General features: G+C 61.2%; 2 protein-coding genes across 3 annotated transcripts; both read left to right on the forward strand.

Annotated features, from left to right (window-relative positions):
• Nucleotides 1-17,194: 17,194 nt before the first annotated feature.
• Nucleotides 17,195-39,276, forward strand: ADGRG1 (adhesion G protein-coupled receptor G1). Of its 2 annotated transcripts, none has more exons than XM_056135952.1 (14): nucleotides 17,195-17,265; nucleotides 26,436-26,524; nucleotides 27,742-28,179; nucleotides 30,195-30,327; nucleotides 30,424-30,571; nucleotides 31,031-31,162; nucleotides 31,867-31,983; nucleotides 32,136-32,181; nucleotides 32,414-32,517; nucleotides 33,445-33,563; nucleotides 34,185-34,453; nucleotides 34,943-35,051; nucleotides 36,761-37,029; nucleotides 38,192-39,276. In XM_056135952.1, the coding sequence occupies exons 2-14, from the start codon at nucleotides 26,470-26,472 to the stop codon at nucleotides 38,320-38,322; spliced, it is 2,070 nt and encodes a 689-aa protein (XP_055991927.1). In that variant the 5' UTR covers nucleotides 17,195-17,265; nucleotides 26,436-26,469; the 3' UTR covers nucleotides 38,323-39,276. The 2 variants fall into 2 exon arrangements, with proteins under 2 accessions (XP_055991927.1, XP_055991928.1); XM_056135953.1 differs by having other exon boundaries at nucleotides 27,757-28,179.
• Nucleotides 39,277-44,355: 5,079 nt separating this feature from the next.
• On the forward strand, nucleotides 44,356-57,189 carry ADGRG3 (adhesion G protein-coupled receptor G3). The gene is made up of 12 exons (XM_056136113.1): nucleotides 44,356-44,413; nucleotides 46,633-46,801; nucleotides 48,276-48,411; nucleotides 50,352-50,495; nucleotides 51,248-51,382; nucleotides 51,535-51,574; nucleotides 51,663-51,763; nucleotides 51,850-51,962; nucleotides 54,624-54,904; nucleotides 55,012-55,105; nucleotides 56,075-56,358; nucleotides 57,062-57,189. Exons 1-12 carry the CDS (start codon nucleotides 44,356-44,358, stop codon nucleotides 57,172-57,174), a joined length of 1,668 nt encoding a protein of 555 aa, XP_055992088.1. The 3' UTR covers nucleotides 57,175-57,189.
• Nucleotides 57,190-60,948: the final 3,759 nt, after the last annotated feature.

A 60,948-nucleotide genomic window follows, 5' to 3' on the forward strand; every position in this document is an offset into this window, starting at 1 on the left:
AGGTGCCCCTACCCTGCCCCTGGCAGGACTCCGTCAGATTCGAGATGAGCCTGGAGACGCTACGGGGCTGAGCCGGACGGCCCCCTGGGGGGGTCACAGGATGCCTAGGATGTGATGGACATCTTTGGGGTGAGGAGCTGTGGTTGCTCGCCCTGCACTGGGCTGCCCTCTGCTCCCACCTGTAAGGTGAGCACGGACCCTTCTGAGGTGTGGCCCACCATTCACTTGGACACACTGTGGTTGAGTCCTTGCTGTTCCCCGTTTCACAGCCGGGGGGCGCTGTGCCTCAAGCCAGGCCAGGAGCCCCTTAGCACCACAGGGCCAGGAAGAGGGGGCCTTGGGACCGACCTCCCCAGGCCCCAGGAAGCCCCCACGGCTGGCAGAGCCTGGACGCTGAGCGTGACTGGCGGCAGGGACCCAGCAGGGTGCGGGGGGCTCTTGCCTCTCCCGTTCTTTGCTGCGGAGGGGACCCACCTCAGCTCCGTTGGGGACAGTGGTGCTGACCTCGGGGCTAACTCCCATAGCTGCCCCCCTTCTTCCAGGAGTGGCCGGAGTGGAGGGGAGTTTCGGGCCATGCCAACGGAAGGAGTGGAGGGATGCCACATCACAGGGGCGGCCCAGAGAGCTGAAGGGTCGGTTCCGTCCATGTGGGGGCCACGCCGCAGAGCCCCGTGGAGAGATATGGACCTGGACATGCTCTGTGCAGAGATGAGAGGCCAGTCCAGCCGTCCAGTGCTTCTCATGCCTCAAGCACAGCATGCCTCAAACCCTCTTAGCAAAGGCGTCCGCAGACTCAGACGCAGGGCACTGGCTCAAAGGGTTGAGCAGCCGCTTGGTGTGTGGGAGTCCCTGGTTGCACCCCAGCACTGCATGGTCCCCAAAACACCAGAAAAGGGTCACCCCCCAAAAAAATGGGTCCTTGTGACAGTCTGTGAGCAGAACATGCCTTTCGAGATCATTTAGCCCTCCCTGTGGATATGGCCGTCGCTCTCTGCAACAGCCCTGCCGAGCACTTCCTTGGTTGCCTCGGGAAACGGGGAGCTCACTTCTGGACTTCTGGGGCAGCCGAGATGTCAGAGCTGGGCGGGCTGCTCATACCCTTCCTGCGTACCCCACCTCCGACATCTGTATCCAGGGTCCCCCCGGAGCAGGGATGGGGTGAGAGGAGGGAATCTGGGGTTCGATGGAATAGGGTGTCAGGAGTGGGGTGTCACAAACAAGCAGGCAGGAAGTGCCTGGGACTCCCAGGACTCCTTATCTGGGTCCTTATCAGAGTCCTAGTGGCACTTCTCCACCAAGGGCCATGCTCCGGGTGGGGGTGGAGGGCGGAGAGTGCCCTGGGGGAACTCCGAGGCACCAGGGGTCCGGCTGTCCTCCTGCTGCACTCTGTCACCCCTCACTCCGGGTGGCTCCCCTGTGTGGGAGGGAGGACCCACAGCTTCCTGCTGACAGAGCAGGCCCTGGGCATCCCCGGGGCGCGGCAGAGACAGCAGACTGGGGGATTTGCTGGAGGAAAGGGGTGCAGGGCTGACCCGGGACAGTGAGCCCTGCAGGGCCCAGGCTCAGCTCCACCTTTCGGGTCTCTTCCCCTGACCTGGTCCCTCTGCTGCCCCCAGCTGTCCACCTGTCCTTTGATCACCCCTCCGGTGCCCCTTCACTCCACCCCCCTCTCTCTCTCTTTCCCTCTCTTAGCCTCCCCCTCGGCTTTGCCAGCCTCCCAGTTCCAGAACCACCCGGGCCCTCGCTCACCCCAGGGACTTTGCACTTGGCTGCTCATGCCCTGAGCTCACTCTCTCCAGACAGGGCAGAGCACCCCCCCGCCCCCCACACACCTCCTGTGCTCCCTTCAACTGGGGTTCCAGGCCCTTCGGGGGGAGGCTCTGAAATCACTTCCCTGCCCGTGCCTCCTGCCCCTGGCTGAATTTGGCTGCAGAACTTTGAGCCCTGGACCTGAGCCCTGGAATTCATCTCTGTCCACGCATGAGTTCATTCCCCGCCTCCCCTGGTTCTCAGAGGCAGAGGGGTCGGTGTGTGCAGGCATGTGTGTGTGTGTGTACGTGTGTGCGTGCGTGCCTGTGTGTATGTGTGTGCATGTGTGTGTGCGTGCGCACGTGTGTATGCATGCGTGCGTGTGTGTATGTGTGTGTGCGTGCGTACTTGTGCGTGTGTGCGTGTGTATATGTGCATGTGTGTGCATGCGTGCGTGCATGTGTGTGTGCGTGTGCACTTGTGCATGCATGCGTGCATGTGTGTGTGTGTGTATTTTATTATTTGCATGCCGGGAATGGAGCCTCTGTGGCTGAGGCACCCTGGGGCAGAGCCGGGCTGCCCACAGGGTGCCCGGGGGGAGCCCTTGCCGCAGGACAGAGTGTGTCAGGCTGTCCGTCCGCTGTCCAGCTCAACAGCATTCCTCCCCCCCGCCTGCCACCTTCACCCCAGCTGACCCTTTAGGGGGCTTGGGGCTCTGCCAGGGACCAAAGATGAGGTGAGCATCACCCATGTTTGGGGGTGGCCCCGGCTTGGGGGCAGTGTGGAGGGTGGTGTGAGGCCAGGGCAGGCTCCCTCTTAGACCCCTGTGGCCGGCCCATGCGGCTGGGGGTGCAGACAGGGTCTCTATTGGCAGGGTCCCAAGATGCCACAGTTTGGCCCTCAGTCCTGGGGACCCGGGGAGGGGCCTGTGCAGACCTTTCCTGGAGACCTGTGGGTGGAGGCTGGGCTGCAGGGTGCCCCCAGCTGGGCTGGGTACTGGGCAGGGGTGGAGGGGTGGGCTGGAAGGTGTTCCCAGACCTCCAAGGGAGGGTGGTATGTGGAGGCCCTGGAGCCCCGTCTGCAGCCCTGCTCCCAGGGGGGAGCCACGCCCCTCCTTCAGTCTGGGTGGCCTGAGCCAGACTCTGACCCTCAGCCCCCTCACCCCTCACCCCTGCACCTCCTAACCTCCTGTCCTCCACCTCTGGGACCCCCTCACTCCCTGCACCCCCCCTTCTGCACACCTCATCCTTGTACCTGCTCACCCCTGTACTCCCACCTCTCTCTGCAGCCTGTACTCCTGCATTCCCGCACCCCCTGCACCCGCTCACCCTGCACCCCCTCACCTCCTGCTTCTGCTGCTGTTGGTTGGGACCCAGGAGGGCGGGTGTGTGTTTGTGGTGGGGGGTGAGCTCAGGCAACAGACAGGAGGGAACTTGCTGAGTTGGTAATTATGGGGGAGGCAGCACCGCTCCCCAGGCCCGGTGGGGGGCTCTGAGGCCCAGAGACACTCAGTGACCGCCCCTGCCCTCACCAGGCTCAGGAGGGCCAGTGGGTGGAGGCAGAGAGGGGTGGGGACACTTGGGTCCCCAGGGCCTGGTCAGCCCCGCAGGGAAGAGCAGGAATGAGGGGGAGGTGACGGTGCTGAGGACCGGCCGGAAATGGGGCAAGCCGGGCAGGCGGGGCCTCACCTGTGCTGCGCCCAGACAGGCTCAGGCTGGGCGCCCTGAGCCCGGGAGGTGCTGGGGAGCAGCGGCGCCCACAGAGCGGACACACACCTGGTGCCGGAGTGGAGGTGAGGGGCTGCGGTGGGGGGCGCGGGTAGGAGTCCTGACGGTCCAGCGGGGATGGGGTGGGGGTGGCGGCTGCCCTCTGGGTCTGGTCCGGCCCCCGCGTGTCCTGCCCGGGTCTGCCGTGCGTTCAGGGCTGGTTCTCGGCCCCAGCTGCCGCCCTGGCTGCTCCAAGCATGGCTGGGCGGCCTCGCGGTGACGGTGCCCGTGGCACCCCGAGTCCGGCAGGCCTGTTTCCGGGGACAGGGGCGTCTGTGAGGGTGAGGGCTGGGTCTGGAGGGGGAGGGAGGCAGCCTCGCCCCCGACCTCTGCCCGCTGGGCTCTGCTGCCCAGAGCCTGGCCCTGCCGGGACCCTGTGGGAACCGGTTTGGGCGCAGGCTGGTGGCTTGTTGACATTTGACAAGGAGGAGGAAGGCGGCCTGCCCTGGGGCACAGGGAGGGGACACTGCGCCTTCCCATCAGGCTGGCCCTGAGTCCCTTCTCCCCTCCTGACCCCTGCACACCCTCCTGTCCCTTCTCCCCTCTCCCCTGCATACTCTCCTGTCCCTTTTCTTCTCACACCTGCATACCCATCTCCCTCTCATCTCCTCACCCCTACACACCACTCGTCCCTTCTCTCCTCACCCCTGCACACCCATCTGTCTCTCATCTCCTCACCCTACACACCCTCCTGTCTCTTCTCTCCTCACCCCTGCACACCCTCCCATCCCTTCTCTCCTCACCCCTGCACACCCTCCCATCCCTTCTCTCCTCACCCCCGAACACCCTCCTCACCCCTGCACACCCTCCCATCCCTTCTCCCCTCACCCCTGCACACCCTCCTGTTCCTTCTCCCCTCTCCCTGCATACTCTCCTGTCCCTTTTTTCCTCACCCCTGCACACACATCTGCTTCTCCTCTTCTTACCCCTACGCACCTTCCCATCCCTTCTCTCCTCACCCCTGCACACCCTCCCACCCCTTCTCTCCTCACCCACCCCTGCATAGCCTCCCGTCCCTTCTCCCAAGCTCTCCCAGGCAGTGAGGGGTTTCCTGGTGGGGGGTCAGCACCTGGGCCCGCTGCCTCCTCTGGCCCAATCTCCCCCTGTATGGACGGGTGCTGGACAGGGCGGGATCTGAAAGCAACAAAGACTGCAGCAGCACCCCCTGGCACCGCCCCCCCCCAAGAGCCTGTGATTCCAGTCCCCGGGCCCCACACATCAGCCAGACATGGGGGCGGAGCGGGGAAGGGCCTGGCCACCCTCCAGCTCTGCACCTACTGACTTGGCTCCCTGGGGCGTGTGGGCAGGAAAAGGAGCCCCCACTTTGCTGCCGTTAATTAGACCACCCACTCCCAACCAAGCAGCCACCACTGCAGCTCCATTACACCTCCCGAGCCAGCTGCGCCCCACTTAGGGGGCCCCGGGGGCTCCCCGCCTCCCCAGCAAAGGAGGTCCCCTGGCACCCCCGGGGCTGGGCACCAAGAACAGCCCCCAGCTCGCAGCTTCGCCCAAAGAGGAGCTGCCCAGCCTGAGCGCCCAGTCCGTCACCTGCAACCCCAGCGCATCCACTTCTGCACCAGACATCTCCCAGGGCTGTGGGCGCAGGCCGGGCCGTGGCGTCAGGAGAGATGGTCCCGTGGTCTCTGGATAGAGCAGGTGCTGGCGCTGTGCTGTGCTGTCCGGGGGGAGTGACTAAACGTCTCTGGGCCTGCCCGGCCTCCCTTGGCATCAGAGGCTCAGGGCCTGGGCCTGGGCAGGGAGGGGCAACCACGACAGCTGGCTGCAGCGCAGGAGTTTGGGGGCAGCTCTGGGTTGGGGGGATCCCCTGTACTTCCTCCCCTGGAGGAATCAGCCTGCCAGGAAGCCCAGCATGGCATGGGGTGGTGGGGGGTCAGCATGGCATCTCTGGTCCTCCATGTCACACCAGGGTCCTGTTGTCCTGTGACTTTGGGGCAAACGAGGGGAGTCTGGGTCTCTGGGGAGGGCTCAGGGCCCGGGCAAACGAGGGGAGTCTGGGTCTCTGGGGAGGGCTCAGGCCCCCCCCCCGGGAAAAAGCCATCCTCCCAGCCATGCCCCCGATGTGGGGGTGTGCTGCCCGTTGGACTCCAGAAGCTCAGAGGAAGGTGCCTGCCTGAGCCTTTCTAACCCCCAAGGGATGTCCTTTGTGTGGGGACCAGCCCAGCGGTGCTCAGGGCTGACTCCCAGCTCTGTTCTCAGGGATCACTCCTGGTGGTGCTTAGGGGGACCATCTGGGGTTCTGGGGATCGAACCCCAGCCAGCAGTGTGCAAGGCCTTCCTGTGCCAGGGCTCTGGCCCTCGATGCTAAGTCTCACGCACCGGCCACCGCCCACCCAGGCTGCCACCGCCCACCCAGGCTGCCAGTGTATGCGGGGGCAGGACGCGGGGCGGCCCCTTCTCGTGGGCCTGTCCTTGGCCCAGATTAAGGGGCATCTGAGAGCGAGGAGTATGCCCACAGCGACCTGGATCTGAGCCTGGGGCCAGGGCCAGGGCAGGGCGGGCAGCCGGCGACTTGGCTGAGTGCAGACACTGCGTCATGTGGTGCGTGGGCAGGAGAGAGAGGGTCGGCCCCGTCTGCCTCCTGCGTCCCGGAGTCTGCAGAGCGCTCAGGCGTGCTGGCCCCCACTGGGAAGCTCAGCCACCCTGGTGGTCTGAGGACTGTGCTCCCTGGGAACTCCCTCCCAACTGGCCGGAAGAGGGGTGGGGGGCGTGGGGGCGGTCTAGCAGGCTGGCAGGATTATCCCCCAAGGCCACTTCCTGTTGGCATGTGGTCAAGTGGCCCCTGGGCCCCAGGGAGGAAAGGGGTCTCTGGTCCTATTGGATTTAAGTCTTTGGTGCCATGGTCTCAAGACCGTTTCCTTCTCCAGCAGGTGGGCACTGGGCATCCCGGGTAGAGTGATGGGAGGGTGGACGTGCCACCTGCCTGCATCCAGGCCCGGGAGTTGCGGGGGGGGGCGGGTGGTCACAGGGTCTGGGGTGGGGGCTCTGATGCCTGTGTTGGCAGCAGGTGGTTACAAAGGCACCCGAGGGGGCATCCCGGGAATGTCTTGCCCCGCGTCTCAGTCTTTCGCAACCCGGTGCAGGTAAAAGTGGGCAGGACTCCCCCAGGGAGCTCCACCCCGGGGAGCAGCCGCCTGGCAATTCCAAATACGGTCCGAACACCGTCCCAGATGCCCGGTGGGCCTGGGGTGAGTGCTGGCCACGGCAGACAGGGGCTGGCCCTGATCTCTTGCTCCAAGCCTGGGCTTGAATCTCGTGTCTCACGTTAGCGGCCAATGGGGGCACGGCCTCTCCCTGTGTCCCTGCTTCTGCTGCTGAGAGGGGCGGGCGGCATCAAGAGCCCCGGGCGGGCACACAGCGCCCTTTGTGCGGGTGGCTGAGTCACATGGAACCCCGCGCCCGGGGCCCCCGAGGCTGGTGACTGGGGATGGCGTTATCACGGGGCCGCGGCCGCCCCCGCACTGGTGGCCCAGAGCCATTCCCACGGGAAGGAGCACCGAGGGGCAGCTGGGAAGGGGCCCCCGGGTCTGCATCACGGGACCCCAGCTCTGCCGCTCGCTCACTCGCTCGCTGTGGGGCTCTGATGAAGCTTCTCTCTCGGATCCTCAGCATCCGCATCTGTGCAGTGGGAAGGGGCAACTCGGCCTGGCAGAGAAGGCGCTGGGCGCGGAAGGGTCTGGCGTGTGCGTGCGTAGTGGTTTCGGTCATCATGCCCCTGTGTGCCAGGCAGCGGGTTATGCCTTGAATATTCCGTCTGGGACAGCTGTGCCCTTGCCTGCCACAGGGTGGGGGGGGGGGTGCCCAGCTGGGCTCTGTTCTCCAGGCTGGCTGCCGCTGCCCGGGCCAGCAGGTTTGAGGGGAGGAGGTGCGTCCCCCCTCCACCCTCAGTCACCAGGCCTCTGCTCAGACTTGTGGGTGTCTCGCCCTGCGGACCACACATTCCAGGACTTTCTCCGGCCCGCCCCCACGGTGGCTTCTCCCAGTCTTTTCTCGAGCTCTTGCTGGCACACTCGGGGCTGGTCCCCTGTCCAGGCAGGGACTCCGGTGCTTGTGGACTCGTGAGCTTCCCCTGGTGGTGCTGTCCTGGCTCCTGGTTGACAGGTGACCGGGAGGACACAGTCTCAGCCTCTGAAGGGCTGAGTCAGGAGAAGACTTGGCCTGAGACGGAGTCTGGGCTCCCGGCTGCTGCCTCCCAACCCCCTTCCTGGTACCCCCCAAGCCCACGTCTGGCCTGTGTCTCAGCCTGTGTCTGGCCTTCCCTGACCCTCGGAACCCCTGGCTTTCTCCCCAAGCCCAGTGGTGTTCCCAGCTCCCCCGCACGTCACAGGGATCCCCTCTTTCACGACTGTTCCCTGTCTGCTCCCCTGGGTGTGGCTACCCCTTCCTCCTTCACACCTACTGGGACCCCCACCCCCCGCAGGATGCCCCTTCCTTCCCCCCTCACCTGCACACAGGGATGAGGGTATCTGCATTCTCCAAATCCGGTCCTGAACTTTGTACCCACCTTGTACCCCATCTCTGAGCCCGATGCTGCAGCTGTAGCCAGACTTCCTCCATGAGGAAGTGTCCACTGTGAGACTTGTTGTTACTGTGTTTGGCATATTGAATATGTCACGGGGACCTTGCCAGGCTTTGCCGTGCGGGCGCGATGCTCTCAGTAGTTTGCTGGGCTCACCTAGAGGGACGGAAGAATCGAACCTGGGCCAACCAGGTCGGCCGCATGCAAGGCAAACGCCCTACCATGCTCTGAGCTGAGACCCCGGATTTCTGGGCTACTCTCCACTCACAGTGCAGGGGCTGGGCCTCACTCACTGCACTCACAGGTCACCCCCTCCTTGCAGACCCCCTTCTCAGGTGGCTTGGGGCCTTCGACGAGCCCCCCGCCCCTCACACGGAAACTCTGGTGCCACAATATCAATCCCACCCCATAGCTGGACCCTATACTTCCTTTCGGAGTGATCCTCTCCCTACTCTTCCCTGCAGGGTGCCCCTGGGGTCTCATCAGGCCCAGCCTGCTCCTGGCTCAGACCCCCTATCCTCCCTGGGCCCCCCTGTGTGAGCTGGAAGGACGATGTCAGAACCCCTTCCCTGCCACCTCCCTTTCCCCCCTCCAGAAACCCAGCCCCAGGGCAGCGATGCTGGGAGCCTGGGTCTCGGGCACCCTGCAGGGCGGTAGGGTGAGGACAAAGGGCCCCACAAAGCGAAGTGTCTACACAGCCAGCTGGCAGCTCCTGCCCCCTTGGGTGCTCTGACGGCAGCCGTGGGGGGTGAGCCCCACAGAGGGCTATCCCGGGGGCCCACACTCTGCAGTGACCGAATCAGGACCCCGCCAGGCTCGTAGCTCCTGCCCCGCCCTGGAGCCTGGCCCTGCCCCATGCATACACAGGAGGTGTCAAGACGCTGTGGGGTGGCCGTGGTTGGTGGGGGAGCACGCGGGCCGCTCCTGTCAGCTGCTCTCTGCGGCCAGGGACAGCTGGTCTGACGGTCACTCCTGTCTGCGGAGAACGTTCCCCTGACTGTCCATCTGTCCACTGGTCAGCACCCTCTGTGGTGTGTGTGTGTGTGTGTGTGTGTGTGTGTGTGTGTGGAGGGGGGCTTAGGGGATGCCACCTGGCCAGCCTGGTGCCCCTGGCGCTGTCCTGGGCCCATGCTGGACCTTGGGGAAACAAGGTTGTGCCCGGCCACGCTGTAGGCCACACCACTTGCTTCTGCTCCTCTCCGAACCCCCAGCACAGTGTGGGCTGGCAGTCAGGGGGTGCCCCCGGCCCTGCAGCTGCCTGAGTGGCCCGAGCACCTGCCCCAGAACTGACCACAGCCACGGATGGTGGACCCCAGCTCTGCCTTCTGCAGCCCCTGGCAATGTTGTGCCCTCCACGCCCAGCCCCCCACCCTTCCCCCCTGCCAGTCCCTGCAGCTGTGGGCGGGCCAGGGGCCTCTGCACCTGGGACAGCCCTGGGGGCCCCACTCACAAGGCGGCGGCAACGCACCGGTGGGCTGGGGGTGGGGAGAGGAGCTCAGGTTAGGGGCCGGAAGTCAGAGAGAGGGTGAGGAGAGGTGGGGTCCCAGCAGCGAACATACGCAGGGCTCCAGCCCTGGCGCTGCCCAGCGTGGAGGTCCGGCAGCTCTGCTTTTCTCTGGGCTTCACCCCTGCTGCCATTGCTCCATCACCTCCTGGACATGACCCCTGCAGCATCACCTCCTTCACGTGGCCCCTACACATCACCTCCTCCAGCTGCCCCTTCTCCATGTCTCCGCTGAGAATTGGAGAGCCGTGCCTCCATCCGTGGGGGCGGGGAGGGAATGTTCTGGAATGCAGTAAGTGACTGTCAACGGAAGTCATTGCTACCAACCGGTGACTCTGCCCCACACACCGCACTCTCTTTAGCGGGGGCGCCCCAGGGGCTCTGGGAGGCGGGACGGCTGGGACACAGCCCCTCCCCGCCCAGGGCCCTCGGCACCTGGGTCCTTCTCTCGGAGCCCTCAGACACGTGGGCCTCAGTTTCCCCCTGAGGTCTGGGACCTGGGATCCTGCGCCCGGGGGAGTGGGAGTGGACCTTGGGGTTGGTGAGATGAAGTCGCAGGAGGACTCAAGGTCAGGGACGTTCGGAGGCCGGGCTGGCCACTGGCCAGGCCCTTCCACGGCCTCTTCTTGCCTTCCGCTCTGCCGGGCAGGGCTGCGCTCCGCCAGGAAGGGGCAGTTGTCGCTGGCCGCGGTGGGGGCGGGGCAGCGTCTGTCTCAGCCTGTTGCCTGGAGACGCCCCCCCCCACCACCTCCCTGCTGGAGGGCTTCGGGGAGAAGCTCAGGCTAGTGGGGAGGAGGATGAGCCGGGCGGCTGCGAGGCTGTGGGCTGTGCCCAGTCTGCTAGGCTGAGATGCCCCTGGCCCACGCTGAGTCACGGGCACCCCCACGGCCACTGCCTCAGCGCTGCCCCCGCTGGGTTCTCTGAGAAATCTGACTCACTCCCCGGGAGGGAGATCTCGTCATTCCTGCAGGGGCGGAGGAGCGGAGGGCTGGGGCACTGGAGCTGTCCCCTGTGGAAGCCCGCCGCCAGCCCGGTTGCCCCGCACAGGTGCCTTCTCCAAGGTGAATCTGGACAGGACTGTCCTGGGCTGCCTGGCCCCCCGTGGGGCACCATCAACCCCAACAGGTACCTGGGGGGAGGGGAAGGACCCAGGGAGGTGCGGCAGGAGAAGGGGCGAGTGCAGAGGAGGTGGGGAGCCGCAGGAAGGAAGAGGGCTGGGGGGTGTGATCTCAGGTGGGGGCAGGGCAGAAGAGGTGGGAGAGAGGCGGGACCAGGGGAGCTGCGGGGGCTTGTCTGGGGCTTGTTGGAAGCTGGAGGAGGGCAGGGGTCCCTGTGGCGACGGCCCCACCCTCTCTCCCAGCCTGGCACGCAGTTCTGGGGCTGAGGAGCAAGTCTCGGGGGAGGTTTGCGCTCAGGGGTCCTGGGGGAGCTTCCTTAGTCCATGGGGGGTCTTGCATGAACCAGGGGGCAGTCTGACCCGCCTCACATGCGGACCCTCCAGGGGGAGGGGCTCCTGGCAGCTGGTGGGGGGGGCCTGGGCTGGGAGCAGGTGCAGAGAAGCCCTCACTGCCCACCAACCACAGCCCAGACCTCAGGGCTCCATCTGCTGGGCTCGATAGAGACAGATAGGGCCCCCCAACTGTCAGTACCACCCCACCCCCCTGCCCCCCCCGCCCCCCACCCCCCACCCCGCTCCCCAAACAGCCTCCTTCCTGAAGGCCTTCCCAGCCACTGGTGTGCGGGCACTGAGCAGGTAGGGCGGCTTCGGGGTCTGGGGTCCAACAGGGACTTTGTGGAAATGTTTGCTGAGCACCAGCTCTGTGTGTGTATGGGGGGGGGCGGTGTGAATGTATGTGTCTGTGTCTGTGTGTGTCTGTGTATCTGTGTGAGTGTGTATGTGTCTGTGTATCTATGTGTCTATATGTCTGTGTGTGCGCCTGTGCATGTCAGTGTGTGTGTGTGTGTAACTGTATGAGTGTGTGTCTGTGTGTTCTTGCATGCAATCGTGCATATCTGTGAGTGTGAGAGTGTGTGTGTGTGTTTGTGTGTGAATGTGTGTCTGTGTGTATGAATGTGTGTATCTGTGTATCTGTGTGAGTGTGTATGTGTCTGTGTATATATGTGTCTGCATGTGTTTGTGTGTGTGCCTGTGCATGTCAGTGTGTGTGTATCTGTATAAGTGTGTGTCTGTGTGTGTCCTTGCGTGCATTCATGCGTGTCTGTGTGTGTGAGTGTGTGTCTGTGTGTGTCCATTCATGTATTTGTGTGTGTCTGAGTATCTGTGTGAGTGTGTGTTTGTGTGTGTGAATGTGCGTATCTGTGTGTGTCTGTGTAACTGTGTGTGTTCTGTGTGTCTATGTGTATGTGTGTGTGTGCCTATGCATGTCAGTGTGTGTATATCTGTATGAGTGTGTGTCTGTGTGTGTCCTTGTGTGTATTTGTGTGTGTGTGTGTGTGTGTGGTGTCAGGGGACTCTCCAGGGTGGCCACATCCACACACCCAGAAGCAAGCCCTGGTGGGTCCCCTGAGGACAGTGGGCGGCTCCAGGGGGAAGTGGACTGGGACTGCGCGTCCGGTCAGCGGAGCCTGCCCCGCGCACGAGGGGCTCCCAGGCTGGCCGCTGTCCAGCTCCTCCTGCTCCTCCGGCCGTCAGGGCAGGACTGGGGGCACGGGAGACACTGACCCACTGTGCCCCGTTCTGTCGGGGTCCCCGCACTGCCCCCCGTTTCAGTTGTTTCTTCCACGCTCGGCGAGGGGTTGGGCAGGGCCGGTCCCAGGGGACACCCCCTCTGTGAGGAGACAGGAAGGAGGCTGAGCAGTGAGGAACCCCACTAGAAGTCGGGGACCCTCTCACCCGGGGCGCCCCCAGGCTCTGCTACATTTAGGCTGGAGGGGCGAGGAGAGGAGGGTTGGGGAGCAGAGGGGAGGGGAGGGGAGGGCAGGGCAGAGAGGAGGGCTCTGATGCCTACAGCCTGGTGCCGGTGGGTGTTGCTGGCCAGGGAAGTGCCTGGGAGGTCCTGCGCTGGTGAGCTTGGGAAGGGGGCACCCGGGAAGGGTCCCACACAGACTGTCCCGGGGCCCCGGGAGGGTCCCATTGCTCCTCTGGGGCTGGAGGGGGCCAAGCAACCTGACAGATGGGGTGGGTGGGAGTACCTGGATGGCGGGGGGAGGAGGGAGGAGCAGGGAGGCTTTGGTCCAGGGCTCCAGGTTCCTGCATGGGGCTGGCTAGGGTGGTGGGGACAGATGGGGTCTGGGGAGCCATGAGCTAGGCCCGCCCCTCACTCACTCTCCCCTCAGCAGAGCTGTGGGGTGGGGTTGCTGCCCCTTCCAGGCCCAACCCCCCCATTAGAGCCTGCCCCAGTCGGCCCAGGGACCCTCCCTGACTCCCAGCAGATGGGGCATCCCGTGGGCAAACCCAGCCCCAGGGGCACCAGACCCCAGGCACCAGGCAGATGGCAGGGGCGGGGCGAGGCTGGCCCGAAGGGGCCCGTTAGGTGTGGGGGTCTTGAGGGGGCCCCCAGGCCTGCCCTCTCTCGTCCACTCCCCAGGCCCCCTCCTGGGGAGTTCCCTGCACCCTAGGGGAGTCCCCATAGGTTCCAGCCTGGGAGAAGGTTCCAGGCTGCTGAGCTGGGGACTAGAGAGAGGTGGAGAGGGTAACCCAGTTCCTCTGAGCCCTACCTGCTGCAGGGTTCTGGCTCAGTGGGGCTTAGACGCCCAAATCACTCAGTCTCGGGGTCCCGGGGAACCTGGCTGGCCCGGAGGCCTGAGATCTGGGCCCAGCTTGGTCCCTGGGGTCCGGTTAGAGATGACGACCCTGGGGTGAGCCCAGCCTGGCCTCTGTCCGGCACGGATCGGCTCTCCTGGCCCGGGGGCACCCGAGCTCTCAGTGTGAGGGTCCCTGTCCAGTCCAGGCTCTGTTTTGGGCACTGGGCTGTGAGCCCTTGTCTGGAACCTGGTCCCGACCCTGCCCACATCCCCCTTGGGGACCAGGACCCACCAGGACGACAGGGCCACTCGCCCAGGACTGTGCTGGCTTCACACCTCGCTGTCTGTGGGTGCTGGTCTTTGCCTCAGTTTCCCCTGTGGAGATGGGGGGGCAGTGGTGTCAGTGTCGGGGGTGCTGTGAAGAGCAGCCAGGACAGCCTCACCCAGACTCTGCGGCTTCATCCAGTGCCAGGGGCTGAGCCTGAGCACTGACTCAGAGTAACTGGGGGGGCATCTCTTCCTGCCCCCGGCCCGGGACAGCTGCCCACAGGCCCTCCGCTCCCTCTGACCGGGGTCCGGGTGGGGAGCCCTGTGGGGCTAGTGTGGGGCCGCTGGCTGGTGAGGGCTCGGGGTCAGGCTGTGTCGTGCCTGGCAGGTCCAGGCAGGCAGAGATAAAAGCCGGCCACGCTGGCACCGGGGCCCGGGGCAGCTTGTGCATTAGAGGCGCAGCCGGGCAGGCGCCTGCCAGCTGGGGCCCCTGGAAGCCGCCGTCCCACAGTTAATGGCTCCGCGGCGTCCCTGGGCACAGGGCCACTTAACCGGACGGCAGCAGGAGTGGCTGAGAGAGCCCAGAAGCTTCTCTGCAGCCTCTCAGATGCCTCCTCCCAGCCCTGGGTCTCCAGTTGCCCGCCCTAGGCCTCTGGGGCAGGCTCGGCGGGGGGCGCTAGGTTGTGACTCCCTGCCTCAGTTTCCCCACCTATTCCCTGATGCGTCTGGGATTTGGTGCGAGTGACCTGGAGCCTGGGGCTTCTATTTCTAAGCCTCATCTCTGAGCCTGTAGGAGGCGGGGGCCCCCATACCTGCACAGTCACTCCCCAGTCTGAGCCTGTGACCCCGGCTCTGTCTAGGCTGTGCTGGGCCGCCCCTCCCAGCCTCCTGGAGGGCTCCACAGGGGGCTCCTGGCCGTCGCTGGCCCTCCGAGGTCACTGCGGACATGCCCTTGTGGTGGGGTCTTCTGGTCAGTCTGAGCTGCAGTGCACGTCAAGGACACCCACTTGCCCCCCGACTGGTCTCTGCAGAGCTGGGCGCTGCCCCCCAACTCGTCACGGCCAAGAGTGGTCCCTCAAATCCGTGGGACCTGCGGGGATCCCTAGATCCCGGCTCAGTGCCACTGCCCAGACCCGTGTCCCCGCTTTAACAGAACGTGGGGCCCGGCACCCCCGTCCACTGCCCCCTAGACTGTCGCACTGTTTGCCCCCACCCCACGCCTGCCGCTTGTCCCTGACACCCAGCCTGGCCACAGACAGAGCCCCTTCCCCTCCGCACCCCACTTCAGGGCACCCAGGGCACCCTCGGGGGCATGTCTGATGTTTGGCACCGTAAAAACCCGGCCCCAGTTCATTGGCACATTCTCCCTTCCACCACGGCCTCCAACCCTGGGACATGCCCACAAGGAGCCGGGAACTTGGCCTTCCTGACGATGGGAGAGTCCAGGGTCTGAGTCCGGGGTCTGCTGGCCCTGAGCCCAGAAGCACTTTCTGGCTATGTCAGCTCAGCTCCTGCCCCTGCTCTGGGGCAGAGCCCTGTCTTGAAGACCCGTCTCTGGCCAAGTATCTGACGGGGGCGGGGGTGGGGGTGGGGAGTATGTGTGCCCCTGAGCCACTGGATGGCACCAAGGGAGCCCCTGGCCCAGATGGCATTTGGTGAGGAAGCCGCAGTTGGGGGAGATGGTCCTAGGATGGGGGGTGTGGGGTGGTTGGGGACAGCCTGCGGGGAGGAAGGGTCGCTGTCCAGGTGCAACTCCCTCTCTCCCACGTCGTCCCAGAATAGCTGGGGGGCCGTGGTGGTGGGAACTGGGGGCGGCTGGCCCCGTGCTGAGACTCTGCGGCTCCCGGACCAAGGCAGGGCCAGTGAGCGGATCAGAGTGTTGTTTGGACCCGAGCCGGCCCGGGCTGAGAGGGAAGGTGACCAGGACAGGGTGGCCCATGGGGGAAATGAGATCCCTGGGGGGGGGGGGGGGCGGGGCAGGTGGGCTGCAGGGGGCCCTGCCTGAGGCGGACAGTCAGGAGCTCCCGGGGCAGCTGGGAGACTTTCTCATGCCGGCAAGTGCTTGGGGACTCTGTTTCTCTGTGCGTGGCTGTGGAGAGGGTCCCCAGATGTGTGGGAAAGGCCAGGGCGCCCCTCCGTGCCAGGCCCGGCTGTTGGGCTGCCACAGAGGCTCCTTTCTGGCCCCCCTGGCGCTTTCTGGCCAAGGTTTCACACAGAACAGCAACTCCTTTCTTTGCTTTCTTTTCCTCTTCCTCCAGGGGGCCAAAAATAGTGCCTGAATGGGGCTCGGCTTGGGCGGCGGGAGACAATAGCGTGACCCCAGCAGGTCCTGGCTCTGGGCCCTCGTGGGGGAAGGGGACCCTGGCCCTGGGCGCCTGCTGCCTTTCCCAGGGCTCTGCAGAGACCCCCCCCCTCCAAAACTGCCCCTGTATCTGGGGGCCGTGGCCACTCAGAGGGTCCCCGACTTGTTCGGGGAATGGGCTCGGAGATGCTGGGCTGAGACGCCGGGCACTCTGCCCCCCACTCCCCGAGTCACATCCATTGCTGGTTTGGAGCTGAACGCCAGACAGGGCGTGGGGTTGGGGGAAGCCACCCTTGCCCCCCACCGGTATCCCCTGTGGTACACAGAGGCCACCCAGATCCCCCGTTGTGGGCTTCCCCCCCTTGCCTTGGTGCTCCGAAGGGGGATCGAGGTGAAAGCGATGTGCCGTCTTACGTCTTGCGGGGAGGTGAGCTCCCCCGCCCTGGGGGTGATCAAGTTAAGAGTGGGTGCGTGTGGGGGCAGGTTGGCCAGGCTGCCTTGGTGCCTTTGAGGACGTCTGGTTTGGAGTGCGAACCCTCCGCCCCCTGAGCAGCCGAACAGCCTTGAGCAAGTCATGGGGCTTCCCTGAGCCTATTTCCACTCTGTGAGACGGGCTCAGCGGGCGAGCACCACAGAACAGGGTACCGCCTGGTGGCACTCCTGGGAGATTTGTAGTTGGGGTCACAGTATGGGGGATCTGAGCTGCAGTTGGCTCCTGGGGAGCTCGAGGAAAGCCAGGAGAGCTCAGAAGGAAGAGTCCTGATGTGTCCTGGCACCCCGGGAGGGCTTCCTGGAGGCGTGGGCTGCTTAGCGCGTGCAGGAAAGGGTGGTGTGTCCCCCAGGCTCGAGTGAGGGGACGGTCCAACCTGGCAGACAGCGGGCGCAACTTCAGCTGGCAACAGGCATTTGGGGCCCCAGGGGTAGTTCTCAGCAGGTTCTTTGAAGCGACTGAGGACAGCCCTGTAGCGTTCCTGGCTGAATCTCAAGGGAAATTGAAAAGCGAGATCTCTGGTGAGGCGGGAATCCTTCTGAGAGGCTCTGCCCCGCGCAGCCTGTCCGGACTCTTGAGGAGCCGAGCTGGGGCCCCTCCCTGCACTGGGCAGAGCGGGGAGGGGTGGGGTGGGGGGAGCCTGACGTAGGAGCCCGGGCAGCTGCCAACGGTTGCTGGGGTAACGGTTGCCAGGGGCTGCAGTCACCTGCGCCCCTTCTCCGGGGCTCACATCCCATACTTCCCGCTGCCCCCTTTGTTGGAAGCCCTGGAGAGGGTGTGGGGCCCGAGGCTGAAGGCTGAGCCCCGCTGACCCCCCTCGCCTGGGGGAACGGACCCCCACTCGGCGCGGCAGCCTGCAAACCAGCCAGGAAGCCTTCCACGCGCGCTCTGCCCTAGTCCCAGACTTTTGTGTTCTTGCACCCCGGCTACCAAGGAGGGGTTCAGGTAGGTCCTTTCCCCCCCCTCCATTCCCCACTGCCTCCCCCTCACTCCGGAACCCGGGCCCCTCTCCTTGGGACCCCCGGCGGCATCTCGCTCTCTCCTGCTCTCCCTGTCCCCACCCCCCTCTCTCTCCCGCCATCCCCAGCCTCCATTCATTCTTCTCCCCTCCACACCTCCCCCCTGCCCTTCCCGCTCTCTCCAGCTCTCTCCACCGCACTCCTCCATGAGCTCCTGAATGCCAGGTCTCCAGGTCACAGCCTTGGGAGGGGCGAGCTGGGACTGGGGGGGCACCAGGGACCCACCGGGAGTCCATGATGACCCTCTAAGTGGATTAATTCCCACAGCAGCCTCCGGAATGATGATGTGCTCGGGGCCTTGGGGCTTGAATCCCACACCCGTCAGCTCAGTGCCCCTCCAGCTGGTCCCTCCGCCCCCCCCACCCCAGGGAGGATGAGCCTTTGGTGAATGCTTGAGGGGCTCAGGGCTTGTGGCAATGGCACTGGGAGGTTCTGGTGGGGAGGACCCCCCCCTTCCAAGGAGACTGTTTCACAAGTATTGTCTAGCCGGGGGTGCACACCCCACCCAGTGCCGCCCGGGAACGCCTCAGGGCTGGGGCTTGACGCTGGGGCTCTGCCTGCGAACGTACCCTTCAGCCCTGGGCTCACCGTCCTCCTGCCCATGGTGTTAAAGAGAAACATTTCCTGGTGGCCAGGCGGGCCCGTAGGGGTGGACTCAGGGATCTGAGTGCGGGAGCCGTCTTGGGGCGCACGCGTGACTTTGTCTCAGTTTCCCCTGCTGAATGGGCCCGAGGGCCTTTGTCTCGGGGTGGCAGGGATCGGGAGGTGCATTCGTGTGTGCACAGCTCCGAGCCAAGTCTGGTGTTTTCTAAGAGCGGGAGGCCCTGAGCCTCCTGGTGTGTGTGTGTGTGTGTGTGTGTGTGTGTGTGTGTGTGTGTGTGTTGGTAGCAGGCCCCCTGCCCTGGGGCGAGTCAGTGGAGGGATGGAGGTGGGGGGGGTGAGCTGAGCTAGACACATGCCCGTCCCCCCCTGCCCCCCAGGCTGGTGCCTCTGTCCTGTCCAGACTCCCAACCTCTTGGGGTTGTCCCGTGCCCCTCCTTGGCCAGGGAGACAGGGAGCCGTGAGCTGAAGGCCGAGGAGGACCAGGTGCAGGGGGAGACTTGGGACTGACCTTGGGGAAGTCAAAGATTCTGTAGGCCGGGCACTGGGCCAGGTCCGGGGGAGACTGTGGGTCCCAGGGAGCCCACAGGGGCGTTGTGGACTGACCTTGGGCAGTGTGGGAGCGCAAATGGGGGAGGGGAACTTGAGCAGGACAGCCCACGGGGTCTGCAGGAGGAGACACTGGGCACCCTCTGTGCCTCTTTGCCCTGGGTGAGGGCTGGGAGGTGGGCGCGGGAGGTAGGGCAGGGGCCGGCTCGCTCCCACTGGAGCGGGGGAGGAAACCGAGGTGCAGACTGGACGGGCTGCCTGAGGCCCAGGCCGTGAGCCCCAGGGCTGGCACACGTCTGTGTCACTGACACACTGGGCCTTGTAGTAGGGGCAGACGCGGCAGGCGTGTGTGCTTGTGAGAGCGTGTGCATGCGTGTGTGAGCGTGTGTGTGAGCATGTGTGAGCGTGAGAGCGTGTGAGAGTATGTGAGAGCGTGTGCGTGTGTATGAGAACATGTGTGTGCATGTGTGAGCCTATGTGTGAGAGTACGTGAGAGCATGTGCGTGTGTATGAGAGCATGTGCGTGTTTGTGCGAGCATGTGTGTGAGTGTGAGAGTGTGTGGATGTATGTGAGAGCGTGTGTTTGTGTGTGCACACATGTGAGAGTGTGTGTGAGTGTGTGGGTGTGAGTGATCAGAATTATGTGTGTGAGTACGTATGCATGTGTGCGGGAGTGTGAGGTGTGTATGTGTATTGTGCATGTATGTGAGCTTGTGCATGTGCCCTGTGCATGTGTGTGCATGTGTGTGCGTGTACCGATGTGCACGTGTGTGTGTGTGTGTGTATATGTGTGTGCATGTATGTGACTGGGTTCTGGACTCCAGCCCAGGGACACGTGCCCCCCACGGTCCCCTCACACTCTTCATCCCCACTCTGTCCCCTCAGGCACCGTGTCCCACCCCCGCCCCCAGACTCTGCGTCCCCCACCCCCCTCCACCTCCAGGAGGGCTGATCTGAGCCTGGGAGCTCTCACACCTCATTTGATCTTTGTCACTCTGGCCTCAACACACCTCCCCCTCAGGTCTGCACCATCTGAGGTCAACCCCATCCTGCTGGCTGCACAGCACTGACTGAACGGTCCCCTGCTCCCCAAGGGCTGGAAGGTGGAACAGGGCTGCACAGACCCACGCCTGGCATTGTCAGGGGCTCAAAGTGACCTGGGGGGCTCACAGTCTGGCTCCTGGGGGCGGGCGGGCAGGGCTCATGCCAGGTCTCTGGAATGCCAGGGGTCAGGACCTCCCAGAATTGGCTTTCCATGTTGCTAACAAGAATCCATACCAGGACAGAACAGAACAATGAAATTAAAAGGGGCCACTGGGGTCTGGGGACCCGGGAACTTGCTCCCTGCAGGACTTATCAGAGCTTTTGGTTTGCCTTCTCCCAGGACCGAGGAGGGCAGGGGGCATTCCTCTAGCACCCGCCCACGTCCCTTTGTTGAGGGCATTGGCACATCCCCTGCTGGCAGAGACGGGAGACAGTGAGGGAGCGAGGGGTGTGGGAGTCTGAGGTTTGAGAACTCCGCTCAGAGATCTTGGGCTTGAGTCCTGGCTCAGCGGCTTTGTTAGTTGATTTGCTTTTGTTTTGGGGTGACACGCTTGGGGGACACTATGGGATGCTGGGGATGGAACCCAGGACCAGCCCCGTGCGAGGTGAGCGCCCTCCCCCTGTGTTACCACTCAGGCCCTCTAGTCCTGAACCACCCTGGCCCTCCATCAGTTTCCTGCCATTCAAACGGGGCCCGAGGCTGCGTTCCTCGGCTCTGCCCAGGAGCCGAGGCCTGGACCTGGCGGGAATGGGAATGGACAGAGGCCTGGGCTAAGCCCTGTCCCCACCCCCCTCTCTCCGGGTCCCGCTTTCTCCCACCCTCCTCAGGGTTTGTCAGGCAGGAGGAGGGGTGAGTGCAGCGAGAGGCCGGCCCACGCATAGGCCCTGCTGCTGGCCAGCCCGGCTGGACACGGGGCTCTGTCCAGCTCCTCCCAACCCGGACACTGGCCCAGAGGACTTGGCAACAATGGGGGGAAAGGCAGGGCTCCCCCGGGGCCTCTCCGAGCTGGGCTTTCCCCCTGCCCCCCACCCTGGGAGCCCCCACCAGCCCTGCCCCTCTGCTCCTCTGCCTGTGGCCAGGGCCCATGTGGGCCTGCAGAGAGTGGCCCAGTGGGCAGTGCGCCCAGGACTCGGCTGGCCCCGAAGGCCAGGGAGGAGGGGATGGGGGTGCCGGCAGGCCCAAGAATGTGGGGCCGCAGCCCTGGGCGGGGCTGGAGGCCTTGGAGCCCACTTGCCTCGGGGCAGTCTTAGTGGTGGGGGACACTCCTGGATCCCAAAACCACGCTGCTCCTCACAGCCCCTCGGGCCCAGAGCCCCCTCCCCTCTAGGGGGCTCCCTTGTGTAGGCCAAAGACACCTACTTGAATGGCAGCCAGGGTGGGGTGCTCTGAGACACCCCTGGGGCCTGGGACCCTGCTGTGACTTCCATGCTAGATACTAAGACCCTCACTACGCTGCCTGTACTGTGTGGTACAAAGTGGGGGTCTTATGGGCTTGTTCTCAGCGGTTGCCGGCCCCCCGACCCCCAGTTCCCTGGATCTGCAGCTCCAGCGACGAGGGTTGAGGCTCCATTTGGAGAGGGGACAGGCCGGACGGTGACCTAGTGGCCTTTGCAAACCGCTCCAGGAGTGGGCAGGGGTACCGAGCAGGGCAAGGGGGTGTCTATGCCCAAGGGGGCTTCTCCGGGATTTCTGGGCACTCCATGTCTCCAGGGGACCAACTTTGAGCAAGTGGCTGGGGCAGCGCCGACAGGTCCCTCCCAGCCGCCCCCACAAGCCCCCCGAGCCCAGTGGGGGCTCCCCCAGACCACCTCTTTCCCCCTACTCAGAGCCACCTCCAGGCTCTGAAGGCCACTGCTGATGTGAGCAGGGGGTCTCTCCTCCTTGCCCCTGCCCCCTCACACCAGGGCACGTGTGAAGGGTCCCACTCTGACCAGCACTGACTCAGGGGTCCCCCTCCAGGACACAGTCTGCATCAGGCCGTGTGCATCCCCCCTAACAGCGAGAATGTGCCGGCCAGCCCTGGATGTGTCTCCCTAAGAGCCCGCCACCCCGGACTCATCTCATCCTGGGGCCCCCTCCCCTGCCTCTGGGGGCTCCTTCCAGGCTCCCACCCTTCAGGGTGGGCTCAGAGGTCGCAGGGGCGGTGGTGTTCACCAGCCCCCAGCCATCTGTGCCTCTGGACTGGGCCCACATCAGGAGCAGAATGAGAAGCTGGATCTCAGGCCCCACCTGCACGGCCTGGGAACCTGCATTTCAGCCGGTGTCCGCCCCCATGGCCACGCGGGAGGGGACAGCGTGTTCTATTGACCCTCAGAGGACTAGATTTGCTTGGGAACCTGGAAGGAGTCTGTCCCAGCAAGGGGCAGTGGTGGGGGTGTGGCCAACCTCCCCCCACCCTCCACCGGGTACAATCGCCCGGGAGAGCTCACCTGCCCCCTCCCCCCCCTCCCCGGAGGAAATGGGATTTCCAGAGCTCTGGCAGGGCCCAGGGACCAGCTCCACAGCCCGCCTGGTGGCCAGGGGGGGTGGGGGTGGGGGAAAGTGAGCCGGAGGGTCCCTGTCCCCTGCCAGCACCCCTTCTCCTAGGCTCAGCGGCCAGGGCGGGCCAGCGGGGGCTCAGCTCAGTCGGGCTCTGCCCGGACCCTTGGGGACCCCATCTGCTCGCACCCCATTGTGTTGGCTGGGTCGGACCGTTCCGTTCTCCATGTGTTTACGGAAGGACGGAGGTGAAGGGCGGCTGCTCCGGAAGGGGAGCTGGGGGCCCCCTCTCTCCTGGGCTGGCAGGGGCTTCACTCTGGGCCGTGGGCACCCAACACTCTTCTCTGGGTCCCCCGAAGGAGCACGCCACCTGGGTCTCTGCCAGGGCCGAGGGGTCTGGGAGGGAGGAGGTGTGTGTGTGGGTATGTATGTGTCTCTGTGTGTGTGTGTGTGTGTGTGTGTGTGCGCGCATGCATACGTGCTTTGAGGTGAGGCTGCACCCAGCACCCTCGCTCCCAGCCTCAGTCTCCCCATCTGGGAAGTGGCCCTCAACAGCAGCCATGGTGGGGTGCTTTGAGGCACCCCCGGGGGCTGGGACCCTGCTGTGACTTTCGTGCTAGATGCTAAGACCCTCGCTACGCTGCCTATACTGTGTGGTGCAAAGTGGGGGTCTTATGGGCTTGTTCTCAGGGGGTGCTGGCCCCCCAGTTCCCTGGGTCTGCAGCGCCAGCGATGAGGGGTGAGGCTCCGTTTGTGTGGTCAGGGTCCTGGTTCCGGGCTCAGCCCTGCAGAGCTGACCCTTCCCCCCACTCCCACCTCCCTGGCTGAGCGGGTTGGTGGGGTCTGGGGTGTGTGACTCCTTCAGGGTGCCCCTGCTCCCTGTGTGGGCTGCGGGATGCAGGGGTACCCAGGGGCCGAGCTGGTCCTGGGAAGGGGCAGTGAGGACCAGACCCTGCTGCCCGAGCTGGGCTGCAGTGCCCTTGGCCCGTCTGGCTCTCCCTGGTCTCCGAGGCGGGGGGCGGGGGGCTAAGGAGGGACTTTTTTTGGGTGGGGTTCGGGCTTCCCAGGCTCTCCCGGAAAGGAAAGGAAGTTTCATGCTCCAAGAATTTCCCCTGACTGTTCTGCAGGCCAAGGGCAGTGAGGCGGTGAGTGGACAGAGGAGGGGATGGGCCCCCGTGGCCAGGGGGCAGGAATGAACCCCTCCAAGCGTCTCGAGGGGCTGGGCACAGGTTTCACACGTGGGAGCCCAAGGTTCGATCCCCAGCACCACCCGGTGCTTCCTGAGCACTGCCAGGAGTGACCCCTGAGTACCACAGCTCTGGAAGGGGCCCCTGAGAATTGTGGGGTATGTGGCCCCTGGATAAGAAACACAAGCCCAGGGGCTAGAGCGATAGTACAGCAGGTAGGGCGTTTGCCTTCCACGCGGCTGACCCGGGTTCGATTCCCAGCATCTCATAGGGTCCCCTGAGTACTGCCAGGAGTGATTCCTGAGTGCAGAGCCAGGAGTAACCCTTGGGCATGACCGGATGTGACCCAAAAAGAAAAAAAAATAAGAAATTGTTCATTTCATTCCCTCAGGAACATGCCATGACTTAGGTTCCGATTTGGCTCAGGGAGGGAAGAGGGCGATTACGAACCCAAGGATGCACAGCCAACGCGGGGGGGTGGGGGGTAGGAGCTGGGATTTGAACCCAGGGATGCAGCTCCGGGCTCTGGCCCTAAGAAGGTGGAGGAGTTGAAGAAAGCCGGGCGTCCCCTCCCCTCATGTCCCAGCACTGGAGGGGGCAGAACTGTCATCGTGGAGTGGTGGCTAAGTAGCCAGGAGCAGTGGGAAGGGACTTCAGTGCCGGACATGACAGACCTCAGGGTCCGAGTGCCACCCACTGAGCTGCCCAGCCCCCTCTGGTCTCTGCCCCCTTGAGTCTCTAAGGCAGGGCTGGCTGCCTGCAGTGCTTGCTGAGTCTGAAGCTTTCGCAGCGGGTTCTGCCACGAAAACTTTCTGGATCTTGAATTACAAGTACAAAATAAAAACCCCAAAAAACAAAACCCCCCAAATCCCAAAGAACAACTGCACTGCACTGTCCTCCCGTTGTTCATCGATTTGCTCGAGCGGGCACCAGTAATGTCTCACAACAAATTGTGAGACTTGTTACTGTGTTTGGCATATTGAATACATCACGGGGAGCTTGCCAGGCTTTGCCTTGTGGGCGAGATACTCTCTGTAGCTTGCCGGACTCCCTGAGAGTGGCGGAGAAATCGAACCCGGGCCTGCTGCGTGCAAAGCAAACGCCCTACCCGCTGTGCTATTGCTCCAGCCAAAGGAACAACAGAAGAAACAAAACCAAAGTGAGGATGTGGGCGGAGTGCTCAGTTCTCTGAGTCGTCTCTGCCATTACAAAACTGGGGGCCCTGTGGGAGGCTCTGGGGGTCCTTGGTGTACAGTCTGAGGCTTGGCGGGTAGGAGGAAGGTGAGGCAGTCCCTGTCCCTTCTGCCGTCCCGCGGGGACTCTGGGCAATTTCAGAGGAAACCACACGTTCCCCGAGGCTGCAGAGTCGGAGCTCAGAAATTCCAGCTGCGGAAACACGGCCGAGTCCGGGAAACGCTCTCATATCCTCGGTCTCTTGGGTCCGGGACGGTGAGCCCGACCGTGACCCCTGGTTGGATGGAGAAGGTTCCAGAGACTGGGGCGCGTTTATATGCGGCAGGACACAGTCTGGAGCTCAAGGGGCCTCGGACCCTCCTCCTGTTCATGTTGCCCTCCAACAGTACTTTCCTGAGCCGCCTCTTGCTGGAAGTCCTCCTGGGTTCTGCCCCCAACTCCCACCTCCTGTTTTGCATTCCACCAGGCTGGCCTGGTTCCGGGCAGATGGTCACCCTGGCCAGAAGGTAGCTCAGCCTAGGATGACAATACCTGTCTGTGACGGCCAGCACCCCAGTCAGTAACGGAGCAGTCAGCCCACCGGGCACTGATTTCAGAATGCTGGCTCGTACTTTCCCTGCTAGGGGCACTGTCCTGACAGGTAGGGAGGGGTCCTGGCCTCTGGAGCAGTCGTGGTCCTTTAACTTCTGGGCTCCAGGGTCCCTGTGTGGGTAGCGGGCAGCTGTGGGGCCGGCTTCACGGCGGCGGGTGAGAATGAACACAGCGCAGGGCTGGGCTGGCCGAAGGTAGGTGCTCGGTGACCCAGGCTGGGCCAGGCACCCCTCAGCAGAGGGGTTGGGGCGAGCATCTGGGCCACTCTGCCCTGGGACACACTCTAGCAGCTAAAGCTGCCTGGGCCGTCAGGACAGAGAAGGGACCACTTAGGAGGACAGTGATAGCAGGAAATGATCACTTTGAACAAGAACGGGATGCTGAAACAGAGTAAAGGGACAAGCATGATGGCCTATCAGTACCTGCATTGCAAATCACTGTGAGAGCAAGAGAGAGAGAGAAAGAGAGAGAGCGAGCGAGAGAGAGAGAGAGCGAGCGAGAGAGCGAGCGAGAGAGAGAGAGAGAGAGAGAGAGAGAGAGAGAGAGAGAGAGAGAGAGAGAGAAAAGCTTGCCATAGAGGCAGGTGGGGGTGGCAGGAGGGAAACTGGGTACATTGGTGGTGGCAAATGTATACTAAAGGGATGCATGTTGAAACATTGTATGACTGAAACCCAATCATGGACAACTTTGTATCTCATGATGACTCAATAATAATAAATAACTAAGATGCTCAGCCCTGGAACGGGCTCCCCCTGGTGGCAGTAGTGGGAAGCACCCTTCCCTTCCTGCCCCTGTAGATGTGGTCCTGTCTGCAGCAGGCTTTGGCCAGCAATCTTGTGCCCTGTCCACAGAGATGGGTTGGAGCGATAGCACAGAGGGTAGGGCGTTTGCCTTGCATGTGACTGACCTGGCCAACCCAGGTTCGATTCCTCCACCCCTCTCGGAGAGCCCAGCAAGCTACCGAGAGTATCTCACCAGCACAAACACAGTAACAAGTCGCACAGTGGAGATGTTACTGGGCCTGCTCAAGTAAATAGATGAACAATGGGAAGACAGTCCACAGAGGTGGATCAGAACCCCCTCCCCCTCCGTGGGCTGGCTGAGAAGGGAATGTGCCATTCCCAATCACCTGGAGAGGGCCCACAGGGCGTGGGGACTGATTGGGGAAGGCTTCCTGGAGGAGGTGTCCTCCTTGCTGGGTCTCAGGGATGAGGAGGAGGATGATAATGTTTCTGGGGGCGAGCTCAGGCCTGGGGGGGGGGGGTGTTGCTTTCAGATGACTGTCTGCAGCCTCGCAGGGTTGGGTGGGCAGCCCGCGGGGGAGCAGCCGGACCCTGAGCAAAGCCAACCCTGAGGGGAGCTCTTTGGCTTCCAGCAGGGCGTCCTGAGGCCCAGGAACCAAGCAGCATGGCCAGCCCCTGAGGCCCTGGCTGACACTCTGGTCTCTTTCAGGCAGCGACTGTCCGGGGTGACTTCGGGGAGCAAGATGGCCGCCGGTGTCCTGTTGGGGTCCACGCTGCTCCTGCTCGTCCTGGGCCAAGGTAGGCGCTCCTGGGGAGGGCACTGCGGGTTTCCTGCAGAAACGTGCCTGTTTCTCAGTCAGTGGGAGCACGGCCACTACCTCACAGGAAGAGGGCATTTTAATAAGCCCTCCCCAACCCCACCCCGTGCACAGCCTCCATGGGGCACAGTGAACTCTCCATGACAGGTAGAGAGCTTGGGCAGTGCACAGCCTGCACAGGCCTGTCTGCAGGAGTTACTTGAAGACTATAGGAAGCCTTCTTTTTCCGCCTTTGACATTATTATACAGTATTTATTTATTTATTGCTTTTTGGGTCACACCCAGAGATGCCAGGGTTACTCCTGGCTCTGCGCTCAGGAATTACTCCTGGTGGTGCTTGGGGGAACCATATGGGATGCCATCTGGGATCGAACCCGGCTTGGTTGTGTGCAGGGCAACACCCTACCTGCTGTGCTATCACTCTGGCCCCCATTATTCATTCTTGAGTTAGCCCTGAGCATTGTGAAGGTGGTGTTTTTCCGAGGAGGGGTGTAAATTCTTTTTTGGGGGGGGGATCACACCTGGCAATGCACAGGGGTTACTCCTGACTTTGCACTCAGAAATTACTCCTGGCGGTGCTCAGGGGACCATATGGGATGCTAGATTTGAACCTGGGTCGGCCACGTGCAAGGCAAACGCCCTGCCCACTGTGCTATTGCTCCAGCCCAAGAGGGAATAAATTCTTATATATATATATTCAATGAATCACCATGAGATACAGTTATAGACTTTCAAACTTTCGTGATTCAGTCATCGAATGATCGAGTACCCATCTCTCCACCAGTGCCCATTCTCTACCACCAGTGTTCCCAGGATCCCTCCCATCCCACCCCACCTCAATCCCCCACCCCTGCCTCTGCGGCAGGGCATTCCCTCTTACTCCCTCTCTCTCCTTTTGGGTGTTATGGTTTGCAGAGCCTGGCAAGCTCCCCGTGACGTATTCGATATACCAAACACAGTAACAACAAAGTCTCCAATGGAGACGTTACTGGGCCCGCTCGAGCAAATCGATGATCAACGGGAGGGCCTTTACTTACTTTACTTTAAGTGGCCCTCATGTTTGGCCCATAGTCTACTTTCAGCATCTCCCAACCCAGATAAACTCATTTTGTGTGGGGCCCCCTGGACTGTTTGTGGGTTCAGGCCCAGAGCTCGGGACCCCCACTGGCTCCTGCTCCTGGGTCGCCCCACCTGAAGCCTGTGCCCCCTCAGGTGCTCATGCCGGCAGCCCCAGGGAGGACTTCCGCTTTTGTGGCCAGCGGAACCAGACACAGAGAAGCCGCCTGCAGTACGAGCAGACATCGGAGCTGCTCATCTCCATCAACAACTCCGAGGCGGCCCTCATCATCGGCGCGCCCTTCCCTGGGCTCCCGCCGGCCTCCTGGGACTTCCCGGAGCCCCGGGGCCTCTACCACTTCTGCCTCTACTGGCACCGCGGGGCCGGGCGACTGCATCTCCGCTATGGGAAGAGTGACTTCCCGCTGAGTGACCGGGCGTCCGACCTGCTCTGCTTCAGGCACAGGAAGGATCCCCAGGTCCAGGGACCCCCGCTGCTCGCCACGTCCGTCAGCTCCTGGTGGAGCCGTGGGAATACCAGCCTGCCCAGTGTTGCCAGCTTCAACTTCTTCTTCCACAGTAAGGCCGCTGTCGGGGCACGGGAGTGGGGGGTGGTGGTGGACAGGCCAGGCTATCCTGGACGGGACCCGAGGGTCACTGGGTTGGGGTGCGTGTCTTGGGGCTCTGCAGGCAGGCTGCCACGGAAGGCAGAAAAGGACCATCGCGGGGCTGGAAAGATAGCTCAGCGGGTAGGGCATTTGCCTGGCAAGCAGTTGACCTGGGTTTGATTCTCAGCATCCCAGATGGTCCCCTGAGCACTGCCAGGAGTAGCTCCTGAGTGCAGAGCCAGGAGTAACACCTGTGCTTCGCCGGGTGTGACCCAAAAAGAAAAGAAAAGAAAAAAAAAAGAAAAGGACCATCAGGGCTGGGGGTGGGGGGAGGCTGGAGAAGGTGCAGGGGAAGGAGCCGGTGGCCCAAAGTGGGGTGAGTGGCTGCAGCCACACATGGGAGATGGGAAGGCAGACCCCTGAGGGATGGGCTGCCGATCCCGGCTGCCCGACATGCTGCTCCCCAATTCCCAGAGAGGGAGCAGGAGAGAAAGCAGGGGTGCAGGCTGGGGTGTGTTGGGGAGTAAGTCAGGTCCATGGTCAGAGCAAGCACAGCCGGGCACTGGCTGGGGACAGACCGACCTGCCCAGGGGTGCAGGGTGCTGAGGCAGCTGAGGATGGGGGCAGGGAGGGCTGGAGTCCCTGGGGGTGGCCAGTCGGGATCTCCCGATGCTGATTCCTCCCAAGCAGCCAAGTAGGGGTGGGGTAACTTGGGGGCAGGGCGCCTTACATCTGTTGGCAGCTCAGGCCGCGAAAATACAGGGCTGTGTATGTGTGTGTGTGTGTGTGTGTGTGTGTGTGTATGTGAGAGAGAGCATGTATATGTGAGAGTGTGTGTGAGAAAGAGTGTGTGTGAGAAAGAGAGTGTGTATGTGTGAGTGTGTGTGTGAGAAAGAGAGTGTGTGAGTGTGTGAGAGGGTGTGTGTGAGAGTATGTGAGAGAGTTTATGTGTGTGAGAATGTGTGTATGAGTGTGTGTGTGTGAGAAAGAGAGTGTGTGTGAGAGTGTGTGTGTGAGATGGAGATTGTATATGTGTGTGAGAGTATATGTATGAGAGGGTGTGTATCAGAGGGTGTGTGTGAGAGTGTGTGAGAATTTATGTGTGTGAGTGTGTGAGAGTGTGTCAGAGAGTGTGTGTCAGAGAGTGTGTGTGTGTGAGAGTACGTATATGTGAGAGTGTGTGAGTGTGTATGTGTGTGAGAAAGTGTGTGTGAGTGTGTGTGAGATGGAGAGCGTGTGTGAGAGTGTGTGTGTGAGATGGAGAGTGTGTATGTGTGTGAGTGTGTATGTTTGTGTGAGAGAGAGGAGGGGGGACTGCATAACAGGCAGGGCGCTTGCCTCACACACAGCTGATTTGAGTTGGATCCCTGGCACCCCATTTGGTTCCCTGAGTGCCCAGGAGTGATCCTGGAACACAGAGACAGGAGTAAGTCCTGAGCCTTGCCAAGCGTGACCCCCCAAAAACCAGAAGCAAAACAGAAGAAAATGCTCATATGTGCTTGGGGTGCGGCAGCGCAGGGGAGATCTGGGACCGCTCCAATGGGGCCCCTCTCTCGGGCGAGGCTAGGATCCTGCCCCACACCTGGGGGGCCCCTATAGCCACGCATCCCAGCCCTGCGCAGCACAGCCAGCCTGAGAGAGATTTTCTGGAACAGCCCTGGACAGCAAGTCCTGTCTCGTCTCAGAGATTCAGGTGTGGCCTCTCCGGCCACCTGCTTCCCTATGTGTCCACCTCCTCTGACCCTTGAGGGGCTGGAGCTGGTCACGGAGCTGTGCTGGGGCCCACGCAAGGCTCCTGTCTCTGCAAAGGACCTGGAGGGGACAGGCCTGGGGCACCTGGTGGATGTGAGCTGGCCGCCCCCTCCACAGCCTTGTCTCAGCAGGGTCCAGGGGCTGATGCTTCCAGAGCAGATGGCCCGTGGGGGTGGGGCGCTGCAGGAATCTAGGCACAGCCCTAAGGATCAGTCTGTCTGTCTATCTTCCCAGAACCCCCCCAGAACACCTCCCACAATGCCTCGGTGGACATGTGTGAGCTGAAACGGGACCTTCAGCAGCTAAGCCAGCTCCTGAGGCAGCCGGGAAGAGGTGGCCGGAGACTCCTGCCCACGCCCATTGGCCAGTGAGTGTGGGGTGGGCGGGCCCTCTCGCTCCTGCTCCCCCCCACCACTGCCTGGTCCCCGCGGGGCGTGACCCTCATCTACCCTCTCCCCACCAGGCAGCTGCAGGACCTGGAGTCCAAGCTGACCTCGGTCAAGTTCCCTGGGGACTCGGTGTCCTTCGAGGAAGACCGGGTGAACGCCACGGTCTGGAAGCTGGGGCCCGCGGCCAGCCTGGAGGACCTGCACATCCGCTCCCGGCAGGAGGTCAGGAAGGGTGGACACGGCTCTCTCTCCGGTGTCAGGCAGGGGCTGACTGGGACCCTCACAGTGCCCGGGGAACACGGGGTGACACTCTGTGTGGGCAGAGCCCAGCTCCAAAACATCCTGCTGTGACCCCAGCCTCGGGGCTGACCCTGGTATAGACCCGGTGAGGGAGAATCTGCCCCCTGTCCTCGAAGCCCACCCGGCCAGGATGCCAGGGACGGAGCTGACAACTGTCATGGGAAGCCACCCTCGCAGCCACGAGCCTCGGATTCTCCGGCCTGTCTGGGGGAGAGAGGGATGGGAAGGGGCTGTGCGGACCCAGGAGTGGCTCCCTGGAGGGGAGGGGTGGGGGGCGGGGCCCTCAGCCATGCAGCGTCATGTGAGGTGTCCCCGCTCACCTGTGTGGCCGAGCCTGGGGTGCCTCCCCCCAGCTGAGCCTAGAAGGACCCTGGTTTGCAGGAGGAACAGAGCGAGATCCAGGAGTACTCCGTGCGGCTGCCCCGCGCCATCTTCCAGAAGACCAAAGGCCGGAGCGGGGCGTCTGCCAAGCGGCTGCTGGTGGTGGACTTCAGCAGCCAGGCCCTGTTCCAGGTGGGCCCTGTCCCGGGAGACCCTTCCTGTGTGGCCGGTGGGGGGCTGGAGGGAGCTGGAGCCAGGCGAGCATAGGAGGGAAGCAGGAATATACATCCACATGGTAGCAGGGCTCAGAGAGCTGGGAACAACCTGCAGGGGCTCAGGGAGCTGGGAACAGCCTGCACGGGGCTCAGGGGGCTGGGAACTACCTGCAGGGGCTCAGGGGGTTGGAAACAGCCTGCAAGGACTCAGGGAGCTGGGAACTGCATGCACTGGGCTCAGGGAGCTGGGAACAGCCTGCAGGGGCTCAGGGAGCTGGGAACTACCTGCAGGGGCTCAGGGGGTTGGAAACAGCCTGCAAGGACTCAGGGAGCTGGGAACTGCATGCACTGGGCTCAGGGAGCTGGGAACAGCCTGCAGGGGCTCAGGGAGCTGGGAACTACCTGCAGGGGCTCAGGGGGTTGGAAACAGCCTGCAAGGACTCAGGGAGCTGGGAACTGCATGCACTGGGCTCAGGGAGCTGGGAACAGCCTGCAGGGGCTCAGGGAGCTGGGACGGCCTTGATCTGACTCCAGGGTTGTGCTCCCTGAAGGAACATTTGCAGAGGGAGCCTGCACCTCAGCAGGAAATCAGGGGAGCAGCCGGGAGCCCCCCCTTCTCCGGCTGTCTCTCTTCTCCCAGCCCTGAGCCCCTCCCTCTCTCGCCCCCACCCCTGTATCCAGGACAAGAATTCCAGCCAGGTCCTGGGGGAGAAAGTGGTGGGCATCGTCGTGCAGGACACCAGAGTGGCTAATCTCTCGGAGCCCGTGGTGCTCACCTTCCAGCACCTGCCTCAGCCGGTGAGTGAGGGGACCTGGGGGTCCTGTGCCCACCCACCCCCGCAGGGCCACACCAAGTGGTGACTGACGAGGGGCTAGGGGGCTACTTTCTCAGCCTGGACTGTCGCGGGGGACAGAAAGGGAACCGCCCTTCTCCTTTCTTGTCTTTGCAGAAGAACATGACTCTCCAATGTGTCTTCTGGGTCGAGGACCCGACATGTGAGTGTGAGGCGTCCCCAGGTTGGGTCCAGACTCTAGAGGAGAAAGGGCATCCCGGAAGGCGGGGTGAACCCAGGAGGGCCTCCTGGAGGAGGGAGTGATGGCAGCTGGGCAGATCTGCGAGGCAGAGTAAAGGCTCAGAGGAGTCATGCACTGGCGTGTGGGGTGGATGGGAGAGACTGTGGGCCCGGACCCTGGGCTGAATCCCTGCTCCGCACCACCACCTCCTCAGTGAGCAGCCAGGGGAGCTGGAGTGATGCGGGCTGTGAGACCATCCGCCGGGAGACGCAGACGTCCTGCCTCTGCACCCACCTGACCTACTTCGCTTTGCTGATGGTGAGCGCCCCCCCCCCCCGCGGGCCTTCTCAAACCGCCCCCGGGGGGGCCCTCCACTCCCATTTAGTGGGTGCTGATGCAGAGGCTCAGAGAGGTTAAGACGCAGCATGAGATCACACAGCTGGTCTGTGGAGTCACTGGTCCTTCCTGCTGACTGCAGTGAGTGAACACAGGTTCCAGTGCCCCAGGGACGGGAGTGGACGTGAAGGACTCTCCAGGGCGCAGAGACACTTGGGTGAGGGAGACACAGAGACTCTCCAGGGGGCAGAGACCCTCTGGGCCAGAGACACTCCAGATATCAGAGACCCTGGGAGTGGGGGCAGAGACCCTCAGAGGCAGAGACCCCTCGGCGGCAGAGACCCGCTTGCAGGCAGTTTTGGAGGTGTTGCGGCTTGGCTTGTCTTGGTTTGGGCTGGCACAATAGCACAGCGGGTAGGGCGTTTACCTTGCACGCGGCCGACCCGGGTTCGATTCCTCCACCCCTCTCGGAGAGCCCGGCAAACTACCAAGAGTATTCCACCCGCACGGCAGAGCCTTGGCAAGTTCCCCGTGGCATATTCAATATGCCAAACACAGTAACAACAAGTCTCACACTGGAGATGTTACTGGGGTCCGCTCGAGCGAATCGATGAACAACGGGAGGACAGTGCTGCAGTGGACAGTATGGCTTGGTTCATGCTGCCAGCCTCCGAGGACCCCGGGTGACCACACAACCCTCAGTGGGGCTGTCCAACCGGGCTGGAAGCCCCCTGGGTGTGGTGTCCCCTGCCCCACCCATGAGGGACAGACACAAGCTGGGGGCGGGTCTTCTCCCGCCACTGGCCCCTCTGGGGAACTGGAAACTCGGCTTCTGCTCCATGCAGGGCAGGGTCGCAGCTGGGCGAGCACCTGCCCTGACCTTCTACGGCCCTGCCCTGCCCCCCGCAGACCTCCTCCGCGGACGTGGACGCCGTGCACAGGCACTACCTGTCCCTGCTGTCCTACGTGGGCTGCGTGGTCTCCGCCCTGGCCTGCGTCTTCACCATCGGCACCTACTTCTGCTCCAGGTACGGCCTGCTGGGGGACAGGGGTCCCTCCATTCCTGGGCCCCCCGTTAGAATCCCACAGCCAGAGACCCGCCCTGGACACTGGCTCCCCTCTTGGTGGTCACTACAGCCCCTGGACAGGCAGTGGCGGGCGCCAGGTGCAGGCAGAAAGGGGGAGTGGGGTGGTCAGGGGCAGTCAGGGGGTTAACGGGAGCTGGGCAGGTGGTCAGGGGGCGGTGGGGGGCTGTGAGGATGGTCCCGGATGTTTGGGGCTCGCTGGGTGCAGCAGACCTGCACCCCCTGGGCAGACAGACGACCCCGTGTGCAGCTGGTAACTCAGTGGGCTGCGGGCGCAGGCATCTTTCCCTCCAACCACGGGAACTTTGGGTGGGTGAGGGCAGCTAATTTGCCCACTTCACCGTCAGAGCAAAATGGCCACTGAGTGTACACACGGTGCCCAGGCCCGAGAGCACAGGATGGACAGGGCAGGGGGTGGCGGCATGCCTGCAGCCCAAGAATAAGATAGGGTGTGTGTGTGTGTGTGTGTGTGTGTGTGTGTGTGTGTGTGTGTGTGTAATCAGGGAAGGCTGTCTGGAGGAGGAAGGATGGGCACATCGAGGTGACCCCACTTGCCCTGTGCAGGCGCAAGGGGCGAGACTATACCATCAAGGTGCATATGAACCTCTTGCTGGCCGTGTTTCTGCTGGACGTGAGCTTCCTGCTCAGTGAGCCGGTGGCCCTGGCTGGCTCGGAGGCAGGCTGCCGGGCCAGCGCCATCTTCCTGCACTTCTCCCTGCTGGCCTGCCTCACCTGGATGGGCCTCGAGGGCTACAACCTATACCGGCTGGTGGTGGAGGTCTTCGGCACCTATGTCCCTGGCTACTTGCTCAAGCTGAGCATCGTGGGCTGGGGTGAGTGTGTGGGAAGCCCTGGACGTGGCTTTGGGGGTTGCCTCCCTGCCTGTGTCCTCGGGTTCCCTGTAGGTTGGTGATGATGAGCCCGACCCCAACCGCCCTTGACCGCCTGGTGTGGAGGTGCAAGTTGTGCACTGTTGCAGGGCATCTGCCACCTCAGGCAGCCTTTGTTCTTGGGCCAGCTGGCTGGCCCGGTCCAGCCGGCACCCAGACTCTTCTCAGGGCAGTGATGGGGCCCCCGGGCGTCACGGCACCCAGTTCTGGATAGTCCCGGGTTCCCAGCAGCTAGGGGGGCCCAGTCCAGCTCAGGGGTGAGGCCAAGCCTCCATCCTGGGAGTATCCCATCCCCACGTGACCCGTCTGTGCCTCCCACTTCTCCTGCGGCCTCCTGTCCCCCAGCCGGGAGGGCCCCGTGGAGGGCAGGGGGCAGGGCGAGGCCAGCAGAGATGCCCCCCCATAGAAATGCCCACTGCCCTGTTTCCCCAGGCTTCCCCCTCTCGCTGGTGACCTTGGTGGCACTGGTGGATGTGAACAACTATGGCTCCATCATCCTGGCCGTGCACAGGGCCCCTGAGAGCGTCTCGTACCCTTCCATGTGAGTGGGGCAGGGCGGCGGGCCTGGGGTGGGGGTGGGGTGGTGGGAGATTGCTCAGGGAGCACTGGGCCCAGCTGCACGGGCCAGCAAACCCCCCAGGGCTTGGTAGTGGCCGGACCCTGAGCCAAGGGTCAGCCTGGGTCTGCCCCTGTGGCCAGTGGCCTTGCAGAGTCCTCAACCCACTTCTAGATCTCGTCTCCCCATTTGTGAGTGGGAGAACGAGGGAGCAGAGAAGCCTCTAGAATGTTCCTTGGGCCCAGGGCTCTGACAGAAGCCCAGAGCAGGCACAATCCAGCGTGAGCTGGGGGAAAGGGCGGCTGGACCCCAGACCCCTATTCGCTCTGACTGCACCCAGACTCAACCCGGGGTCTTGCCCCGCTGGGAAGGTGCCGTCTCCACAGCCCCCGGCTCGTGGGTCATTCATGAAGTTGTGAATTGGTGGTGACTCGGGGGTGTGCGTCACCTCTGGCCCGCCGGCAACGTGACTGAATATTTTTTCGTGAATCGCCCAGCGTGTCCCTGTAAATGTTTCTGAACTCACTCATCCACAGTATGGATAGGAAAACCAGCCTCTCTGGTTACAAACAGTGAGTAGCCAAGGGGGAGAGTGCAGAGAGCGAGAGCACAGTGGGGAGAGGGTGTGTGTGAGCGCCACCAACCCGGGTGCCATCCCTGGCATCCCATATGGTTCCCCGAACACGCCAGGAGTAACTCCTGAGTGCAGAGTAACCCCTGAGCATCGCCCGGGTGTGACCTAACCCCATTCCCCCCACCCTGCCAAGTAAGTGCAGAGACAAACGGCCCCTAGTGTTCAATGCTGGTGAGTCTGTGGGTCCGGAGAGACAGGAGAGAGAGAGAGAGAGAGAGAGAGAGAGAGAGAGAGACAGACAGACAGACAGACAGACAGAGACAGAGAGAGACAGAGACAGAGAGATAGAGACAGAGACACACACTCACACACACACACAGAGAGATACACACACACACGCATGCACACAGAGACAGAGACACACACAGGCACACACTCACGCACACACACAGAGACACACACGCACGCACACACAGAGACAGAAACACACGGGCACACACACAGAGACAGAGTCACACGCATGCACACACACAGAGATAGACAGAGACAGAGACAGAGAGACAGAGACAGAGACACATGCACACACACACAGAGACAGACACACACAGATAGAGACACACACTCATGCGCGTGCACACAGAGACAGAGACAGAGACACACATACGCACGCATGCACACACAGAGACACAGACAGGCAGAGAGAGAGACAGAGACAGAAAGAGACAGAGACACACAAGCACACAGGCAGAGACACGCACATGCACACAGAGAGACAGAGACACAGAGAGAGACACACGCACACACACACACACACAGAGGGAGAGAGAGAGCAGGCTGGAGGGAGCACACGGGCAGGCACTAGCCTTGCATGCAGCTGACCTGGGTTTGATCCCGGCACCCTATAGGACACCAGGAATTATTTGAGGGGAATCGCAGTGGCCCCTCCCTGGGCTCTGCTCCCACTGAGAGAGAGAATGAGGATGGGAAGAAGCTGAGTCCGCGTGCTCCTGCCCAGCGTGCTCCTGGGCCGGGTTCTAGGCGTGCCTGGGCGCAGTTCCCGCGGGTGCTCCCGCCACCCGACGTGCGCCCGGCTGGCTCTGAGCCGTGTCCCTGCCCGCAGGTGCTGGCTCCGCGACTCGCTGGTGGGCCACATCACCAACCTGGGGCTCTTCAGCCTGGTGTTCCTGTTCAACACGGCCATGCTGGGCACCATGGTGCTGCAGATCGTGCGGCTGCGTCCCCACGCCCAGAAGTGGCCGCACGTGCTGACGCTGCTGGGCCTCAGCCTGGTCCTGGGCCTGCCCTGGGCCTTGGTCTTCTTCTCCTTCGCTTCCGGCACCTTCCAGCTGGCAGTGCTCTACATCTTCAGCATCATCACCTCCTTCCAAGGTAGGTGGGGCTGGGGGGCAGAGATGCTGGCGGCAGCCTGGCCTCAGTCTCCCCGTACGTGGATTGGGGGCATCCCAGGTCAGAGTGATAGTACAGCGGGTAGGGCGCTTGCCTGGCATAAAGCCGACCCGGGTTCGATCCCCAGCTCCCCCCACCAGGAGCAATCCCTGAGCACTGAGCCAGGAGTAACCCCTGAGCACCGCCAGGTGTGACCGAAACACCCAAACAAGAAAGATGAGGCGTCCCCTTTCCTTTGTGCAAGGAGCTCGGCCTGGAGAATGGGCGGGGGGCTGTTCATGAGGGCCCTCTGCACCCCCGCCTCGGACAGACGCCCCTCCCCACTCTGCGCTTGGCTGTGCAGGGAGGGAGAACTCGGTCATCACAGCCCCGTGTAGGGGTCCGTGAGCTGCTCCCTCTGTATCCACGTGCATGTGTGTGTGTGTGCGTGCATGTGCACACACGTCTGCATGTGTGCATGTGTATACGTATGTATGTGTGTGCGTGTATGCAAGTGTGTGCACATGTGTGCATATGTGTGCATGTATGCATGGTACTCATGTGTGCATGTGAGTGTACCTTTGTGCATGTGTGCCTGTGGGTGTGCATGCATGCCTGTGTGTGCCTGTGTGTGAATGCGTGCCTGTGTGCACCTGTCCGTGTGTGTGCATGTGTGCATGCATCTGCCTGTGCGCATGTCTGTGTGCGTGCCTGTGTGCTTGTGTGTGCCTGTGTGTCTGTGTACACCTGTGTGCGTTTGTGCACCTATGTGCATGTGTATGCCTTTTTGTCTGTGTATACCTGTGTGCTTGTGTGCACCTGTGTGTGCCTGTGTGTGTGCATGCCTGTGTGTGCATGAGTGTGTGCCTGTGTGTGCGTGAGTGTGTCATGTGCACACACGTCTGTATGTGTGCATGAATGTGCATGTATATGTGTGTGCATGTATGCAAGTGTGTGTCCATGTGTGTGCATATGTGCATATGCGTGCATGTGTGCGTGTGTGTGCATGTGTGTCTGTGTACACCTGTGTGCGTATGTGTGCGTGTGCACCTGTGTGCCTGTGTGTGTGCCTGTGTGTGTGCATGCCTGTGTGTACGTGAGTGTGTGCCTGTGTGTGCGTGTGTGCGTGCGCCCTCTGAACCCTGCCTTCTCCCCCCGCCCACAGGCTTCCTCATCTTCCTCTGGTACTGGTCCATGCGGCTGCAGGCCCGGGCTGGCTCCTCCTCTCTCAAGAGCAGCTCGGATAGCGCCAGGCTGCCCATCAGCTCGGGCAGCACCTCGTCGGGCCGCATCTAGCCGCCACCTGGACCTCAGCTGACTCCCGCGGGCCTCGGTGGGCCTGGGATGCCCCGGCTCGGGAGGCCTGAGGCCCTTCTCCTGCCGCTCACTGCCCAGGGCCTGCCCCTCCTCTCCCGCCCCTCACATAGCCCGGGACCCAGTCCCAGCAATGCTTTGGGGGTGGAAGATCCCAGGGGCCTCCTGGGGCCTGCTGGTACCCTCCGGGTGGGCCTGTGCCTGCCCCTGACTCAGGAGGGCAAGGCCAGCTGTTCCTAAACTGCGCCCCCGTCTCACTGCTCAGAGCCCCCCACCCCGGGGGCTGGCCTTTCCGGACACTCTCCCACAGCAGGAACTGTCAAGGGAGCACCCTCACTGCAGCACTGCACCGCCAGACAGAGGCCTCGGGGTGCACCTCTCCCCCGCCTCCCAGCCACAGCTCATCACAATTCATTCTCTTGGACACAAATTGGGACCAACAGACCTGGTCACTCCCCCTTGGGATCACTCAGTCTGACACTCGAGACGTGTCGAAGACAAAACTCCAGAAGCTTCAGGAACCCTTATTCCTAACCGGGAATCCAGGAGGACTTCTTGTAGGAGATGGCATTTGATCTGGATCTCCGCCTTAAAAATGGGTGGGATTTTCTTCCTGTCTTTTTTTTTTAAAGGGATTTCATTTTTTATTGCCAGTTTGTGCATCTTTTGATATTAAAAAGTACGTGTTTACGATAGAGAATGTGGAACCTGTAGAAGAGTGTAAAGAAGAACATAATTAAAAAAAATCAGTAGCTGTTTTCAAATCAAGTAGCTGTAACAAGTCAAGGTAAATGTTTTGGGGTCTTTGCCTCTGAGATGTTTTTAAGATGTTCTATGGACGGGAAACCCCGGGGACTCTCAGGAACCATGAACAACAGAAGAGTCCTTGGCTGAGAAGCTGCGTCTCTGGAGACTGCAGTGAGGGGAAGGGAAGACAGGGACTGTGAGGGCTGGGGGCAGGCTGGGGGCGGGCAGCAGGGGATGGGCGGGGCTACTCGGCTCCAGCTCCCTGTTGCCTCTGAGGAGGGGCTCCCTCACGCACCAGCACCCCGCCCCCACTCCTGTTCCCCCCTCAGGCACCCTTAGTTCCAGCCTGTGTCTGTTCGTCTGTCTCTTCCTTTGACTTTGTCCTCTCATCCATTCTGTCTCCTTACATTTCACTTCTAGGTGCCGTTGCCCCCCAAACACCTCTAATAATAATGTCATGTATGTTTCCCCTGTGGGCTGGAGTGATAGCACAGCGGTAGGGCATTTGCCTTGCACAGCCAGCCCAGCTGAGCTGGGTTCGATTCCTCCGCCCCTCTCTTGCCGGTAGCCCGGCAAGCTACCGAGAGTATCTCGCCCGCACGGCAGAGCCTGGCAAGCTGCCCGTGATGTATTCGATATGCCAAACACAGTAACAACAAGTCTCATGACGGAGACGTTACTGGGCCCGCTCGAGCAAATCGATTAACAACGGGAGGACAGGACAGTGATGTTTCCCCTATGTTAGTTTATAGTGAACATATGGGTTTGGGCGTTACGTTCCGGTCTTTAACCCATCTGGAGTTTGTTTTTGCGTCTGAATGAGAGGGTGGCTTGGCCATATGCTTTCACCTGTGTCCTCAGCTTCTCCACTCACATTCGTTGAAGGGACTCCTTCTCCACTATACAGTCTGAGATCCTCTGTCATAGATTAAATACTGACAAATACGTGCATTTTGTTGTATAGACTTCCAGTTCCACACCATTGACCCGTGTATCTAATTCTATTCCAGGCAATTGTAATGTAGCTACAAACATAGCTTTGTAGTATAATTTGAAGCCAGACCATCTGATATCTGAGTTTTCTTTCCTCCTCAGGATGGACAAAACGATTCGAGAGTTTTAAGTTTCTGTGTCAGCCTTAGTATTTTTATTCTGTTTCCTATTAAAATGCCTTTAGAAGTTTATTTGGGTTGCATGAAGTCTGTACATTGCTTTTGGTAAAATGGACATTTGAACTTATTAAATTTCTATGCCCTTGTACATGGGATGTTTTTCTGTCTCTTAATTTCTTCTGTCTTTTGATAATTTCTTACAGTTTTTGTTACACAGAGCTTTCATTTCCTTTTTGAAATTTTTTTTCTGGGTATTTTATTTTCCTAATGCATCTGTGCGTGGGAGCACTTTCTTCCTGATGTGCCTGGGGGGCCTGGGGCAGGTTCTGAACATTGATCTTGGGACCAGTCACTTGCTGTCCTTGTTTCTAAAGTCCTTAAAATTGTCTTTAGCGTGTTTCATATTTATTTCAAATCATCTGCAAATGATGATACTTCTGCTTCTTTTTTTTAAATTATTTTTTTTCTTTTTGGATCACACCTGGCAATGCACAGGGGTTACTCCTGGCTCATGCACTCAGGAAGGAATTACGTCTGGCAGTGCTCGGGGGATCATACGGGATGCTGGTAATCGAACGTGGGTCAGCCGCATGCAAGACAAACGCCCTTCCCACTGTGCTATCGCTCCAGCCCCCGACTTCTTTTTTTCTTAGACCTGGATTCCTCTTACTTTATTTTTATTTTGGTTTATGGGCTGTTTCAGGGTTTGCTCCTGGCTCTGTGCTCAGGGATTGCACCTAACCTCAGAGTCCCAAATAGAGATCGGGGGATTGAACCCAGGCTGGCTGTGTGCAAGGCAAACAACCTACCCACTGTGCTATCGCTCGGAACCCTGGATTCCTTTAATTTCTTCTTTAGGCCGCCGGTCACTCTGGCTAAAACATCTTATACTATGTTAAATAGATGTAGTGAGCTTGGACAACCTTGTCTTGTTCCTGATTTCACAGGGGGAAAAAAAAGCTGTTATTTTTCAGCATTGGGTAGGATAAAATCTGTGAATCTAAGCGGGACTTTTTTTCATTTATTACCCCTCTTGGCTGGAGCGATAGCACAGCGGGTAGGGCGCTTGCCTTGCACGCAGCCGGCTGGGCTGACCCCAGTTTGATTCCTCTGCCCCTCTCGGAGAGCCCGGCAAGCTACCGGGAGTATCTCGCCCGCACGGCAAAGCCTGGCAAGCTCCCCGTGATGTATTCAATATGCCAAAAACAGTAACAAAAAGTCTCACAATTTGTTGTGAGATGTTACTGGTGCCCGCTCAAGCAAATCGATGAACAACGGGAGGACAGTGACAGTGGACAGTGATACCCCTCTTGGCCAGAGAAACTTTTACACAATTCTGATTATTTGTGTATATGAAATAGGTATTTAAAAAAAACATTTGGTGATAGAGAATCATCAAAAAATATGTTTCAAAACGTATTTTTAGAAAGTTATGCACCCCTCTCTGGGGTCTGCACTCAGTTTCAGTAGCTGTCTTAGAGCCTTTCACGGAAACACTGCATGTTCTCCTTGCAGTGAGGTCCGCTCTTTCTTGCCCATTGGACTAAAAGCTTTTATCATAAGTGCCCGACTGTGGCGGTGTAAAATCCTGATGTAGATCTTCAGGCTGGGAGTCAGGGCCATGGGTGGAGCATCTACCTGGCATGTGGGGGACCTGGGTTCAAGTCCTGGGACCAAGACTTTTGGGAACAAATTAAATAAACACTGTGAGGCTCAGAAAACTGGCCCAGGGTTCGAGACACACAGCTTGCATGCAGGGGCTCCAGATTGACCCCCAACACCCCCAAGTCCCCCAAGCACAGCCGGGTGTAGGCCCGGAGACCCCAGCCCTGCCAGGTTGGCCCCCAGGGAATTCCCAGGCGCTGGCTGAGAATTGCTGGGAGGATTCCTGGGCCTCCTGCCTGAGCACTGCTTGAGAGGCCCGACCACCCCAGATACACAAAGGTGGGGACTGGAGTAACAGGACAGCAAGGAGGGCATTTGCCTTGCACGAGGCTGATCCTGGTTCAATCCCCAGCACCTGTTATGGTTCCTCGAGCACTGCCAGAAGGGATCTCTGAGTGCAGAGCCAGGATGATGCCATTAATTCGCTGTCTGAAGACATCACCTTAGAGAATGGAATCCTGCCCTCGGCAGGTGATGGGATGGGGCTGGGGTGAGGGTGCCTGTGAGCTCCTCAATCTCGCTGTCCACCTTGTTCACCTGGGACCCAGGAGAGGGGGCTTCCCTGCTGTGCATGTAGACCAGCAGAGTGAACCCCTTTGGCCACAGCTGCTTGGACCCTCCAGAAGCCCAGAGTCAGGGTGGGGTGGGGGGCAGGGCCTTGAGCTTCCTGGCCTCTTCTGGGGTCTCCCTCTGCCCCTTTCCGGGCACGTGGGTAGGGCCTGGGCTCTGATTTGCATGGATGGGCAGGAGCCTTCTGGGCAGCAGTGGCAGCTGGCAGTGCCCAGGGGGCCTGCAGGGACCTGGATGTGTGGGACCACGCACCCCCCCCTCATCTTCCGCGACTCCTCCCGGCCTCTGCTTCCACCTTTCCCCAGGCCCTGAGGACAGGCAACAAACCTCTGGATTCCCCTCTTGGCCTCTCAGAGCCAGCACCCCTCCACGGACCTCCCAGTCTCCACAGGAGGGGGTCCTCGCACCCGGCACCGGGCTTGGCCTCGGGGTCTCCCCAGGAGCCCCGCCCCACCCTCACATGGAGGGTGCACCCCTCCGATGGTCTCACTAGAAAGAACCCTTGGGACCACAGCTGGCCCCAAGGGCTGAGCACATGCTTCTCACACACACATACACACACACACACACACGCACATGCACATACACGCACACACACACATGCACACACATTCACATATATGTTCACACCCATGCACACACAGGCACACACACATATGCACAGACACACACATGCACACACATTCACATACATGCTCACACCCATGCACACACAGGCACACACTCACACACATGTATGCACAGACACACACACATGCATACACACATGCACTCACACACACAGACACAAACACTCACAGTGCCCAGGGTCAGGAGGGGCCCAAGGCAGGAAGGGGTCCGTGCCAGGCCCAGCAAGTCCCCTGGTTCAGTTCGAGTCTGTCCCACTGGGAGGGAGGTGTCAGGCCAGGGAGGCTGCTAGGAGGAAGTGGCAGGTTCGGGGCTCCCTCCCACCCCCACTCCCTGCGGAGGAAGCGCTGGGCTCCAGGTCAGGGTCCACCTGGCGCCCACACCCCTTCCCGAGCCCACGGGACACGGCCTTTCCGCTGACACAGAAAAAAGGAAGCGGCAGGGTGGGCCCGTTTACTCTCCCAGGCCCCAGATCGAGGGGTGCCGGGGGCATTTCCCTCGACCTTGCAGAGGTGGACTCTCATCTGAGTGCTCCATGTATTGTTTGCTGCTCCCACTTCCTGCAGAGGTCACTGGTGAACCGTCAGGGGCCTCCTGACCCTTCTCAGAACAAAGGTTCAGCCAGAGGCAACAGTGGCAGAGGGCCCTGGGGTGTGGGGTCTGGGGGGTGGGGGGTGGGCTCAAAGAGCACCAAGACCAGAAGGAAGAAGGCCAGACAGAAAGACGTCAGCCTGGGGGCTGCGCCAGCGCCCGCCCTCCCCCTCCCTTCCAGCCTCTCCTGTGGTCCAGTCTGGGGGAGTCTGGGGCCCCTCTGTCCAGCTCATCTGCAAACCTGCCGGCCCCTGTGGCACCCTCTTCCTCCTCTTCCTCCTCCTCCTCCTCCTCCTCCTCCTCCTCCTCCTCCTGGTGGGGTCTCCATGGCAACAAACCCCCAAGATCCGGCTGAGCAGCCCCCTCGCTGGTGGGATTCCCAAAGTTGAGCCAGGCCCTGGTGGAGGGACAACGGGCTGACGGGGGGTCCCTGCGTGACCCCCGGGTGCCCACCAGTTTCAGACCCCTGCCCCCCAGGGGGTGTTCTGGAACCTCTGAGGGGGCCAGGGACGGGGCCACTGAACTCCCCGCCCAGTGCCCGTGTGTTTCACAATCCCGCCTCGGCCAGAGCAGGAAGGCGCGCGGCAGAGGAAGTAGCGAGGCAGAGTGCCCCCCCCCCCCACCGGCCCCCTCAGGTGGGGCTGGGCCCAGAGGGACACACAGGACACACAGGACACGGCTGTGCAGGACAGGCTGGCCAAGGATGGAGCCACCGGGGACCCGGGAGGCCTGGCTGCTGCTGCTACTGCTGGGGGTCTCAGGTGAGTACTGACCCCACCCCGGCCTGGCCTGGGGGGCAGAGGAACGGGGTGCCCTGGCTGCCCCGAGGAACCCCCAGCCTCGGGTTAGTCCCCACTTCCATGAGAGGTGGAGGTCAGCGCCGGACTTCAGCCCTCATCCTGTTCCTACAGTGCCTGGAGATGGGTCCCCCCACCCACCCAAAGCCCTCGGCCTGGTCAGCCCTTCCCGGCTGTTCCCTCCCTGTCCCTGGCCACCCACATCCAGACCCTCGGTCGCCACCGCTCGGCCCCGACATCTACCTGTGCTGCCTCCGAAGGGCCATTGGAAGCCCCCAGCCTGCCCTTGCTGGCCTCTGTCCTGGGTGCTGCCCCTCTGGGGGCCAACTCTCCACTCTGGCTGTCCCCAGACTCCTTTGTACTGGTTTAGGAACGGCTGCAGGCCCAGGTGGGTCCCCATGGGGCACTGACCCCTGTGAAGGCTCCTAGAACTTTCCCCACGGGAGGGCCACCGGTGGGTCACTGCCTCGGGAGAGGGTGGAAGTGGCCGTGCCGTCCACCTGCTTCCCGGTGGTGGCTCTGGGCGTGGGGGGTGCAGCGTGGGGCCTCCCCCAGCCTCTCTGGCCCCGGGGTATCTGACCCCACCTAGCAACAGGTGAGCGGGCGGGAGGAAGTGGCAGGTATTGGCGTGCTTGGTGCTGGCCCTGCAGACGGGCGCTGCCCCATGGCCCAATTTGTTTCTGTTCTGAGTCTCTCCACAGAGGCTGACCCAGGGGACTTTCCCTGCTAATGGCTGAAGGTGGTTCCTTTCTCCTGCACCCCTGCCTGGGGGGTTCCTAGCTCCAGCTGGCTCCTGCCTTTTCAGCCGGGGCGACAGTGCAGCAAGAAAGGCGTTTGCCTTGCACGCAGCTGACCCGGGTTCGATCCCCGGCATCCCATAGGGTCCTCTGAGCACCGCCAGGAGTAACTCCTGAGTGCAGAACCAGGAGTAACTTCTGAGCATTGCTGGGTGTGACCCAAAAAGCAAAAAGCAAAAAAAAAAAAAAGAAAAAAGAATAAGAAAAAAGACTCCTGCCTTTTGGGATGTTTGGAGGCTAGTGGCTATTCATTCATTCATTCATTCATTCATTCATAATTAAGAAGTCCTGGAGGCAGTGATAGTGGAAAGGGTGTTGGCCTTGCACACAGCCCACCCAGGCTTGGTCCTAGCATCCCAGGAGTTGATCCCTTGAGGCACAGCCAGGACTCAGCCCTCAGCACGACCAGATGTGGCCCCAAAACAATAAAAAAGAAGCACGGCAGAGCCCAGACCTGTGCTGGAGCCCCACAGGGTCTCACAGGGCTCCCAGGGGCCACTGACCACTCGCTGTAGTGGGCCCTGCATGGCCTCAGGGTCCATGGGGGGCAGGTCCAGTGAGAATAAAGGGCCACTTACAAGGGTGTGGGTGGGGAGGGCACCAAGGAGGAGGCAGCCCCGTGTCGGGGGAGCAAGAAGGAAGCAGACCACGGTGGTCCTGGAAGAGTCAGCGTCTGTCCTCTGACCCCTGCCCTCTGACCTCTAGCCCGTTCCCCAGCAGACCAGTTCTGGGGCAGAGATGAATGGAGAAATGTCACGGGGGGTGAGGAGCGGTGGGCAGGGGCAGATGCATTCCGGCACCCAGGCCTGATTCAAGGTTCTGGGCATGAGTTACAATGAATCAATTATAATAGATTTTAATTACTCATAATTATGTTATTGAACATTACCACGTTAATATATTTAAGTGGTCACTCCGATGTCCTCGGAAGATGAGCACAGAGAAGGCATCTCCCTCCTGCTGAGACAGGGGCCTTCTGAGGGTCCCACTCAGGATCGCCCTGAAATTTCACAGGGCAACCAGAGGCAGGTTTTGCAGATGTCCGCCGAGGGCTGCCCGCACCCGGGACCCTTGCTCCTCCCCGGGGCGCCCACAGAGAATGGCTTCTGCCCTGGACGCTCCTATTTCCTGCCCTTCTTCCCCCCTCTTTCTGTCGAAAAGCCAGGCAGACTCCCTGGAGGAGGTGGTTAAAAAAAATAAACACCTTTTTGTCGCAGAGAGTCTGTGCAAGCCCTTTTTAGACATCCTCTCTCCAGAGCCTCTCACCTGGTCCTCTGAGGAGGGGACACAGTCTCCTTGGGAGAGACAGAGGCAGGGAGAGTCAGAGGCCAGCTCAGGAGCACTCAGCATCCCTGCCCACACCTTTCTTCTGGCGTCCTTCCTCAGAGGTGAACAGTGGCTCCGAAACTTCGAATCCAGAAAAGCCGAGCAAGATCTGCCAGGGCGTCGTCAACAAGGGCCAGTACGACCAGTTCGCCCTGGAGAGTACTGCCGAGTGCTTCTCCCGGTGCAGACCCGGCAGCCCCGAGCCCTGCCACCTGAGCAACCTGCAGAGGTGAGGAGTGCTCGGAGCCGGAGCCGCAGCCGGAGTTGGGCTTCTGCCAGGGCAGCCAGGGGGCCAGTAAGAGGAAAAGGGGGCTGTGGGGTGCGGTCCGGGGGAGGGGAGCGACAGGAGAGCGGGGAGGGCCGTTTGCCTTGCACCCAGCCAGCCTGGGTTCAATCCCAGCATCGCATCTGTTCCCCTGGGCACCGCCAGGAGTGATTCCTGAGTGCAGAGCCAGGGGGACCCCCTGAGCATCGGTTGGGTGTGCCCCCCCCCCCAAGAAGGTGACCTGTGGAGGGGTTTCGAAGGTGGCGTAGGAGTTTTCTAGTTGGATCAATGTCTGGAGGCGGAGCAGCCCACCTTTAGAGGGGAGAGGGGAAGAACTGTATTTAGAGTTTTGACCCCTGGGGTGGGGAGCAACAAAGGAGAGGTGGGGGGTGGGGCAGGGACTGGGGCTGATCCAGGAATAAGATCAGGAATAGAAGCAAGAGCCAAAGCAGGAAGGGAGCAGGAAGGGAGCTGGAGAGGCAGGGCTGTGAGGGGGGGAGGGGAGAGCACACTTACTCGGACCCCAGCCAGGATAACTGAGGTACGGAACAAGGAAGTCGCATCCAGGCCAGAGGGGGCTGCAGTGGCCCTGAAAGAGGGCGCCCTGAGCCACCACGTCGGCCCACCTTGGAACTGAGGAGGGGGCGGGGGAGTGGGGTGGGGGCGTCTGTGCACCCAGGACGGGGCCCAGTTTAAAACCTTACAACCTCATATGACCCAAGCGCTTCCTGGGGTCACTTCCCGAGCACGGGGCTAGGAGTAACCTCTTCACACAGCCCGGTGTGGCTCCCCACTTCAAAAAGAAATAGAATCACCACACGGGCCAGCAATCCCACCCCCAGGTAAATAGCCCCCAACGAACCGAGAACATTTCTCTAAACAAAGGCACGTGCGTGGATGTTCAAAGTTGCTCTGTTTTCAGCAGCAACAGGAGGAAACTGTCCCAGGGTCCATCTTTGATGAAGGGATGGACAAAATATGAGATTCCCAGGCTGGAGCCATAGCACAGAGGGGAGGGGGCGTTTACCTTGCATGTGGCCGACCCAGGTTCGATTCCCAGCATCCCATATGGTCCTCCTCTGAGCACTGTCCGGAGTAATTCCTGAGTGCAGAGCCGGGAGTAACCCCTGTGCATCGCCGGATGTGACCCAAAGAGCAAAAAAAAAAAAAAAAAAAGAGAGAGAGAGAGCGAGAGAGAGAGAGAGAGAGAGAGAGAGAGAGAGAGAGAGAGAGAGAGAGATTTCCATCAAGTCTTGGGAGAGCAAGGCTGGTGACTCAAATCCACCAGAAGCCGCCAGGCGGCTCACACACCTTCACTCTGCTCCTACCTCAACCTCAAGCCCTTCCTGGACAATCTGGGTCACCCTCTAGGGCGGACTTCCAGGGTCGCACAGCCTGCCAGGCTCTTCTCCCCACCCCTAACCCTGACCCCGTCCAGGTACTGGCTGGACGTGGAGATCTTCCTGGTGGAGAAGAGCAGGCAGTCATGGAACACTCCCTTCTTGAATGTCTCTGTCAAGAACGTCAGCACCAGCGTCTCCGAAGACCTGCACTTCTCTCTGAACCCCTTTGAGGTGAAGTGCCCCCCACGTTCCTGTTGGCGGTCCCCATCTTCCTGGGGTGGATCTTTCGGCATCCTGAGATCCCTGGGCTCTGGACTTGGCACAGCTCAGCCTCTGCCACCTGGCTCGGGGCGCGAGGGTGACCATGCGTTGGGCGGGTCCTTAAAGAGGAGGTTCAGCATACCTGGATTCAGAAGGTCCCCACATTGGGAGTCAGGAGACCTGGAAGCTTGGGCCTGGGGAGACAGCTTGGGGGGGGATGAGCAGAGGAGGTGCAAGAGGGAGGCCTGGGTTCCATTCCTGGCACCAAAAAGTCCCTGGAGCACTGCCTGGAGTGATCCCTGAGTGGAGCCAGAAGCAAGCCCAGGACATTTCTTGGCCCCTCTGGGCCCCCAATCCTCACTGTATGATAAGCTGGTCAGCTCCACCCATCAGAAGTCCCGTGCATGCGCTCTACTTAGGGCTCAGTGGACGGACCCTGGGCTTTCATTGGTCTGGACTCGGTTTCCCCTCCCTGACCAGTGGGGTGACCTCGGATCTAGATGGTGATTATGGCATCCACTTTCAAGGTGGGGCATCAAATAAAGCAACGCCCAGGGAATGTTCCGGACCACTGGCTCTGCTCCCTGCGGTAGGGAAGCTAGTGTGGGGAGTCAGCCAAATGGGCTCGTTGTGGTCCAAGGGTCTGTCTGGAGATGGGGTGTCTCTTCGTCCTTGAGTGTGCCTTCCAAGAGGTGGAACTCTCCGAGTGGCCACCACACTGCCCTCAAAGCACCCTCGAGTCCTCTGGGCAGGCTCCAGCCCAGAAAGGAGACGGTTGGGGCCCCCAGCTCCTCTCTGGTCCAGTGCCCTGATGATGTTTCAGAGTCAAGACCAGGGCCCATCAGGCTGCAGTCACCAGGATGTGAGAGAAGGAATTAAACGTTCTCCACGGGCTGGGGAGACGGCCTGGGGGGATGAGCACAGGCTGCGCAAGAGGGAGGCCTGGGTTCCATCCCTGGGTCCAAAAAGTCCCCGAAGCACTGCCTGGAGTGATCCCTGAGCAGAGCTAGGAGGAAGCCTTGAGCACTGCTGGGTGTGGCGACAAACCAAAAGAAGGGAAGGGAAGAAAGAGAAGAGGAGAGGGGAGGAGAGAGGAAGGGTGGGGAAGGGAGGAGAGGAGAGGGGAAAAGAAAGGTGACTTTTTTCTTTTTTTTTTCTTTTCGGGCTTTTTGGGTCATACATGGCAATGTATAGGGGTTACTCCTAGCTCTGCACTCAGGAGTTACTCCTGGCAGTGCTCGGGGGACCCTATGGGATGCTGGGACTCGAACTTGGGTTGGCCACATGCAAGGCAAACACCCTCCCCGCTGTGCTATCACTGCAGCCCCAGGAAGGTGACTTTATTTACCAATGATGAAAATAGTCCTACACTAATCTTCATTGCTGAGGGGGCCATGCCCAGGCCTGCTCACAGACTCTCCTGGTCACGGATAAAACCAGGGTCAGCCACTTGCAAGGGCAGCGTCTTTTAATGAGTGTGTGCGGACTGAACAGCTCTCCTGGGGTCCACCCAGCCCTGCCCCTGCCCTCCTGGCTTTAGCTCTGATCCCCGAGTCCACCCGAGGCTGGCCAGCTGCCCCAGGAAGCCTCACGTCAGCAGGATCAGTGGCTGCCAGAGCCCAGGGCCAACGCCGCCCCCTGACTGACCCCCTCCCCACATGTAAGCCGGACAGGCCAGGGTCCTGGCCAGGCAGCCAGCTCTGTGACATGCCCCACAGCACCCCACGAGCTCCACTCTGCATCCTGGGAAAACAGGGCTCCCTCAGCAGCCTGGTGTGACGCCCCCCCCCCAGTATCCTGACTTGTGCAGTCAGTGTCCTCGGGGGCTGCTCTTCCCCCATCCCGGGGGCCTCAGTTTCCCTCCTGGGCATGTGGGGGAGAGACGGGTGTGGCTGATTCTGTGGCTGCAGGTTCCGAGGCAGGTGACGCAGGAGCAAAAGCCCCCAAACAGGGTCCGGCTGCCGCAGAGCCTTTTCAGGTCCCTGCAGGGCCGAGGGGAGGAGGTCCGTCTGGCCGTCACCATCCTGGACATCGGCACCGGGACGGTTTTCAAGGTGAGTGAAGGTGGGGCGCGGGCCCGGGGTGCCATGGCCACCACCTGACCTGGCCACCCCAGAGGCTCCTCGGGGTCAGTTCTGGGCTCCCTGCACAGCCTGTCTTCTCTGGAGTCTCAGCTGGGGCTGGAGGGGGTGGGGGGGGGCTGAGAGGGGGCTTTGGGGGCAGCTGCGTGGTCACAGAACCCCATCTGTGGAGGAGCCTCGTACCCCCACTCTCTTGGTTTGGGGCCACACCTGGCGATGCTCAGGGATTCCTCCTGGCTCTGCACTCAGGAATCACCCCTGGCGGTGCTCGGGGGGGCATAGGGGATGCCGGGGACTGAACCCAGGTCGGTCACGTGCAAGGTCACTGCCCACTGTACTATGGCTCCATCCCCCTCGCCCCCACTCGGACATGTCCACCCAGTGGCCATGTCTGTGCCCGGTCCTCACAGCTCTGGTGTGGTACCCGGGAGCGCGTGAGCCAGGTACGTGGCCCCTGAGGCCTGTGGCCCGTGCACGCAGGTACGTGTGCCCATCTGATGCCCCCTGACCCTCCATTCTGGCTGTGCTGGTCTAGCCCTGTGCCCCTCTCGTGACGGGGAAGAGTGGAGGAGACCCAGCAGATCCATGGAAATGAGCATAGGGTCTGCCCAGGCCTAGCTGCACCCCAGGGGTGCACAGAAGGAAGGAGGGCTGTGAACCCGGGCCCCTGGGTCACGATCTCAGAGGCCATGAATACCCCAGTGCAGTCCACTCTCTGCCCGCAGGGCCCGCAGCAGAGCCCGGAGGAAGGCAGCCGGCCGCTCAATGACCGCCTGGTGGGGCTGAGCGTGGGCCGTGGGCCCATCCACAGGCTGCCCGAGCCCCTGGAGATCACCTTCGCCCACCCGCAGCAGCCCCCTGTGAGTCCCTGTCTGGGTCGGGGGAACCCCGGATCCTGCACCTCGCCCATAATCCCTGGGGCCCCTGACCCCACACACCGCTGGCCGGCTCCCCAGGGGCGCCCAGAGGTCTAACCCGGCCCACGCCTCTCCCTGCCCTTGTTTGGTTTCAGAACATGACCTCCACCTGTGTCTTCTGGGATGTGCGTGAAGGTAGGGGCCCAGGCCCGCCTGGGGTGCCCGCGGAAGGGTAGACGCCCCGAGGAGTAGCCCGGCCCTCCCTGGCCCCCCTCCCCCGCAGGGCCGACAGGAGACTGGTCTTCCCGTGGCTGCTCCACGGATCGGGGGCCCGAGAGGACCGTGTGCCGCTGTGACCACCTGACCTTCTTCACCCTGCTCCTGGTGAGGCGGTGTGGGGGGGCCGGGCAGGGCTCCAGGGAAGAGGCGGGGGTCAGGGTCCGGCTGACGGGCTTGGGGTTCCCTCGCAGAGGCCGGTCCTGGACAGGGCCACCGCGCTGGCTCTCACACGCATCTCCCAGGCGGGCTGCGGCGCCTCCATGATCTTCCTGACCTTCACCGTCATCCTCTATGTCACCCTGAGGTGGGTGCCTCCTCCCCAGCCCCCAGCGCCCCCGCCCGCCCTCCAAACTCAACATCCTGACCCCCAGGGTCTCTCCAAGCCTCACTTTCCTCGCCTACAAAATGGGGTTGGGGGCTGAAACGATAGCACAGCAGGTAGGGCGTTTGCTTTGCACGCGGCCCACCCGGGTTGGATTCCCAGCATCCCATATGGTCCCCTGAGCACCGCCAGGGGTGATTCCTGAGTGCAGAGCCAGGAGTAACCCCTGTGTGTTGCCAGGTGTGATCCTAAAAGCAAAAAAAAAAAAATGGGGTTGGAGGTGAAATGCGTTCACGCGATGTCGCTGGTCAGGGGTAGAATCGCAAGGGACTCAGATGCAGAAAGCAAACTTGGCCTAAACTTCAACGAGACGGTGAGGTTTATACCCCGGAAGAGCCCCCCCCCCCCCCCCCCCCGTGAGCTCTGTGTCCGCCTGGCTGGACCCGGGGACACAGAGGACAGGCCCTTGCCCCCGGTGTGGCTGTCTCCTCTGCAGGCAGGCCAGGCGGGGGCCGGCCTGGGCCCTCCCACCTCACTGCCTGGTCCGAGCTGCCTGAGAGCAGACATCACACACGTACTCAGAGCGTTTGGGAAATAGTCACAGACTCACAGGAAGTTGCAGGCACGGCAGAGCCCACAGCCCCTCCCCCAGCTGTCCCCAGGGGACAACTTGTGGGTGACTGTTGAACTAGGTCAAGGTGCTCCTGCCTTAGGACACATCTTGTCTAGTTCACACTGATTTCACATGCGCATACAACGTGTGCGGGTGCGTTGCGTGTGTGTGCAAGCGTGCTGTGTGTGCACATGTGGTGCGTATGTTTGTGTGCGTGTGTATGTGTACATGGGTGAGTGTGCATGTGTGTGATGTATATGTACATGAGTGCATCTGTATGTGTGTGCGCCTGTGTATGTGTGCATGTGTGAATACGCATGCGTGTGTACATGAGTGTGTACTTGTGTATATGATGTGTGAGTGAGGGCTTGTGTATATGTGTATGCCTGTGTGCGTGCATGTGCGTGTGTGTAGGTGTATGTGTGTTTGTGTACATGAGTGCGTCTGTACGTGTGTGTGCATGTGTATGTGTGCATGTGTGAATACGCATGTATGTGTACATGAGTGTGTACTTGTGTATATGGATGTGTGCGTGAGGGCTTGTGTATATGTGTATGCATGTGTGCGTGCGTGTGTCTAGGTGTATGCGTATTTGTGTACATGAGTGCGTCTGTACGTATGTGTGCATGTGTATGTGTGCATGTGTGAATATGCATGCATGTGTACATGAGTGTGTACATGTGTATATGGATGTGTGCATGAGGGCTTGTGTATATGTGTATGCATGTGTGCATGCATGTGTGTAGGAGTATGCGTGTTTGTGTACATGAGTGCGTCTGTACGTGTGTGTGCATGTGTATGTGTGCATGTGTGAATACGCATGTATGTGTACATGAGTGTGTACTTGTGTATATGGATATGTGCGTGAGGGCTTGTGTATATGTGTATGCATGTGTGCGTGCATGTGCGTGTGTGTGCATGTGCGTGTGTGCATGCGTGTGTGAATGTACACAGCTCCAGGTGGTGTGACCCTGGTGGCAGTTCTGGTCTCAGACACTGTGCCGGCAGAGCTCTTGCTCCCCTCAGCCCTGCCAAGCAGTGTAGCTGTTCTTGGATCTGAGGGGGCAGAGCGCCCAGTCACCTGTGTGTGGCGGCTGAGAGAAGGGGGCTCCTCTGGGCTGAGTCTGGGGAGGAATGGGAGTGGGAGCTCCAGCCCGAACGGTGGCTGAGGGACCCCCAGGACCCGGCCTTGTGTAGGAGCAGCCCCTAGGGAGTCCTGCCCTCCCCCACCTCTGTCTGCTCTCATTGGATCCCCGCCCGCAGGACCGCCCAGCATGCTGTCACTGGACAGGAAGTGCCATGCTGTCCCCAGCCCCCAGGCCTGACTCCCACCAAACGGAGTTGGACCAGCCAACTTGCCGAGCTGGTCTGGAGCCCTGGAGGAGTGGCCACAAGCGCCCGGGGGTGTGACGGGGAGGGGGGGTATGACTCCCACCTTCCGGACTCTGGGCTGCGTGTCTAAGGGTTTGGAGGGCGGGCGCTCCCCTGATTTCCTGCTCGCTCTGTGACACCGTGGGACTGCCTGTGCCTCTCTGAACCTCACCCTCCCTGCCCCCAGGTCCCACACACCCCGTTCCAGTGCCCTTAACCAATGCCCTGGGGCCTCCCGGCTTAGGGTGCGGGGCCAAAGCTGCCGTTGTGAGAGGTGGGGGTGCCGGGAGGAAAGCCAGCTGCACGTGCCTTGGGGAGTGTGTGTGGGTGGGGGGGCGCCAGGGGCAGGTGTGGCAGAGGCCGTCCCTAACCCCCAAAGGGAAAGCAGAGGGGAGTGGGGTGGGCAGGGAGAGAGAGGCTGGAGGAGAGGAAAGCACAGAGCGCCCGCCCAGGGAATTCAGTTTCCTTACAGGATGAGCCCAACTGGACCAACAGCCCCCATGGACAGTGGGCCTGGTTGGGAGAGCTCCGGCGGGCGGCGCCAGTGCAGGCAGGGCTGGGAGCCGACAGAGACCCCAGGGCCTGGGCTCTGGGGTGCAGCAGAGAGTGGGGGGGAGCTGGATGCCTGGTGGGAGCCGCCATCCCCTCCCCCCACCCAGGTTCTCCCGGCAAAGGTTCAAGTCGGAAGACACCCCCAAGATCCACGTGGCCCTGAGCGTGAGCTTGTTTCTCCTGAACCTGGCCTTTTTTATCAGCCTGGGGCTGGGCACTGCGGGCACAGGGGCGGCCTGCAGGGCCCGGGGCGCCACCCTGCACTACTTCCTGCTCTGCACCTTCACCTGGATGGGCCTGGAGGCCCTGCACCTCTACCTGCTGGTCATCAAGGTCTTCAACACCTATGTCAGCCACTACTTCCTGAAGCTCAGCGCCGTGGGCTGGGGTAGGCGTGGGCGGGATTTCTGGGGGACAGCGTGGGAGGGGCGGTGGGAGAGGAACAGCCCCCCAGGGTGCCCCAGTGATACCCGGTCTCCTCCCTCCCGGGCCCAGGCCTGCCTGCCCTTGTGGTCATTGGCACGGCAAGTGCCGACAGCTATGGGCCCTTCGCCATCCGTGACCAGGACCTGCGCATCTCGCTGGAGCTGTGAGTGGGGCCGGGAGGGAGCGGGGCGGTGAGGGGGAGCCCCCAGAGGCAGCTGCTCTGATCGGGGTAAACTGAGGCCCAGAGACGCGTGTGGGGAGAACAGGAGTAGAGGCAGGTGTCTGACTGGGCCAGGCCTCCACCTGCCATAGGCACCTGGAAGCCACCTCCCCAGGGGTCCCACCTGTCCCCCTGCGGGAGGTTTGATCCCCAGCATGCCATCAGATTCCCCCGAGTGCAAAGACAACAGAAGTCAGTCCTGAGCACGGCTGGGTGTGACCCCAAACTGAAATGAAACAAGTAAATTAACTGAGTTGTGGCTGGAGCGATAGCACAGCAGGTAGGGCGTTTGCCTTGCACACGGCCGACTCGGGTTCAATTCCCAGCATCCCATATGGTCCCCTGAGCACCGCCAGGAGTAACTCCTGAGTGCAGAGCCAGGAGTAACCCCTGTGCATCTCCAAGTGTGACCCAAAAAGCAAAAAAAAAGCTAACTGGGTTGGCGTGTTCTAGGCAAGGCTCTTAGGCTCTTACCCTCTTGATGCTCTCACTTAGAGTCCTGACTTCTATTTTTCACAAACACATGAGGGACAGATAAAACATGGCTCTGGGGGCCTGGAGCGATAGCGGGTAGGGCATTTGCCTTGCACGCAGCCGACCCGGGCTCGATTCCCAGCATCCCATAGGGTCCTCCGAGCACCGCCAGGAGTAATTCCTGATTGCATGAGCCAGAAGTAACCCCTGAGCATTGCTAGGTGTGACCCAAAAAGCAAAAACAAAACAAAACAAAAAAGCATGGGTCTGGGACCCGCTGGACCCTTTTGGGACCCCTGGTCTGAGGGGATCTTGGTGCAGGGAGGGGGAACACCATCTTCTCTGCCAAGGAAGGTCAGCTGGGGAGTCTGTCCCCCTTAGCTCGTGGCCGGGGGCAGCTGCTCCCCAACACAGGGCCGGCCACCCCACCCCCTCCAGGTGCTGGTTCTGCGAGAAGACAGCCGTCTCTGCCCTCCACGTCACCGTCCACGGCTACTTCCTGGTCACCTTCCTCTGCAGCGCCGTGGTGCTGGTGCTGGTGGCCTGGAAGATCTTCACCCTGTCCAGTGCCACGGCAGGCAAGGAACAGGGGCAGAGCTGGAAGGGAGTCCTCACTGTGCTGGGCCTCTGTAGCCTGCTGGGCATGACGTGGGGGCTGGCCATCCTCACGCCCCTGGGCCTGTCCACCGTCTACATCTTCGCTGTGTTCAACTCCCTGCAAGGTGAGGGGGCGGGGCCTGGGGCTGGATGTGGGGGTGGGGGATGGCAGCTATCTTGTCCCACTGTGGGGGCATCACTGAGGGAGAGAGCGGAGGGTCGGGGACCGAGTCAAACACGGCCTAGAGCACTGGCTATGAGTCCCGTGGGAGCACATGTTTATGTTGTCATAATTGCTGTTTGCAAATCTTATACCTTTGGGACCTGACACCTGGCCTTCTTGCTAAGGCCCATGCCCTCGATCGGGGTGCAGGGGCGGTGGGTCAGACCCTGCTCCCATGAGGGGCTGTTCTATGGGCAGGAATTTCTTTTCTGTCCGGGACATAAATGTGCAGGTGCACGGAGCATTTCAAGGACTCTGTTTTTTTTTTTCTTTTTTGGTCACACCCAGCGATGCACAGGGGTTACTCCTGGCTCTGCACTTAGGAATTACTCCTGGCGGTGTTCAGGGATGCTGAACACCATATGGGATACTGGGAATCGAACCTGGGTCGGACACGTGCAAGAAAACGCCTGCTTGGTTCTTTTTGATTTTCAGAACTGAGTTTCCTTTGCCTGTCACTTCTCAAACTTGTATTTTTTTTTCTTTTTCTACAATGGAGCTACTGTTTCTGGGTGACAGTCACCCAGGCCAGCCGGTCCCCTGGGGTTGCCCCCAGACTCCCGCCCCACCCCCGCCCCATTTGCCAAGACTCTCTCTCCCCATAGGTGTCTTCATCTTCTGCTGGTTCCTGGTGCTCTACTTTCCCAGCCAGCGGGCTGCGGCCTCCTCCTCGGGCACCGCACGGGTCGATCCAGCCCCCGTCACATCTCATGGGTAGGGGGCTGCGGGCCCCCCGTGCCAGGCACTCTGACTCAGCTCTGGCTGGCCCTGTGCCCTTGAGTGACATCATGACTCCTTGGGGGCCTTTGTATAACATGGCTGGGCAGGATGTGTGTGTGTGTGTGTGTGTGTGTGTGTGTGTGTGTGTGTGTGAAGACCAGGTTGGACCACGTGGTCTCAAAGGTTTCATCTGGAGGGCCCTGAGGGTCTGAACGCACAGCCCACATGGCAGGGCTCTCGTCACCCTGAGATGCTACCTGCCAGGCCATGACCTCACCCCAGCTCTCATCTCTCCTGGCCCTCTCTGCCATCACCACCTTCCGGTCCCAGGAAGGACTTGGCCAATGCCTCCCCTCCCCCATTTCAGGCCACTTATGGGCATCCCTGTCCCCTCAGGATGGGGGGTGGTGTGCGCTGGAGGCTTGCTTAGGGCTGAGGACGGAAGTTGGTCCTGCCACCCAGTCTGTCCTCACTCAGAGAAAATCCCCAATCTTCAGACCAGTTCTCCAGGCAGGGGTCTGGAGACACCAGACCTCAGGGAATGCCCCTATCGGGAGAAACACAAACGAGGCTGAAATAAATGAACATATTCCTCTTCAGAGCTCGGAGTTTTGGCCTGGGGGGCAGCGGCTCTCTGTGTGCTCTGTGAGAGGAAGGAAGTGAGGGGAAGGTGAGTTGAGCCCAGCCGGTTCACTGGCTCTTCAGCGAGCTCACCTGGTTCCCATGGAGAAGAAAAGGGGTGAAAAGGCTCTTCCCCAAGATAATTCTCAGAGAAGGCCTCCCTGGGAGCGGGAGTAGGATTTTTTTTTTTAATATTTTGATTGGACTAGAGTGATAGGACAGCCGGGAGGACGTTTGCGTTGCATACAGCGGATCCGGGTTCAATCTCCGGCACCCCAAACGGTGCCCTGAGCACCACCACCAGAGTAATTCTTGAGCACAGAGCCAGGAGTAACCCCTGAACATTGCTGGGTGTGGCCCAAAAGCCAAAAACAAAATTTTCTTTTTTTTTTTTTTTTTTTTGCTTTTTGGGTCATACCCGGTGATGCACAAGAGTTACTCCTGGTTCATGCACTCAGGAATTATTCCTGGCGGTTAGCAGGGGACCCTATGGGATGCTGGGAATCGAACCTAGGTTGGCTGCATGCAAGGCACACGCCCTACCTGCTGTGCTATTGCTCCAGCCACCCCCCTGAAAATTTTTTTTTGATTGGGATTCTGTGGTTTACTCTGATGCTTCTCATGCATGTAATCTCAACACCACACCCATCACCGTGTACCCCTCCCTCTCCAAACACCCTCGGACTCAACTCAGTTCTCTCATTATGCTGCTTTTGGACCTTGGTTGCTCCCTCGCTGTGTGTCTTTTGCGGCTCTGAGACAGAGCCAGATCCGGGGATTTGCCACGACAAGGATGGAGCTGTAGGCTCTGGTGTCAAGCGAGGGCCGGCAGGGAGCAGGTAGATGCAGGACCATCTCTCCTATGTGGGACTGCGAGAGCCTCAGGAAGAGTTTTTTTACAAGTTGAGTCAGATAGTTCGTCTGCCTTGGACATCCCTTTCACACGCTCACTCCACGGTGAGGTGAGGGTGGGGGGACGCTCAAGCAACCCACAGTTCCCCCGCCCCCCCCCACACTTGGCGGGCTGCCCTGTGACCTGTGTCAGCTGGGCTGGAGGAACGGCGGTCAGGGGCTCTGCAGAGCTGAGGACAGAGGGACTGACTGGGCCGGAGGAGGCTGCCGCCGGCACGGGGAGGATATCCCCGTACCTGTTGGGCACCGCCAGGCCTGGTGGCTGGCAGCGTGTGGCACCAGCGAGTGGCCCTTCCCAGCCTCGCGTGTGGCCCTCCAGTCCGGGGGCCGAGCTTCTATTTCACAACTGGGTGCTGGTTTCCTCAAGAGGAAACCCAAGAGGCCGAGATGGCGGAGATAGAGGCGGGGAGAGAAGTCGTCATCTTCCTCGGAAAAGTGGACGCAAGGGGCTGGAGCGATAGCACAGCGGGGAGGGCTTTTGCCTTGCACGCTGCCAACCCGGGTTCGATTCCCAGTATCCCATATGGTCCCCTGAGCACCGCCAAGCGTAATTCCTGAGTGCAGAGCCAGGAGTAAAATCCCTGAGCATCGCCGGGTGTGACCCCCCCCCAAAAAAGAAGAAAAAAGTGGATGCAAAGCTAGTAGGGTTGTGGGGTATGGGGGACCGCCCAGGGGTCCCGGGCTCTGTCCTCAGCACCACACGGTCCCCTCAACCGCCAGGAGAAACTAAGTATCATCCCCGGAGTAGCCCCTGAGCACTGTCCAGCATGTGCCCCACAACAAAAAACAATTAAGGGAAGAAAAGGAGAAGAGGGGCTGGAGCACCCCCCACCCCGAGAGCAGGGAGGGCACCTGCTGGCCTTGCAAGGGGCCAACCCGAGTTCCATTTCCCGGCACCCCACAGGGTCCCCCAAGCCCATTAGGAGTGATCCCAGAGCACAGAGCCAGGAGGAAGCCCTGAGCAGTGCCAGATGTGGGCCCCCAAAACAAATAAATAAATAAAATTCACACCTGGTCCTGTTCCCCGGATCCCAAGGGGAGCCCTGAACCGTGGCTTTCTCAGATGCTGGCATTGGGGTGTGGAGCGAGTATTTTCCAGCCCTCAGGGAGCAGATGGTGGTGGGGAGATGGGGAGACTCCTCGCGGGACTCAGGGCTCCCTCCCCAGCTGTGCTGAGCAGGGGCTGGGCCCAGAGGAGCTGTGGGGGGCTGACCAGACCAAGCTGCTCAGAGGCCATGCGGGGCGTGGAACGGGCCGGTATGGGACAGCCGGTCGGGGGGCTTGCCTCTCACGCGGCCAGTCTGGGTTCAATCCTCAGGTCCTGCCGGGTGAGTCAGGAGTAAGCCCTGAGCACTGTTTGTTTGGCCCTCAAACCAAGAAATAATAATTAGCACCGTCCTGTAGCACTGTCCTCCCGTTGTTCATCGATTTGCTTGAGCGGGCACCAGTAACGTCTCCATTGTGAGACTTGTTGTTACTGTGTTTGGCATATCGAATACGCCACGGGGAGCTTGCCAGGCTCTGCCGTGCGGGTGGGATACTCTCGGTAGCTTGGCGGGGAATTGAACCTGGGTCGGCCGCGTGCAAGGCAAACGCCCTACCCACTGTGCTAATGATAATTAAAACAAAAATATTTTTTAAAGAAGCCGGTTGGGAGGAGTGTGACTGAGGGGACCTGTGGAGTCCAAGTTCTCCCTCTGTGGCGGGCTTCACCCTTGGGGAGGGAGTGGGGGAGGGGGTACTGACCGGGACAGAGGGCCTGAACCCCGGCCCGCAGGAACAGGCGGAGTCAGGGCTTTCCCGGTCACCCTCTGTCCCTGCACCGCCAGCCCCTTCCTGGTTCTCTTCGTTGCTCTATTCCTCGGGGTTTCTCATTACGACACAGCAAATACCCAGAAATGAGGAAGACGGGGTACAGCCAGACCGAGAATGTCTCGCGAGAAGGTCGCAGTTCTGAAGGCATTCGTTCGTGGCTCCAGCCAACAGGCCTTGCCAAGGCCACAGGGTTGCAGTCTTTTCATTGCACTCGTTTTCCCCTTCCCTTGTGGTGTTCTTGCAAAGTCCGGCGTTGCGTCCTTACTTGGTTGGGGTGTGCCGGAGGTTGCGATTCTCGCGGCACTGGGGGTCAAGCCTGGAGTCTGGGGGAAGGATCACACCTGACAGCGCAGGAGGGCAGGTTGGGGCGAGGGGTAAGCCCACGGCTCCACGCGTGCAGGGTGGGTCTCTGCTGCAGAACAGG

The sequence above is a fragment of the Sorex fumeus genome, unplaced genomic scaffold (genome assembly GCF_029834395.1).
Source record: "Sorex fumeus unplaced genomic scaffold, SorFum_2.1 ptg000122l, whole genome shotgun sequence".
NCBI lineage: Eukaryota > Metazoa > Chordata > Mammalia > Eulipotyphla > Soricidae > Sorex > Sorex fumeus.

What these genes read in the sequence shown, in the direction of transcription:
- ADGRG1 (XM_056135952.1), top strand. Translation starts at nt 26,470, where the DNA reads ATGGCCGCCGGTGTCCTGTTGGGGTCCACGCTGCTCCTGCTCGTCCTG. An exon ending in CCTGCTCGTCCTGGGCCAAG is followed by an intron (nt 26,525 to 27,741) that starts GTAGGCGCTCCT and finishes CCCCACCTGAAG; the next exon opens with CCTGTGCCCCCTCAGGTGCT. An exon ending in CTTCAACTTCTTCTTCCACA is followed by an intron (nt 28,180 to 30,194) that starts GTAAGGCCGCTG and finishes CTATCTTCCCAG; the next exon opens with AACCCCCCCAGAACACCTCC.
- ADGRG3 (XM_056136113.1), top strand. Translation starts at nt 44,356, where the DNA reads ATGGAGCCACCGGGGACCCGGGAGGCCTGGCTGCTGCTGCTACTGCTG. An exon ending in TCTCTCTGAACCCCTTTGAG is followed by an intron (nt 48,412 to 50,351) that starts GTGAAGTGCCCC and finishes CTGTGGCTGCAG; the next exon opens with GTTCCGAGGCAGGTGACGCA. An exon ending in CTTCTGGGATGTGCGTGAAG is followed by an intron (nt 51,575 to 51,662) that starts GTAGGGGCCCAG and finishes CCTCCCCCGCAG; the next exon opens with GGCCGACAGGAGACTGGTCT.